General features: G+C 40.7%; 1 protein-coding gene across 2 annotated transcripts; it reads left to right on the top strand.

Moving 5' to 3' along the window:
* Nucleotides 1–12,865: 12,865 nt before the first annotated feature.
* LOC140706526 (uncharacterized) lies at nt 12,866–45,735 on the top strand. 2 transcript variants are annotated; one of them, XM_078392600.1, is made up of 3 exons: nt 12,866–13,367; nt 25,666–25,922; nt 27,908–45,735. In XM_078392600.1, exon 3 carries the CDS (start codon nt 29,315–29,317, stop codon nt 30,497–30,499), a length of 1,185 nt encoding a protein of 394 aa, XP_078248726.1. In that variant the 5' UTR covers nt 12,866–13,367; nt 25,666–25,922; nt 27,908–29,314; the 3' UTR covers nt 30,500–45,735. The 2 variants fall into 2 exon arrangements, with proteins under 2 accessions (XP_078248726.1, XP_078248725.1); XM_078392599.1 differs by having other exon boundaries at nt 12,866–13,371.
* Nucleotides 45,736–72,089: the final 26,354 nt, after the last annotated feature.

The raw sequence follows: 72,089 nt of genomic DNA, 5'->3' as shown, positions 1-72,089 counted from the left end.
AACACAACAATACCTCACCAAACAGCACAACCACTTCTGCCACTTTAACTGCGAGTACAGAAATTCCTAACATGATACTGACCTAGGTGTTATTGTGATTCCATTTGCTCCCAAAGAAACCCATCATGTTGTATAGACATTTTAAGATAAATAAGTATCAATATCTACATTTCCTGGATTTACAACCATGTCTTCAAGGCGCACTAGAAATTGCCATAATTAATATACATTGGAGGAGTGGCATTGTCTGGAGAGGTTTACTCTCCTGTTTTATGCCTGCTTTGTTCCCATACGTAGTACATTGTCTACAGAACCTTCTTTATCAGGGATGTTGGTAAGTCTTTGGACTCGAGTCCCAAGTCCAAGTCTGAGTCTCTGGTAACAAGATTTAAGTCCCAAGTCCTGACTTTCTCACAGTATGCATAAATATATATGCATACTGTGAGAAAGTACCCTACCCTAAAATATCTCCTCATGACAAAAGGACAAAATTTCCTTTACTGATCTGTGATACAGTAGAAACTGAAGATTTCTGAGACCATTTTTACACCTGTTCAATTGGACAAACCTTTAAAAAAAATAACTGCTGCCTTGCTTTAGAGATGGGAATGAACTGTAGTATATATACATATATATATATTTAAGTGACCTGCAACACTTTCAGTTCTATAGATGTTTGACAATGTATAGTATAAGCTAACAAACAAACAGATGTCTTTTGAAATGAAAATTGGAACGGGGAGACAAGGAACATGTAATTTATCTGTGGGCTTTTTCCCCTTTTATTTATTCATACAGACATAGGTTTGAATTTTGTATTTCCCCCAGCAACATGCCTTGATGCAGTGAAAATATGGGCTAGTCTAAAAGAAAACCATAATCCAAAACTTGCTATTAATTTAGTTGAGATGATCTTTGCTTTCAGGGTTACAGTCTGGAGAAATTGTTTGGAAGCTGGGTCTCAGAAAATATGGGAAGAAACCAAAGAAAACAAAGTGTGGCTATTGTTTTTAAAGAAGCATTTCAAATTTGAGACTGATGACTGCATTAAAAAAAAGACATCAAGAACACTGGGATTTGGGTTCAACCCTTCTAAATTGATGGCTCACTTTATAATTTATAGAGCATGTAAAATGACCTAAATTGTTTTTGGCTATTTGGAGGCGCACCCTTATTTAATGTCAAGCTGGTTATTCCTTCTAAAGTTTTAGGTTTAATAGAATGTTTGCTGTATATTATTTAAATGTCAATTGATTATTTAAAGCATTTTTATTATAACTACCCATTATAAAGTACTTAAGATATACACAAATCAGGACAGAGGGCTGGTTGATGAACATTCTTTCCTACACCCACAATTTTATACAAAAATCTGAGGTTTTCTGCCACCGCTGGACAAAGCTAACTATTTTATGGGTCATTTCTCCCTTTGATTAATATGTCCACTTTCCTATGGGTGAACGGGATATATGGATTCAAATGAGCAGAGGAAAAACACAGTCTCCTGAAGTCTATTTACACTGGAACACTATTATCTACAAATAACAAAGCTGGCCAAACTTCCATGGGTTTCAGTTTTAATAACATAGACAGCAGCATGCATTGGATCTGAAACTAGAAGGAAGCATTGTAATGTACCTAGGTCTAGATAAAGACCTCTTGGAAGAGTAAAACTGTGGTTTTAGGGGTAAGTTTTGAAATGTAGATATTCAACTAGACAGTTCCAAAACCATGTTCCTCAAAGAGTGCCTTCATGAAGAAGAAACAGCAAACCAGCTCTTGCAGTTTTCATCTCTGGCTGCAAAAGGCCTTTTGCAAATGTAATGAGTCTTAATGGAAGACCAAGGATCCCCACATGCCTTTTGTAATAAGAAATGAAATAGCTCAATTTATCATAGTATATTGTCCCTGGGAAACTGCATCTTCCGCACTGTGAAGACTGTTGCTAAGTAAAATGTTTTAGCCCAGCACTGGAATCCATGCGACGGAGTGAGCTCCTGTCGCTTTGTCTCAGCTCCTCTCGGTGGGAAGGTAAAACGGTGTTCCCTAGTCACGCTGGCCACGTGACAACGGAAACTGTCTTCGGACAAGCGCTGGCTCTACGGCTTGAAAAACGGGATGAGCTCCGCCCCCTAGAGTCGGACACAACTGGACTAAAATGTCAAGGGGGTTTGCTGCCTGCCACCAGCATACTATGCCAGACAGATTATACTTCAATGAATAGTGTCTAAGCCTTGACAGAAACTGGGTTTTCAGTTCGTGTATTAGAGCATGGCCCTGATCTGACTTGCTTCAATACACCACTGAGAAATTAGCTTGAATAGTTTCTCTTGGGGTACTTGAAAATAGATTTTTAGTATACAAACTGCATGACATATATACAGTGTCTGTCCATCTTGACAATACTAAGCTAAATGGACCAATGATTTGACTTAATGTAAGGCACTATTTGGATAAGGTATTTCATGTAAGAAGATGGGTGATTTCTGGCTCCCATCCTCTGAAGGTGCCGGCCACAGAGACTGGTGAAACATTAGGAAGAACAACCTTCAGAACATGGCCAAAGAGCCCGAAAAACCCACAACAACCATTGGTGAGGCTTGTTTATGTTGCTCTAGGACAGTGGTTCCGAACCTAGGGTAACTGAGGTATTCTTTGACTACAACTCCCAGAAACCCTGGTCAGCACAGATGGTGGCGAAGGTTTCTGGAGACACATTTGAAGAACATCTGGGTAACCCAAGGTTGGGAACCAATCACTCCTGAAGGGGAAATGGTAATGGGTGGAAACTTATGGAAGCAGATTTAGGCTAAGAAGATGTTTGCTGGTGGAATGCACAGAAGGTGGTAGGCTCTTTTTGCTGGGAGTTACTAGCCAGAGGCTGGATGAACATCTCTTGGGTATGCTGTCACTGCGGATTCCTGTACTAAACAAAGAGTAGGACTGCATGACCTTGAGAATCCTTTCCAACTTTAATATTGCACAATTCTATGACTCATAACTCATGATTGCTTCAAGAGGTAACACACAATAGAAACAGAAAGTCTGCTTGGATTACATCTTTGCTTTTTTTATGTTCATGGAGTGGTACAGTTAGGAATGCTTCCTTTTCAGGAATAGGGAGGGGTGAGAAATCAGTTTGGTTTGTATTTTAATGAAGATTACCATGTCTTCTCTTCCTGAAACAATGTGTGAATTGAAGCATCACTGTACTTTGATATTTACATTTCTTTAAATTTGGTGATTCAATTATCCAGTCAAAACAGTCTTCTTTTTGTTGTTTAGTCATTTAGTTGTGTCCAACTTTTCATGACCCCATGGATAAGAGCACGCCAGGCCCTCCTGTCTTCCACCGCCTCCCGGAATTTGGTCACATTCATGTTGGTAGCTTCGATGACACTGTCCAACCATCTCATCCTCTGTCATCCCCTTCTCCTCCTGCCTTCACACTTTCCTAACATCAGGGTCTTAACATCAGGTAACATCTTTGCCAAGAATACCCCATGAACAGAAACAAAACAGTCTACCAAGATGTTTATATGTGAAAAGTACATTCAGGCTTGCCTATTGAAATCATTGTGCAGAAATTTATAATGTTGGGGAAAATTGCTGCCAGACATGGAAAATTTAGCAGAATTTGGGTATCAAAAGAAATGTACTCTAAAATGTGTACTTTTTTGTGTGCAGACATTTAAAAAAATCATGCTGAAAAAGAAAAAACTTGAGGTTGGAAAATTGAAGGATGAGGAAAACTGAAATGGAAATATTCTTCTGTCCTTGGGACTCTTTTTAAACCTTTGGTTGGCACTATCAGCTGCATCTTTTTTTTCTGCAGAACAAGGGTCCATTTGGCCACTGTGATACATGCTGTGGTAGCATTTAGGCCAGACTATTGCAAAAAAAGAACATGTTCCCTTGGAACATGTGAATTGCAACAGAAACAAAAATGCAGTTTAGGATATCTGGTGGAGATCTGTCAGCCTTTGACAGAGACTGGAAAATGGATCAAGTGGTATTTCTGCCCTCCGAAACTAGTCTATAGTGTGAGAGACAGGAAACATTATTCCCTTACTCAGGAATAAGACAACTGCTATGGAATAAAACATGGGCCACAGTTTATTAGATATCCAAAATTATCCTCAATGTAGATGGGAAAAAAGGGGGATTCCTGCTGTAGTATAGAATCAGGTTCTGCAGAGAGGTCTCAATGGACCCCTAACCAAACTATGGGCGAGTCCCGAGCCCCAAGATCTCATAGTCATGAAGACAGCAAGAACCCGGCCAGCCCAAATTTGACCACCTCCGGACCTCAACCCCCTCTTCTTGTTGACTGTTGGTCCAGAAGCGGCCCCAGCGGATCTTCTTTGCCAAGCACTCTAATGACATGATCTGCAGCACTGGAAGATCAGATGAGCTATACCTTAGCTGTGGTTGTGATGGGACTCAGCCAAACCTGTTTTTTCCACACTACCCACCATAGCATAGGGGCAAGCTACGCTTAAGGCTCATGCCTGCTATAGAGCCTCTTGGGCTCTAGGAGCAGCCCCCCCCCGAGGTCTGCCAAAAATAACTCCAAACCTCTATCAGAGAGGTATACTCCGTCCATCCAAAAGAGCTCAGGCCTGTTAGCACGTATCTCACGGTGACCAATCATCAATCCAAGGCCATTGCAAACCACTCTGCAAACTTCTCTGTTAACACTCTTCCGGGCAGTGTTAATGCTCTGTGCCTGGCATTCATCATGCCAAACAAGCTGAGGGATGACTGTGGACCAATAATACTTATCCCGGGATACGTAGCCCTCAGCCATCTGAGGTCTCACAGGACATCCATAATTAGGGCCTTGCCACCAAACTCGGCAAGGTTGTTACCTCCCAGATGTATAAGCAACACATCTGGTGGTCGCATGCCAAATGAGGCCACCATGCACAATTGGCACCGAAAGGCAAGACCCAATACAACTGGTTCCAGCAATGTCACAGGAGTTGCCAGAATGACACAAACTGCCTCCGGGACTCTGGCTCCGGATTTTGCCTCAAGGTTTACTCCTGAAGCCTTTTCCATCAGTGGATAAAGCCACAAGGCAGTGGGGGTTTGAAATCAGAGTTTTCCTTCTCCTAGATGGGCTGCCTTCCAAGGTTAACGAGCCCCACCTACCCGGTAGGTGTTACTTCTCTATTAAGTAACTTGAAAAGGTCTACATAATTTTCTCTCTCAAATGTTTTCCTTCGTTGCTGCGGTGAGATGGACACCCAAAGGCATAGCATGGTCTCCAAAAGGCAAGGCCTTCCAGAGAACAGTATTACAGTGGTGCCCCGTATAGCGAGGTTAATCCGTTCCGGATTAACCTTCGCTATACGAAAACATCGCTGTGCGGGTAAGCAAAGCCTATTGGAACGCATTAAACTTAGTTTAATGCATTCCAATAAGCGTGGAAACTTACCCCTCCAGCGATGTTTTCGCTCCGGCGGCCATTTTGGAGCCGCCGATCAGCTGATCGGCGGCTCCAAAATGGCCACCGGATGACCCGAAATGGCCCCTATCAGTGTTTTCGCGCCCTCCCCTTGCTTACGGAGGTCGCGAAAACGCTGCGGGGGGGCATTTCGGGCCATCCGCAGCGTTTTCGCGATCTCCGTAAGCAAGGGGAGGGCGCGAAAACACTGATAGGGGCCATTTCGGGTCATGCGGCGGCCATTTTGGAGCCGCCGATCAGCTGTTCGGCGGCTCCAAAATGGCCGCCGGAGGCCCCAATCGTCGCAAAGCGAGTGTGGCGATTGGGGCTGATCCATATAGCGATCCCCCAAAAGGGATCGCTATATGGATTCTTCGTTAAACGGTGCACTCGTTAAGCGAGGCACCACTGTATATCCCATATCAGGGTCAGACGGGTATGGCCAGACACCTGTACCTGGTGTTGAACCTAAATACATTGGCAAGAGGCTGATGTATATGGAGACGCCCAATTACATACTGGAGTACTGATACTAGGCCACTGTGTACCCATGACCACAGCTCCTAATGTGCCATGTGGTGTGTGTGATGGTGTACTGAACTGATCATTGCCTGACCACAGCCAGGCTGTAAAAGGAGTGACTGTGTTGGGTGCAGTATCTAATTCTTGCGCTACATCTGACATAGTCGGGTTGACATTCTCTACACAAATGGCTGTGTCTCCTTCGTCCTGCCAGCTCTGCCTCTGAGTTGCTGGCCATCCCTTTTGTGATGGGGCCCAGCCTCGTTCTTCCTCCTCACCCTTGCACTGTGGTGTAGTTGCTGAAGCCTCAGCCGTCTTTCTAGACTGACTTACAGACTCGCAATCCCCTTCTAAAGCAGAGATGTGAGATAGTAAATCCTCAACAAGATCCTTGAATTTAGCCTTCCTGTGGCTCCTAGATTCCCTGGCTGAATGACGTGTTTCTGGTGCACTAACTGGCGAAGCCCGACTAGTTGCCCTTTCAGCTTCCAGTGCTGCAATTTTTTCTTGCAACTGCTGCCATATGGGTCATGCCTCTTTATCTGAAGAGGAGGGGAAATTTGGGGAGCTATGCACTTCCTCACCAGCTGTTTCCCCTTTTTAGAAGCCATCTCTAAACAGCTAGGCCCTGCAGCCCCTTTCAATCTAGTCTTGACTATGTATCACCTAGTAAATGTACCTTTCTTTAGGAATAACAAATTTAATTATTATTTTTTTAAAATTTGTAATTGTGTGTTTGTGTGTGTGTGTGTTTGTGTGTGTAGCCCTCTACTGGGCACTCCTTCAATTTACTGCCTGAGCAAAACTGAGTTGATGCCTTGCTACAATCTTAAGTACTGCTATAATTCTGTGCACCAATTAATTAAATACAGTGGTGCCTCGCTAGACGATGATAATCCGTTCCACCGCAATCGCTGTTTAGTGAAATCATTGTCTAGCGAAAAGCATTTCCACATTGGAATGCATTGAAACCTGTTTAATGCATTCCAATGGGGAAGAATCGTCATTGTCTAGCGAAGATCGGCCATAGAAAAGCCACTTTGCGAACTGCCGATCAGCTGTTTAAATCGCTGTCTTGCGAAGCTTAGGTCCCGAAAACACCTGTTTGCGAGCGTGGAGGGAGCTGTCAAAATCGTCATCTAGCCAAAATCGGTTTGCGAAGCAGGGACCAAACATTGTCCAGCGAAATTTCCCCACAGGAATCACTGTTTTGCGAATCGCTATAGCGATCCCAAAAAGCCAATGTCTAGCGGAAAAACTGTCATGCGGGGTAACTGTCTAGCAAAGCACCACTGTATTGTAATGCTAGATTACTGTCTAAGCAGTATGAATTGATAATAAACCACAATTCCCTTAAATTAATATGAAATTGTTAGACTTATAAATTAAAACCTAATCCAGCCTACAGCTAAAATGAAGCAAACACACAATGTATATTAGTCCTATCTCATTATCCTAACCACTTAATGTATATTTTCGAATAATTTCATTACTATCAAATACCTGCAGTGCACTTTATTTAACCAACTAAATTAATGGTCAATAGATTAATTTTATTTATTTATTTATTTATTTATTTATTTATTTATTTATTTATTTATTTATTCATTCATTCATTTATTCATTTATTCATTCATTCATTCATTCATTTTATTTATTTATTTATTTATTTATTTATTTATTTATTTATTTATTTAACTCAATAAACGCCCCCCACTGCAATAAAATTCTATGAATTTAAACAACCTTAATAAAGGATTATGATTAATTCTTAAAATAAATACTACTCTCATACTACTCTCTCAATTATATTAAGTCCCTGTCTGGCAGTCAGCCCGTTAAGTATGAGCCAAAGACAAATGCAAACTGTGGGGGGGCACCGATGCAAACCCCCCTCCAAAATGGTGACTGCAATAAAATGGCAACAGCAATAGCACGGTGCAGCAAGAACTGCCCAATCACCATGCTCCGTCCTTCCTCTCTGGATGCCAAGAAGAAAGAGGTTAAAAGTAGGAGGAACTCTTCTTTAAATATGCTCCCCGTACTCTCAAGCTGCTCTTGTGAGATTAGCTTGCCTTGCGTTATCCTGGGGATGGGATAATGTTGGCCCGCACTGCCGAAGAGCTCACCAGCGGACCGAACAAACTTTTTTCCTACAAGCAGATTCTAGTGTGGGCTATTCTGGGCATTGGGGAAAAATATGGTATATGTGTGCATAGTCATGATAGTATTTCCTGTAGGATCTGAGTAAACTTCTACATTGCTGCTGTGTGGATGGCTTCCACTCTCCTGTATCAAGTCCTTCTCATCAGCTGATATGTTTTAAAATTATATAATATGGTAAAATGGAAATCTGCCATATTTTCTTTGGTGGGAAGGGGGCATAGTGTTATTCATCTTTACGATCTAAATAGCAGAAGCAAACATCTACCTATATCCAGTCATGTTAGAAGATTCTCTGAGAACTGAAGGGTAAAATAACTTCGCTAGATGGCAAACAATGAAAGCATTCCCTTTATAGTATCAAACATTTCTATAGGGCTTGCTAACCACTCTTTCTCAGCGTGTTTCCTTGGCTGGGTGGATTATTGTATATCACCTCTCTAACCTTTGGTATTAATTTCCATTGACTATGAAAATAAACTGTCAAATAAGCAGGGTGAGGTTTTTGGTTCTTTTTTTTTAAGGAGGGGGGAGAGTCTTTGTAATCCATAAAAGTACAATTCTTAAAAGCACCAAGTGATGCTTGTAGAGAAGAGAATTTGTCAGACCACTGCTAATTGTCAGAAGAAATTACAGCCTTTGGAACCAGGCAACTACAAATCATGTCACTATTTCATTATAATCTGGAGAAATGTACATCATTTGAAAATCGTGTGTGTTTGCGTGTTAGAAATTAAGGCTCAGATAGCTTACCTGTGTCTTCCTGGTTGCGGTTTAGATATTTATTTATTTTTTAGCTTGTTTCCCAGAATCCCCCAGTCAACATGGCCAGATTCTGGGAACTGTGCAAAAAAGGGTCCTTTTAACAAGCTCTTATTGACTGTGCGACTTAAGAGTGGAGGTAAGAGGTTTATATTAGCCCCCAGTTTGGATTACTGTACTGTTTTATATGTGGAGCTGCTCTTGAAGAGTATTCAGAGAAGCTTCCAGTACTACAGAGTTCACTGGCTAGAATTCTGACTGGGAGCCATATTACCCCACTTAGGAATGGAGCACATATTTATTTCTGAAGGATCTGAGTATGTCTTTAGATGTCTCTGTGATATGAAGGTTAAAACTAGGGGGAAGCAAACAGGGGATTTATTATACTTTTGGTTTGTGAAGAGTTTCAGGTTTTGTGTTTTGTTTGAAAGCCCACAACCTAACTCTCATGTTTTTCAATGAAGTGCTGTGAACTGCAGCTTTTTTGTCCCACTTTTTAACTAACAAGAAGTGATGTGAAGAATTACTTCAATGATTTTTTTGACGTATTTGCTTTCCTATCATACCCTGTCTTGGCATTCTGGTTGCTATGTTTTATTTTGGTTTGTGATGATGTGCTTCACAGTGTTCTTAATGGTGACATTATTTGTGTGAAGACAGACCCTTTTTAAAAACAGATCCTCATTCATATGTGTTTTTTTGAATGGCTACATCCCCCATTCTGCCACTGGGACCTTGTCTGTATTCCACAACAGCTAAATCTGAATATTTGCTGCTTAATCTGAGTCCCATAACAGCCACACATGGGAATGGTAGGCATCACAAGAACATGAACCAAGTCATAAAACCAAAGAATGAGGAAGGAGAAAAAAGAGACAAAGAGTAAGACTACTGTTGAAGAGTCATGTAATAAATTAGGTGACCACATGGAGAAGAAATCAGTATATGGTGAGAAGCACATTATAACAAGCAGGATCAGTTTCCTCTTGGTATCTGTTTGTCCTCTATTTCTTGGTGACAACTTGGGTCACAGCGTCCAGAATTCACTTGCTAGTTGGCTTTCCTAAACTCTGCTTGGCTGTACATATTCAGAGTGAAGATAAGGTTTTGCATCAACCTCCAACTTAGACTACTGTTATGTTTTAGGTGGGGCTTCCAAACAATCCAGAGTCTTCAAATAGTGCACTATTAAAATTACCATTGTTTTAGTTCAGTGATTTTCAACCTTAGATCCTCAGATGTTCTTGGAGTAAAACTCCTTATCAGCAGCTATGCTGCCCAGGGTTTCTGCGGTTTGTAGTCCAAGAATATCTGAAGAGCCACGGCTGGGAAACACTGGCTTAGCCTGATGGAGCTGGATTACAATTATATTGGGCATCTGTTCACTTCTCAGTGACATTTTAAATAGTGATTTCAATTCCTTAACAGCCTTGAGCTGGGTTTCCCTGGGTGAATTTGTGTTACCCAACCATATAGGACTCAGAAGAAAAAGGGGAGAATACCAGCTTGTTAACTGGTTGAATCCTCTCCTCTGTACACCTGGTGTCTTAGTTTACTTGTTTTCTCTTTCCCTTCCCTTCCACGGCACTCCTTTCTCTCCTTTCCTCCCTCCCTCCCCCTCCCTTTAAATGCTGTCTGTCCTAGAGTTTGGTCAGGTCTGAACAAAGGAAAAAAATATTGGCAGAGAGACAGGAGGATGTTTTCATTTCAGACTTGTTTATGTCTTGTTAAGGTGTTCTGCTCTGTGCTGGATGTCCAGATTTACAGCAGACACAATTAGAGCACAGCTGCCTTAAAACTTCTTTCTCTATTGTTCCTTTCCAGTCAGCCTCCTGCCCCAGCACTAGATTAGTAAGCCTTTGAAGAAGGAAGGAAAGAAGAGGAAGAAAAAGTAAAAGCAAATCCAGGAGAGTAGAAGATTCAAGCAGCAGCCACTTTCTCCACTGCCCTACCATTCTCACTGCTACGAGAATAAGGTAGAATAGCTTCAAATACAACAGCTACAAACCCCTCCATATGTGCTCAAGTGATCACATCATCTAAACCAATGTGAATAAATCCAGTATCAAAAAAGTAGAAGCCCCAATGAGGAAGGAGAAAAAAAATTATTAGGGGTGAAAAATCCAGGCTGATTTGCATTGGTGTTTCCATCATGTGGTCAATGGAAAAATGTGAACCACACTGTCCCAATCCTGGAACATTTCCCACATTATACGTCAATGCAGTCTCATGCCTGTATGCATAAAAGAAGAGCCCTTTTCTGTGGCAGCATCCAAAATCTGTAATCCTATCTCCAGGGGTGTTTGATTAATACCAGTAAGATACACTTTTCAGTAACAGATGAAACTATTTGTATTTGGCCGTGCACTCTAATACAGTATTGTTTTACTGTTGTATGCATTTATTGTCTACTGCCATTTCTTTTACTGTTAGAATATTGTTTATTATGAGCATTATGTTTGTAACATTGTATTTGAATGTCTATACACCTCTATGAAATGCATTTAAAAAAAAATTAAGTATAGACTAGAAAAACCTGAAATAATTATCCTTTTCATTTCATTTCATTTCATTTCATTTTAACTGTTCTTAGAATGTCAGCATGTGAGGATAAGACAATTCTTCTTGATATCTAGCTTTATTTTGGGAAGATTATTTTTGCTAGCATCCAGTGCAGTTTTTCCAATGGTGGAATTGCTTCTATCAATGAAAGTGGGGAACTCCCCTTCTTTGTTGAAACCCACTAAAATCTTTCTCCTCCTCCAACACAGTTTGCTCTGAGATTTGTACTGGAGATGGGCATGAACCGCCAGTTTCTTTGGATGGACATGTTTCTTCCTTCTCCAGTGGGTGCCCACTCAAATGCACTGCCCAGGCTTCCTGGCCAAGTCTCCTCTGGGATTTACCTTTGGGCTTTACCAGTGGAGGAGATGGGGCTAGAAACCAACAAGCATCTGTTTGTCCAAAGGACAAACTAGCACAAATTGCCAAAGCAGAGACTCGCACCCATGTCTAATTTGTACCCCACTTGAGGGAAAAACATGGCAATTCCCTGAGACGGATCAATCTTATTTGATACTATGAATCAAGCCACTCTGGATAAATTCTCTCCCTCTGGAGAAGTGTGGCAAGCTGTTTCTCTCACATCAGGTTCAGAAATGTGGTAGAATATATCATTAAGTTAGGCACATATCCAAAGTACTTTTAAGAAACCATGCAACATTTTTTCTGGAGTTGGCAGGCATCTGGGAGACTAAAATGCCAGCTGGCAGGCACTGGAAATTGAGCCTCTCTTGGTACTCAGAAGGCCATCTTACCTTCCATTTCACCCTGGATCTACCCCAGACTAGTCAACATGAAGCCACTCTTGAACCCCTTTCACGTCATACACATTTATTATTGCCAACTGGACAGCATAACATTTGCTAGGGTAGCAATTAGAGATGTGGACGAATATAAAAATGGATAGTTTTTTTTTTCGACAAAAATAGCTGATTCATTAAATATTCGTCAATCCATATTATTCAAATTTTAAGTCCCAACGAATATGGTTTGATGAATATTTCCCCATTTTATTCGTCCTTTGTAGTTTAATAAAAACATTGATCGGCGGGGCGATAGGCAGCCACCCATCCCCACAGGCACCAACCCCACAGCCTATCCCCACCCCCTTCCCCTCCCTACCTTAGCCCCCCCACCTTATCATAATCATCACCACCACTGCTGAGGTCTCCATCAGAAACTGGCTGCCCTTTGCAAAGATGGTGGTTTCGGCTTTGTTTAGCATAGGGAAGCTGCAGGTGCCATCTTTACAAAGGGCAGCCTGGATTCCAAATCCACCATGTGGCAGTGGGGGGTGGCAGTGGCAGCAGGCGGCAGGGGCATGGGTGCTTTTTTAAAATAACCCCCTCCCATGAATTAATTAATAACTTCATTATTCATTGCTTAATGGGGACAACTTTGTGAGTCGTCAGCTTTTGACGACTCACAAAGCAGGACGACTCACCAAAATGGTGAGTCATCCCCATCTCTAGTAGCAATCAGACTTGGGGCTAAGTATCACTCTTGCTAGAGATTCCTGTCCACTGGTTGCCTATAACACTTTACACACCACTTACCATAATGCTCACTGAATGGTACTTACTTACTAAATATGTACAGCATGAAAATCTTGTCCTAAAACATTCCTCTGTGGTGTTGCCCATACAAGTTGTTCTGGCTGGATGAAAGCACTGTTTTAACAATGGTTGAAAAACAGTCAGATTAGTGATGCTCAGCAAAGTATTTCAAGCTTCCTTCCAGGCCTTAGTAATTGCTCACCAGACACTGCAGGACAAGCTGCCTGATAAAATTCAGAGTCTGTAATGAGGCAGACAGGCATGATAACACAGCAATAAATCACAGCCTTTACAGTATATTCCCTGGACAGACGGCAAAAGGGTTTCAGTCAGAAGTCAAGACCAAACCTGTAAGTAAGTGCCTTGTTACACTCTCATTCACATCTGAACCTCTTGTCTTCTTTATTTCCCCCTTTTTCTTTCCCCAGGATGAAATATATGTCATATGCGGTGGTCTCATTGCTTCTGTCAAGGTGGATAATTGTTAAGAGAACAAAGCCCCTAATTTTGCATTTGTTCTGCAACAGTTCTGCCTTGGTTTGCATTGATGATTTCTTTTTTTCCCTGTGCAAATACCTTATTTTTGAAAATCTTTTGGGCAAAGTTAATTCATAGTGGATAAAGATTTTGGCACCTATTTGCTGAAAGGCATACTGTACTTGGGAAATGGGCAGCCCTGAGCCTAATTCCCATTGTCTTTAATTTCTTGTGGGCTAAAGAGATGAAATTCGATAGAATGAGAAGAGGAAGCTATATATCCCCATAGTGTTGTAAATCCATTCTTTGTCCATGGTTCCATCGACTGATGGCTGTACCCTAAAGGTACTGGCGAGTTTCATATTTCTTATTAAGTTGCTGAAGTGAATGATAACTAGTAGTTATGTCAGCTACAGAGGTCTCCTCTCTTCCTAATATTGAATTGGCTTTCGCTTTCTTTTTCTTTTTAAGAGACCCATGATAAAGCTCCAGTCTGTTCTTGGCTTTAGACTAACTTTAAACTAACTGCTTGAGCCTATAGTTATAAATACTGACTTGATTATCCTTGCAAGGTAAAAGAAACCATGCGAGAAATGAGATTTTTTTTCTTTTTGGCACGAGATGGTAAGATTCAGAGATATTTTGTGCATTTTTGAGACTAGTATTTGTCCATTCCTGCAAATATGCAAAATTTAAAACTTTGAGAACTGTTGACTTGTTACACAGACTACTGCAAAGTAGTATCAGTGAATGACTTCTTTGTCTCAATCAGCATGTCCTTCCATGCTTGTTGTCTACATGCTGAGCTTCACAAAAGGCTAAAACAGACCCTGGTTTTGTACAGAAGCATTTTTCACAAAATATGGGTACTTTTTTTTAAAAAAAAACCATCCAGCAGACATTGTGTTACTCTCAGTGAGAGGTTAGCAACTTCTCAACTAGCAGTGTTCAGGGACATAATACAAAATGTTCTTAGTTCTACTCAGAGGCAGTTTTCTCAGATCATTGTCATAAAACATAACAACTGCAACAGTAGTAACACCACTCCTCCACTTAGTCTCTTTCCTTCCTGCTGGAGGTTTTTTTTTCCAAGTGAATTCTCCGCAAGTTTTGTGTCTTGACCAAAATGTTACCAACTCAGAGATTTTTTTCACGTCTCTGCTTCCATTCTATCTCTAAGTTGTATGTACGAAGTGTGAGTTCATGGCATTACTTTTGTTTTCAGTTCTATTCTACATTCTCTGTGCATTTATTTTATTATCCAATGTCCACTTTGCAGCTGTCACTGCAATATGTATGATTTAGGAGAGTCAGTTCTCTCTCATCAAGTTAAAATGCATGGAGGGGAATTTCTTTACAGCAGCATACATAATAAATCACTGCTTTATATCCGCAATTAGACCCCATCTTGTTGGTACACCTACAAACACACAAATGTACTGGAAGTTACAGTATAGATAAAGACTCCTTATTTGGCTAAACATTGTTGGTCCAATGGCACTGAATAAGGGGAGAAAAGGCAGTCCTCTTATTCGATGATGTTGTCACAAAAAACATATGCATTTTTCCAATTTATGTGAATGTTATTGGAATGTTTGCAACTGAAAAATAGTTGTGTGAAATCTGTTGTTCCTTGACACTGGAGGCACACAGAAAGGTCCTAGAGCCAATCTCTTACTTTTGCAAACAGGAGTGATAAAGAGTCCTATTTCAGGGCGCAACTAGATGGCCCAATTATCCTGACACATCAAGTGAACCTGTTTACTAGGATTTGGACCAAACCTATGTCCCTTTAAAGTGAAAGAAAAAAACAATAAAACACATTTTTCTCTCATCTCATTCTCAGTGCTTTGCTGAAAGCACTTAACTGTCTTGAGAAATAGAAATTTTAGGTCCTTCTCTTACTCCCTTCAGAACCCAGGGCTGCACCGATACCTCTTCTAGGGAGCTTCTTTATAAATATAAGCGCATTCCCCGGGGGGTGGTGTTGGTGTTCATATTCCTCCTCAGGTGAACTATCTGCCAAATAGGCTTTAAACCAATCTTCCTGAGAGTCATCCCACTCTCCTGACTCTTTGCTAACTCCTCCTCTTTCTTTATTCCTAAGACCTGCTCTTCTGCCATTGCTCCTCTTCCCTTGCATGTAGACCAACCTTCTCTTTTTTTTACTGCCGTTCTGTTTCCCTCAACATCTTTCCCTTTGGCTCTGGTACCTGCTCTTTTTTCTTCTCCTTTTTGACAGCATTATTTCTCCCTCTTATCTACTTCCTGCCAAAGGTATAGTAATTGCTCTCTCATCCTCCTATTGGCTTTCTCTGCCTCTAATGCTGGCCTCATCATGTAGCTGTCTGTGTCTCACAGTTCCTGTATATACCCATGGTTCCCCCTTCTTCTTGGCTTGGGTTAGGTTGGATATATACTAGGGGTCTTGGGGTGGAATTAAACAGACTAATAAGGGCAGGAATAACCATGTCCTCCCTCAATCCTCTCTCTCTCTCTCTCTCTCTCTCTCACACACACACACACACACACACACACAGTCAACAAACGGCACTTTTCTGGGACATGATAGGGTCTGGGAACAAAAATTTGGACTTTAAGCCAAATTGAATTGGACTTACGAGATAGTGATAGAGGGTGCAATCAGATGGGCTGGTTTGCCCTTTTCCTACTGGCTATTGTGAACCATCCCATCCCTGAATGATGCCTTGATTGTTTTTAAAACATCAGCAATGCTTTGAAAGGGATTTTTAAAAACCTTTTCAAAGCATTGCTGATGAACTGTCTCAGAAACAATTTAAAAGAAATGGAAAACTTCTCCCTTCCCTTCCATAGGTGAGTGTCAAGGAAACTTTCATTTCTCAAGTTCATTGAACACCTTAAGCTAAGCAACAACCTAAGCCATCCATTTTGGTTCTATTCCAGTGATCACACACAAGAGATCTGAACCAAAATGGAGTGATCCTACCCATACAAAACCAAACCAAACCAAAACCAACAGTACCCTTGACAGGGACCCAAAATATGTGGGTAGGCATAATTCATGATAGCAAGTAGGTTTTGTAGTCACTGGGAAAAGGAACAAACCAACCTGTTCCCAATCTGAACCAAATTGCAGAACAAATACGATTTGATGGCACTCACTATCACTGTCTAATAAGTCAGGGTGGTCAATGTTTTGCTTCCAGACCCTATCTTGGCCCAGAAAGTAACCCCCCAGGCTCTCTCTTCCCCCCCTTTAGGTATACAAAAAAAGTGCTTGTATCATCTGTTCCACTTCTGTGGGTTTTTTTTCCCCATTTGGCAGCTTCCAGGCTCCCAAAGTGAAGGCAATATACAGCTAGGTGGGCATTGGTTCAATGCAGGGTTGGCACTGTGAATTACATCTTTCCATTGAAACTGGCAATTGGTTTTATGTGTGGCAACCAGTCACTACTGATAGCAATTACACCAGTGATCCTCTTTCTGAAAAGCTCTCTTCTGATTTGCTCTTAGACCTATGCCTTATTAAAATCAGAAAACCTCTAGTCGCCTAGAGCGGTCTTAACCAACCAGATAGGCGGGATATAAATAAAATAAAAAAATAAATAAAATAAATAAATGATGATAGGCAAGTGTAAATAAATTTCAGTGACTGAAATTTTATCAAACAGCATCTTAGTGTCAAGGATGGAGAACAGGCTTGTACTCATTGTAATATTCTTCATTATTTCACTTCCCCCAAGGGCCTCATCAATCGTTCTCCCATTTCAGTTTTCAGATTGAAAGCATTGCAAGGCACAGTTCTCCTTCCCTGCAACTCAGCCATGAAACTGTTCTCTTATTGTAAAAAATCTAGTTTGGTTCATCCACACTACTGATCAGAGATGCTATGGCTTACCAGGAATCATACTACATATGATCATAATGTAGGTTAAAAATGGCCCCAGCTTTATTGGCCACAACTTACACAGTTTCACAAACCATAGGGTGAGAATATAAGCATTGGAAATCCCCATCGGCAACTGGTTTAAAGATCTAAATCCTTGCTTCCGTTGTTCATTCTCATACCACAACACAAGAATGGTTCCCCTACTCCCTCCTACAAATCAGCAAGATTTTGTCTGGCACTCTTTACCAAAGTTTTCATATTTGTGAGACCAGCTGATCAAGTTTATAAAGGTGTAGGCTGTCCTGAGCTATTTAGAGCATTAGTGGTCAGATCTAGTAGCCTGAACAGGTCTGGAGACTTAGAAGGAACTAATACAAATTATACTGCATACGTGTAAAACACAGGCAACTGGTGACCAGGTCAAGGTTCCATGTTGTGGCATGAGTGCCCCTCCCCACCATATTCAATAAACAAGCCACCTGTAGCATGAAGGCAAGGCTTGTGAACCACTTGTGATGCAGGGGTAAGCTTCCATAAATCCATAATCTCTGCCTTATTACATTGATCTCAATAATGCCCTTCTACATATTGGGCATTTGGATTGTACTCTCCTCTCTCTGGCCGAGTCACACTGAAGAGATGTTAGCAGAACTTGGAAACATGGATTTTGAACTATGGCACTCAGAATGCCTGTTGCCAGCATGTCAGTCCATACAAGTTGTGTACCAGAAAAGAAACAATGGAGTATCTTGTAGTGTCTTCCAGAAGCTATTGTGGAACATGCTTTTCTTTTTCGCATTCATCTGAGGAAGTGGGCTGGTGCTGAAGTCTGTGAAGTGTTATGTCAAGTAAAACTTACTTGTTTAAAATGCCACAGTACCCTTTATAGCTTTGGTGCTTTGGAGAGCTATACTCTACCCCCAATATAGTCCAGAAGAGTTGCGTGCGTTTAGTCGTTTAGTCGTGTCCGACTCTTCGTGACCCCATGGACCAGAGCACGCCAGGCCCTCCTGTCTTCTACTGCCTCCCGGAGTTGTGTCAGGTTCATGTTGGTTGCTTCGCAGACACTGTCCAGCCATCTCATCCTCGGTCGTCCCCTTCTCCTCTTGCCATCACACCTTCCTAACATCAAGGTTTTTTCCAAGGACTCTTACCAGAAGAGTTACTTTCCTACATTTGGAATGGCAGGTCTTGCAGGATGTGTATTAGGTTTCTTGTAAGGAAGTGGTGAGATAGTTCCTCCCTTTACTTTCCACAGTCTCCAAAGTTACTTTTTTAGGCTACACTTCCCAAAATTCCTCAGTCACTGGTTGTGTTGGTTGAGGAATCTGTAGTCCAAAAGGTAATAAAAGTGCTAGGAAATATATGCTAATATTATAGTTGAGATATATTTTTGTTTGGTGGACAGAAAGCAAGGAAATTTGGGGGTAGGGTTTTCTATGAACAGAGGAGAGTTCAGAGGTACGTCATTGCCACTTCTTCTCCTGATTATGCTGACTCTCATTCCTCCTTAGAGGAACACTATTCCTGGATGATGGATTCAGATAGCTCACTGAGAGAACAAGACGGGGTATTTTAGCACCATCCAAATATGGCACCATCAAGAGACAAGCAAATCAATGAGGAAAATCATCAGTATCCAAAAAATGAAGGATATTCTTTGCCAAGTGGTTGCTCAGCAGTAAAAATTTGGCAACCAGCAAAAATACCATTTGTCTCCATACCAATGGGTTTCTTTACAGCACTGAAAGTATTTTGAACAGTGAAATAAAAGCTCCTGCTTCCCAGCAGAAGGATGAAATGCATAAAAGAAGCTCTCTCTCTCAAATACTTACTTACTGTACGTAGGTAGGTAGGTAGGTAGGTAGGGAGGGAGGGAGGGAGGGAGGGAGGGAGGGAGGGAATACAGATTTGGAAAACTTTGGCTTTCCATATTTATGTTTTAGACTCTTAACTCCAAGAAGCTCTGGTGGCCAGAGTTTGCATACAATACTTTCTTTATGTGACTAGAGCTTCCACAAAGTACATATTTTAAACCAAGGATGTGGAATATGTTGCCCCTCAAATATTTTGGACTCAATCTTCCACAAAACCCTTATGTATGTTCTATTATGATGTGTTATAATTTTAATAACTGATAACTGTGTTAATCATTTTTTGTGAAGTGCTCTGGACACAATATGTTGTGGAAAAATGGTACAAAATTGAATAAGCGATAAAGTGAGGACATAATTAATGAGAAAAATGGGCAAGACATTAGTCATATCAGAAGCATGTTGGATCAGCATTGTTTTCTTGAAGCATCTGAATATGATACCTGAGGTGAAGGCAAATCTTTCTGCATGGGCATCACTAACTAAGAAGTTGGATGGATAGTGTGGAACACACTGTTCTGTTCTGCTTTCTAGGAAAGTCAAGACTTAAAATAGATGTATGGAGTTGGTCATGCCCTCTCAGTCCCGTTGCTGGTCATATCCAATCAGTTCCCAACCTGTCCACAGTAAAGCAGAAGGTGGGGGTGGGGTTACATCATGTTCTGTCAGCATGACGAGGTTGGGAACCAAGAGGACTTTGGGTCAAGCTTGGACATGGTGGCTGGGGGAGTCTTTAAAAAAAACCGATTCCCACCCACCCTAATCTGGGAGACATGAGGATGAGGTGAAGGTCTAGCCAGTTGAAACTGGTTTATTAGAGTAAGTGGGGCAGTGTCCCATCTGTGGCAGCCTACTCCTATCTGCCTCCTTACATATAAGTACCCCATTGAATGGTACAATTTCCCACAGCAGAGAGCTATGTACAATGTGTGAAACATTAACATAACAAGTGACTATTCTTCAGTTCAGTTAGATGCTACTAGTTAAAGAGTTGTGCTGCAATGGCTTTGTAAAGGAAAAAGAAGGGGGTAGTACCAGAGTTAAGAGTTTCCATTTACTGTTCACGCTGCCCTGCCAGTCACAATGGTCATAAGCCACTGTGGGGCCAGCATAAGTATCCTGGTGCTTCTTACAGATATTTATGTCTCCTTGAAGACTGCTAAGGTGCGCATTAAAGCAGGGATCTGGATGCTTTCGTTGTGGATAATGAAATGCAAAAAAAAAAAAAAAAAAAAAGATAAGATGAAGAAATAAAATCCTTGGATGCCTGACCACACAAACAAAAACTGCAGAGAAAGGCTCATTCCACGTATTATAAAATCATTCAGAAAGAAAATCAGCAATGGTTTAAACTCTTAGCCTCACTCTTAGCCTCACTGGTAGGGTTGTTCTCTAGCTTTACTGAGACAGCCTTTTGCCTGATGGAAAATGAAACTGCTATCATTGATTTTCCTCTGTCTGAATGACAATGGTTGCCAGTCTTCCTATTACTGTAATTGCTGGCTAAATGAACTATAATTGTATTAAGAGATAACTCTGAAATATGTATCTCCCAGTGTCCAAACGCTGAGGTCTTTTTAAAAAAGCAAGACTTGCATGATGTAGATTTTTTTTTCTTGGTGTCACTGAATTGAATCCAGTTGGACTCTTAGGTCATTATGTACCTATGCCAGTATAGTCTTTTCTCTGCCACCAAACAAAATACATTTTACAAGCCCTGCAGTCCCTGAAATGCTGGTCAATAGACATAAATCATTATCAAAATCAAGATAATTGTTATTTTATTCCATTATTTACTTGCTACTTCATTTTCGCCATGTATACACTGTGTTTTAGTTCAGATTGGCTATTACCTGGCTTGAAATTATTAAGGTCTATGTTAAGAATATATGGGTTCTTTAACTCAGATGTGCTTCTATGGATTTTACACACGAAGACCCTCTCACATTTTTCTAATGACATATATCCCATCAGTTTCAATCTAGAAGTGTCTGCCTTTTTTGCTGTTGTTACCATGTGTCTACCTCTTCAGATCCCCTGAAAATGAAAACACAAACACAAACATTTAATAACTGCCTATTAGCTGCTTTTTAATATTACCCAGTATCTATGGTCCAAGGTGGTAACTTCAGTCTACCTAATAGTAGGGCTGGCCCTGATGGATAATTAGGCAAAGTAGTCCAGGATGTCATGGGAGGAAATAGGGTAGAAATAGTGCCCATTAGAAAACTAGCAAGAAAAGGAGAAAGGAGGCAGCACCTGACAGCAGCTGATTCTGCCTTGTCCTTTCTCTTCCTAGTTCTGGTTACTGGCTCTCAGGGCTCACACTGAAGTCCTGGGGAATTGCTGTATTTCCCTGGTTGACCAGTTGGAGAGAAAAATCTTGTGATGAGCAGCAGTAAAGGATAACACTTGCTTTTTTGGTGTGAGGTGGCTTTAAAGCAGAGGGCGGGCAATTTCTAAGAGTCTATGAGTCCTTCCTGCATTCTATAGCCATGGAGGGCTGCAAACACATTCCAGGATATTCCACTTTTGCATGCTTATGTTGCACATGTCTATCATACATGCAAATCCCTTTGTACTGTGAGCCCTCATGCCAGTGGAGAATGGATGGCCCAGACTTTACAACAAATTCACATTTTCTCTCTTTTTTTGCTGGGCTGCTTGGGGATTTAGGGGAGGGGGGAGAGAAAGTGTGAGGGATGTGATGAGCCCCCAGAGGATGCCCATGGTTCCTATGCTGCATTTTGCCCAAGCCATTTGATAGCTTGGCCACCCATCTCTACCCATTCCCAGCTGGCATCAGGGCATGGGTATTTTATAACATTAGCATTAGAAAAAGCCCAGACTGAGAGGAAAGAGCTGAGGAGAAAGGTGGTGGGTGCATGGGCTGTTCGTGTCATTTGAACCAATAGAGTGCCATCATCAGGACTTTTGACCCTTCTAGTTTTACAAGTGTGTTCATGCAAGTGCACAGGTGCATACACACACACACACACACACACACACACACACACACACACACACACACACACACACACACACACACACACACACACACACACACACACACACACACATGTTGTTTTCAGATTTTTGCCCTGAAATCCCAGGGACTGGAAAGCTGCTGACTTGGCCATTGGACCCAACCCTGCATTCACATCTATAGATGCACCCTTGGTAAGAAGCCATATGATCTCCTTTTGCCTGCTGCCACGAAGGTACATTCGCAGGATAGCAGACCCTGTGAATGTATAGATCATCTTCTCCACAGTAATAAGCAGGTTGCTTTCCTCCTTCTACACTTCAAATAGATTTTCTTTGCCCCCTCTGGCATTCAGTGGGGGAGTGTTCTGCATGATGTTGGTCTCCAGTAGGAATTGCACCTTCCTGCAAATACGGGAATGCAGCCATTTGTAGGAATAATGGTTTCTAATTTTGGAAGAGATTCCTGTAATAAAACATTAAAACTATTTCACTACTCACTGTGGAAATGAAATTCAACATCTCTGTTACCCTCGAGGCCTCTTCATCAGCTTCCCTGCTTGGTGTGATTTTGAGACCAAAAAAAAGTGAAATGCTGACAGAAAGTTCCACAAGACCTCTCTTTTTCGGTGTTTAACTGAGTCATCTATGAACATTTTGGTAGGTCAAGAATGCAATTAAATAACCTGGTTATCATTTGGGCTGGTGAAAAAAACCTCAAGTGGTAACACCTGATAAAGTCATCATTATCTTGGAGTAATTGACCACATCAGATAATTAAGATACCTGAGGCGAAACTTCACCCCTTCAAAGGAAGTTCAGAGATATTAAGAGCAGAGCCAATTTAGTCAAGGCTGTGTTAATGTTTCCATTACATGAGTTTATTTTGTAAGGCTCTGTAGCTGCCTCTGGAATGCCAGTTCCAGAATATTGCATTGGAAGAAATGCTACTGTTTTCATGACTAATTTTACATGTAACTGTTTTGCTACTGTTCATGTTAGTTGCAGTCCCATTCCTTCAGCTGGGCCAGGTTTTAGATAATGTCCAGGACTATGTATAAATAGTTCAGGATTGATTAGGGTTATCAGGTTGGAGAGCACTAGCTGAAGGCTCAGAGAATGTTTATATTTATCTGGATGTTTAGGGCAAGAGGGACGTGGTGGCGCTGCGGACTAAACTGCAGAAGCCTTTGTATGCTGCAGGGTCAGAAGACCAGCAGTCGTAAGATTGAATCCACGCGACGGAGTGAGCGCCCGTTGCTTTGTCCCAGCTCCCGCCAACCTAGCAGTTCGAAAGCATGTAAATGCAAGTAGATAAATAGGTACTATCTCAGTGGGAAGGTAAACATCATTCTGGGTCTAAGTTGCGCTGGCTACGTGACAACGGAAACTGTCTTCAGACAAATGCTGGCTCTATGGCTTGGAAATGGGGATAAGCACCACCCCCTAAAGTCTAACACGACTGACTAAAATGTCAAGGGGAACCTTTACCTTACCTTACCTTAGGGCAAGCAGGATGGCTGGATAACTCATTGCCTTAGGCATCTGGTTGGTGAACCAAAGGTTTGAAGTTCAACTCCCCACTGTGCCTCCAGGGAGAAAAGCCTGCCTGTGCAGCCTTGGGCAAGCCTCATAGTCCCAAGACATCCCCAGAAAAAAGGAACAGTAACCCACTTCGTAGTCCTGTACAGTGGGGTCTCGACTTACGAACGGCTCGACATACGAACGTTTCGACTTACGAACTGCTCTCATAGGAATATATGGACTCAACTTACGAACTTAGATTCGAGTTACGAACTCTTTTTTCCCCTTTTTTAAAAAGCTAAGTCATCTTAGGTTAAAAGGAAAAAAATATCCCCCTCTAGTGGCAGAAGGCAGAATAGCAGCTTCCCATTAGTTTCTATGGACGAAAAGAGCAGATACAGATTAAATGGTTTTCAATGCATTCCTATGGGAAATGCAGATTCGACTTAAGAACTTTTCGACCTGAGAACTGCCTTCCAATACGGATTAAGTTCGTAAGTCGAGACCCCACTGTACCTAGAAAACCCTGAAAGGGATCACCATGAGATAGAATTGACTTGACAGCCCACAATTATCATTATTAGGTGAAGCAGAGACACAGAAGACAGTTTGATGTTACACACTCATACACACACACACACACACACACACACACACACACACACAGGGTGCTGTTGCCACCTTATGCTGCAATATGACATCTTTTCACATAAGTCTGGTTGATCGACATGAAAAACAACATATTTTAACTAGTAAACACAGGTACAGGCTTTATTGTACTTTTATGTTTTGTCTTATCCAGTTCTATCCCATCCTGTTTTACCCAGAGTAACTGTTCTTCCTTTTTCAAGCCCAGTCAGATAAACTAGGGTGCACTGGTTTGCCAGGTTATCAGCTCCACTGACAAACTAGGCCCAAAACCAAGCAACAGCCCAGGTCCTGTTTTGAAGTGTTTCCAGTGTTAGGAATGGTGGGCTCACAAGGGGAACCATGCAATAAAAAGGAGACAAGTGTGGTTCATTTAAAGGAGCACTGTCAATCTGAAAATGTGTCTGATTAGATCCTGGCATTCCAGTCTGTGTGCATGGGTCATATTAGAAGTAAAACTCGCTTAACCATATAATTTATTCCGCTCTGTGAGGGAAGGTGTTCATGGAAGTAGAGGACAGTGGTCACTGTTGCTTAACTGGACAGAATGCATAGAGATTCAAACTAAAGTCTTTAAGAGCTAAGAACTCAAAGCATTCTCCCAGATGGGTAACTAGGTCAATTTTGTTTTCTCTCACACACTTAGTTTTAAAAGTTCCAGGTTTTTTCTGTTGTGCTAATGAAATAATTCAAGAATTTGGGCAAAATTCTTACAAGAAACAAACAAAATGAAAACATCTTCTAGTCAGAATAGGCCAACCCAGTGGGTCCCAACCTTTTTGACGCCATGGACCAGTTTAGTTGAAGACCATTCTCCCAAGAGCCGGGGAGGGTGGGTGGGCATGCATGTGGGGTGTGTGCATGCATGTATGCATGAGGCAAGTGGAAGTGCATGCATGCAGATGGGCAGGAGTGCATGTGCACACACATACACATGCATTCCTTTGGCCCTTGAAAATCTGTCTTGGCGACCCGGTCCTTCCAAGGCCATGGACCGCTATAGTCTGTGGCCCGGGGTTTGGGGACCCCTGGGCCAACCGATATGATTTCTAAATACTTTTTTGGCTGTGGGGTTATGAAATCTGTAATGGGGGCAGGAAACATATTTTCTTATCTATGACCTTAATATACAAGGTTGAAGATGAGTTGAGGGTAATACAAGTAGTATGTTGACATTTGTCTGTGTTGGATTTGCCTCTTGCAAAAGCAAAATAAATAGAAATATCTTTTTAAAATAATCTCTGCATTCATTCTTTTGCCTAACTGTAGGAAGAATAATGAAAAAAAATGCATAACAGAACAGTCCATGTGAGCTGCCTAAAGCGCTGAAGATCAATAACAGTTTATTTGATTGCTGACAGCAAATGCTCTTTCAATTAAGTGGGTCACATAAATAACGTTTTGGTTCCAACATGAATTGAAGGCAGAGTGCAAAGCCATCAGGAAAAGGATGAAGAATTTAGAAGCATCAAGTTCATACTTGGGACACTTGTACAAAACAAGGAAACCTCTCCAAAAAATTATCAGTATGCACTGATTTAATTTGTCTCCTTATGTTATCAACCCCACTGTATATCTATGGGCCATCCCATTTATGTTCCTTGCTTGTTCATTTGTGTATGTGTGTGCATGTACAGCTTGACACTCACTTCTGAGCCTATGGAGCTCATGGCCACCTGGCTGGCTAGAAGCTTAACTGAAAGCATTCTGCATGTTTCTGTACATTTACCCAACCACCTACATTCCTGTCTCATCATATCAGAAAGGGAACAGAAAATGTAAACCAGAAATGGGTCAGAAAAAAGTAGTGAAAAGCTTTGCATAAAATTTGACTTAAACTTTTCTATGAGACAGTTCTGTGGTCTTGCTTTCAGCCACAGAAACTAGGGGTATCAGATGTCATGGGACACATTTAGCCCCACCCACATATTCTCCCATTCACCCACTTCTTCCCTCAATGTAGAACAAAGACTAGCAGTTACCTTCTCATTTGTGAGGATAAAAACCTGAGCTATGAGTTCTGTCCTGTTCTTCAGTGACTTAAATTCTACATATAACCAAACAGTTTTGTGATATATTTTAAGAACCTCCCAACCATCTGCCACTTGAGGTGGGGTTCAGCCAGGTAGTCATAAATTACTTTGCTAATGCTTTGAAAGGAAGACATTACCTTAGCAATAGACTCCAGTTAAATGATATTTAAATTATCTTCAATCACAAAGATATTCACACACACACACACACACACACACGGACAGACACACACGGACAGACAGACAGACAGACAGACAGACAGACAGACAGATGGACAGAAGGTCTTGAATTTGGAACTAAGCAAAAAGAAGTTTGCCATATTTAAATGCTTTCCCTCTTTCTGCTCACAGCAGGCTGAAGCCAAATTTAGATGACCATGCCCCCTCTTTGAAGTGGGGCTGGATCCAGATTCATTCTCTTAATTTCCTCACTTTTTTCTTTTATGGGTATACTTTCCTAGGCTCTAGACTGGCTTTCGAAAGGAGACAATTTCTCTTTTTCCTTTTAATTTTTACAATACATTGTTTTGGTAGAACATATAAGGAGAGAAACCAACTCAGTGACTGCTGAGAAAAAGATCAGAGGCAGCAACCTTGTTTAAAAATTCCATAATCAATATGGGAAAAAAATTTAAACCCCAGGAAACCCATAGCTTCACTAAGAAGTCCTCAGTTCAAAGACAGCTGTTCAGGGTTGAATCCCCAGGATCCATCTGTCAATAGGAACCAGGTTTGATTGGGTAAAGGAGTAACATTCACTCTTTGCATGCCTCCCCCCACCCCAGCATTGAGAAGCAGACAACTTTATAAATGCAGGACAAGGTGAAACTATGAACATGTCTACAGAGGATGGGAAGAAGGGAGAGAGAATGCAACTGGCAACTGCTAGAAGAAGCAGGGATCGTTAAATAAGAGGTCAGCTACTGGAAATGCATGTCTTCCAGATGTTTTACAAGTGCGACTCCCATAATCCCTCATCATTGACTATGTTGGCAAGGTTCATGGGAGGTGTAAGTAAAAAAAAGCTAGAAGGAATTAAGTACTAAAGATTTAGATGAAACACAAGAGCTCTGCAGTCCCCCTGTAGGCAAACCAAATGATTGTGTTTTGTGAATAATGCAGCCCATTTTGCTCTGGAACCTGCTTGTTGGCATCTATAGCTACACAAAAATTTGGGTAGCTATAATGGGTCAAGAATGCTGAATTAAATGAGACTTTGGTATGATTCAGCAAGACCTTTCCTGTTTTATAATGTTCTTATTAACTCACAACTTATCCTGTTTTATAATGTTCTTATTAACTTAGGCATAATCATCTAATTTGACTCTATGTATTTTCAATATTAGCAGAACTCCACATACATGTACGTCCACTTGTCTATAAGCATATACATGCAAAACAGTGTACCGAGAATGCAGCAAATCAATCTTTGCAATCATTTATTTTTTGCTTTGTTTCTTCCTTATTGTACTTTGCAGGAAGCTGACAAATTCTGCACAGCTTAATCCTGAATAGGAAGGAGGCCATTCTGCGCAGGAACTGAAACAATCCTATACACTTGGCTCTTCTGCCTTTAAAGATGAATATAGCACAGGAAATGGGCCATTCTGGACAGGCATTGCAATAATTCTATGCAGCTTGACATTTCTTCCTGGAAAAAAAAAGACTTCAAAACGTCTGAGAAATCCTGAGATCCTAAGAACACATAGAAATCTTACTGCAAGGAAAAAAAAAGAGGTTTTTTTTTTCTTGGTTTGTCTCTGACAGCAAGAGGCTGAAAGATTCTCATCTCCAACTGGATACACCCACAGTAGGAACCACTATATACAGTGGTGCCTCGCTTAACGAGCACCCCGTTTAACGACGAAACCGCTTAGCAAAGAAGATTTTGCCATTGAAAAAGCGATCTCATTGTGATGTTTTAAATAGGAAAAAATCGCTTTGCGATGATGGGTAAGCTGTTTCGCTTACCGATTATCGCATAGTGATCTTTTTCCTACAGCTGATCGGCGGTTCCAGTATGGCCACCGGGTAAAAAACATGGCCGCCCACTGGGGACGGATTCCTCGCATACCAGGCAGCGAAAATGGCCGCCGTATGGAGGATTTTCACTTAAAGGTAAGTTTTAAGCCCATAGGAACACATTGAAGGGGTTTCAATGCATTCCTATGGGCTTTTTAAAATCGCTTAGTGATGTTTTCAGTTAGCAGCGATTTTTGCTGCACCGATTAACATCGCTAAGTGAGGCACCACTGTATATATTCCTGATTCCCCCTGTCCCAGTAGTTCCCACTATGGGTGTATCCCTAATGTTGCCTCGGAACTAACCATTACCTTACGAAAATGAGGGCTGCCAGTCAAGCACATTTCGCTGTCCAGATAAGCGAAGCTTCAAATCAGCAGGTGGAACTTTTCCGTATAGTCCGCGATCTATCCAGAATTGGTGTAAGTGACAGGCCTCCTGCTAGTTTTTCACCTGGCTAATTTGCAGCATTTTAAAAATCTAAGGTGGAGGCCATCTGCTGGGAGGTCTCTCCTTTTTTGAACACAGTAGATCGAACAGAGATGTCCAGCACTCCACCTTGACCAATGAGACTTCATCTCTTTCAGTGATGCCAGATATGGTGGATAAAGCGCTTGACCGCTGTTGTGCCACCTCCTCCTCCCTTGACCCTTGCCCAGCCTGGCTAATCAAAGCAGCCAGGCCTATAACAACCGAATGGGCCACAGCAATAATTAATGGGTCTCTCCATTCATTAGGCCCATAAGGAAGAAACCAAGTTTGATGGCAGAAAACATTGGCAATTATAGGCCCGTTGCCAATGTTTCTTTCCTCAGCAAAGTGGTTGAGAGGGTAGTGACTGATCAGCTCCAGGTTCTTTTGGATGAAACCAATGCCCTGGATCCATTCCAGTCGGGCTTCAGGCCGCGCCATGGTCACCCTCTTTGGTAACCTTCTGAGGGAGGCCAAAAGGGGCAAAATGTCTTTGTTGGTCCTCCTCGATATCTCAGCCACCTTTGATACTGTTGACTATGGTGTCCTCCTGGGGAGGCACTCCAAGTTGGGAATCAGTGGTCTGGTGCTTGCCTGGCTCCAATCCTTCTTGGAAGACTATCCTCAGAGAGTACAGCTTGGGGAGTGTATTTTGGCCCCATGGAATCTCAATTGTGGGGTTCCACAGGGCTTGATTATCTCCCCAATGCTGTTTAATATCTACATGAGGCTGCTGGGTGGGGTCATCAGGGGGTGTGGGGCTTTGTACCATCAGCACACTGATGGCACCCAGCTCTGCATCTCCTTTTCTCCAGCCACAGTGGATGCCATTCTGTCCCTTCAGCGCTGCCTGGAGGCTGTACTGCAATGGATGCAGGAGAATGGACTGAGGCTGAACCCAGACAACACAGAAGTCCTGAGGGTGGGTGGCCCCTCCATGGGTGGTTTGGTAAACTCCCTTTCTTTTGGGGGAGTGACTCTCACTGTGAAGAGTGAGGTTCGCAGCTTGGGGGTCCATCTGGATCCAACACTCACCATGGAAACCCAAGTAGCGTCAATGGTCTGCTCTGCCTATTTCTATCTGTGGCGGATTGCCCAGCTGCATCCCTATCTTGATGTTGGGGCGCTCCCCACTCTGGTCCATGCGCTTGTAATCTTGAGATTAGATTACTGTAACACACTCTATGTGGGGCTACCTTTGAGATTGATGCGGAAGCTTCAAATGGTGCAGAATCTGGTGGATAGACTTCTCACTGGGCTGAGAAAATATCAGCATCTTTCCACCACTCTGGCTGCCTTGCATTGGCTGTCCGTTCATTCCCGCATTGATTTCAAAGTGTTAATGATGACATATAAAGCCCTAAGCGGTTTAGGACCTAGATATCTAGCAGAACACCTCCTCCCACCTAGATCTACCCAAATCACTCGTTCTGGCCAGGAGGGGTGGCTGAAGGGCCTAACACTGAGGGAGGCCCAGAGACAAAGTACAACAACCAGACATTCTCGCAGTGGGCCCTTGCCTTTGGAACAGTCTGCCCTCAGAGATCTGTCTGGCTGCCTCACTGGGTGTTTTTAAGAGCAAACTTAAGACCTGGCTCTTTAGGCAGGCTTTCCCTCCTCTCATCACTTAATTATTTTTCCCTTCTTGAACTATATTGCTACTGTTGTTTTTTTTTATTTTTTCAAATTATTTTTATTTTATCTATTATTGTTAGCTGCCCAGAGTAGACTTTGGTCTCAATGGGTGGGGTATAAATTTAATAAATAAATAAATATATTTATTTTTATATAAACAGGCAATATTAATGACCCACATGCAGCCTTTGGAGCACTATTTTACACTCTTATTTAATTGGGTGGCTCTGTACATTAAACAATGCCAATAAACTGCCATCTGGGACTAGAGTGACGAGATACCAAAAAGTACAGGTATCCTGCAACCATAAAAGTTGTGCACAACAAGTGCAGGAATTCTATTCTTTTTTCACACCTTAGACAGGATTTAGGCAGTGCTCCCCTGCTCCAATACTTTGGCCATCTCATGAGAAGAGAAGACTCTCTGGAAAAGACCCTGATGTTGGGAAAGTGTGAAGGCAAGAGGAGAAGGGGACGACAGAGGATGAGATGGTTGGACAGCGTCATCAAAGTGACCAACATGAATTTGACCAAGCTCCGGGAGGGAGTGTAAGACAGGAGGGCCTGGTGTGCTCTGGTCCATGGGGTCACAAAGAGTCGGACACGACGTAATGACTAAACACCAAGAACTCTGCTCCAAGCCTTTGTAATAGGACAGATCATTGTAATCTTGGATATATTTTTATATGAGGTCACATAGGTTGCTATTTTGCAAATGAGTATGCAAAATGATAAGTGTTGAATTCATTGTACAAGCAAAAAACATTGTGCTGAGGTTTGAGTTACATATAGAAAGAGGAAAAGCAACTAATCTGGTGAAAGTTAATTTCCTTCAGGCCCTACTGAGTCATTCTACTTTTCTTTGGTTTTGATATTGCTTTGTAAGACTTTTGGAGATGTATCCTAGCTAATACCAACATGTAGAAAAGAGGCACTTCATATTTCATGAGGGTAATCGTTTTGATACCATTGAGAAGATATAACACAGAATCTAATACTGTAGCAACATCAGCTGAAATTGTTCTTTAATAACATTGCTCATCACCATTTTTCAAAATTTAACCTTTTTCTTTCTTTCTTCCCAAGCAGGATAGATGGGACAATTTGACAAGACCAATCTTTTATATTTTCTGAAGGGGATGCATATTTGTACATGAGAGAACTGTTAAATATATTTACAGTCAGCAGTTGAAAAGTTGACAATGAATAGAAATATACACAGTTTCTTTAAGGATAAGGCAAATAACATATAATCTTCATTAAGCCTTTGTAGTAATAGTTAAACTGTATTGTGTGTTTGAACAAATGTGCAAAAGCAGACTCAATCAAGTGTGTTTTGCACATTTCCAGGACAATGTTAGGATGGAGCGAGGAGGTGCTGTTAATCCGCATACTGAAGTATCCCCACAGTGGTCGCTGTAGGATTTTTTAAATGGTCAGTTATTTAAAGTGTAGAGAAGGGAAAATGCAAGTAATACAGTACATTGATTTGCTGGTTGCTGGTGCCAAAGAGCAAGGCAGCTTACAGCTGAACCTTCCACTAAAGCCCAAGGTCATCTCTAGGCACTTGAAGCACTTCAGTACTACGGAGGGCTTAGACTGAGGTTCTTGCTACTCTGTCAGCTAGTTCATGGAGCTGTAAGAAGAAAGATTTGTGCCATTGGTGGTTGTGGGTTTTCCAGGCTCTTCGGCTGTGTTCTTAAGATCCTTAAGGTTCTTAAGGTCCTTAAGAACATGGCCAAACAGCCCAGAAAATGCAAAACTATCATCAGATCCCGGCCATGAAAGCCTTTGAGAATACATTTGTGCCATTGTCCATGCTTTTTTTTGGCACTTTGAAATATTCTTTTTTCCCATTGCTCTTACTCAGCTTAGATTACTAAAATTTACTGAAATGTTATTTTAAAACCAGGACTCTCTCTCTCTCTCTCTCTCTCTCTCTCTCTCTCTCTCTCTGTGTGTGTGTGTGTGTGTGTGTGTGTGCGCGCGCGCGCTTGTGTTTGTGTGTGTGTGTGTGAGAGAGAGAGAGAGAGAGAGAGAAAGAGAGACTGTCATATGTTATATGGACTTTGAGTGGATAGCTAAAATGATTTGGACACTGTGAATCCTTTTTCTGCAGAAATACATATGTATATTTCTTCGAGCTTTCCTATCTCCCCATAATTCTCCCACAGTCTCTCTGTTTTCCATAAGAGCAAATCTTCCCTGAGAAAAACCAATTCTGTGGGCAGATTTCCAAGACTGTTTGATGCAATTGGCAGCAAACCTGAAAGAAAGTTATCTCGATTAACTCAAACATAGTTTGGAAGAGACATTACTGGACTTGTTTTATACTTCGCCTCAGGATTATTGCTCTTTGTATAAATGCCATATTCAATTTGCCTCACAGCAAAGCAAATACAAAAAAAAAGAAGAAAAGAAATGAACATCAGTATGTTTTGATTACTCACACACCTATATGGCAGCCAATCTAGGCACCAAAGCAGACCAGACTGTAATTTGGGAAAGTGGAAAGAAGAACAGTCCTTTATACTGTATTCATCACTATAACTAGGAGAATACAGAAATCCTCTGACCCACTTTGTATTCCAACAAAGGGCTTACAGATCAGGGCCAACACATCCGGAATCCTATTGGAGGCACTCCAAATTATTCTGTCCCCTGATCCATGATATGATAGGTGTATTTCTGGGTTTATCTCTATCTATATAAACAGTCTTGGGAATCTGCCCACAGAATTGATTTTTCCCAGGGAAGATTTGTTCTCATGGAAGACTGAGAGACTGTGAAAAAAACTGTAACAGGGAGATAGGAGAGATCAAAGGTTCAGCCTAGCCACAAGTAGACTTCTTTTTATGTTTTGTAGTAAGACCAAGATTAATTGACCCCAAAATACAAGCCCCTACTAGAAATACTACTCGCATATGACTACATATAACAACTCATCTCCAATTAGATGAGGTGACCATATCATTATGGAACTCCCTCCCAACAAAGGCATGCCAGGTCTCTTTCCCTCCTTCACTTTTGCTGGTCAATGGCTGTAATAAAACATTTATTATTATTCCCTCCTTCACTCTAGAAAACAAGTAGTAGTAGTAGTAGTAGTAGTAGTAGTAGTAGTAGTAGTAGTAGTAGTAGTAGTAGTAGTAGTAGTAGTAGTAGTAGTATTGTGGTCACAGACCCAATAGAAAACAAGTGAAAAAAAGTTCTTTACACAGGGCTTCCACATCCTCACCCCAGATTAATTCTGTTTGATCACTGATATTTCATTAATTTGGGAATAATTGTCTCTGTTTTGCCACCATCTTTTGTATTTTTGTATCTTCTATATTATTTGTTTTATACTAAGAGATTTGATTTTTTTGGTTGATGTTTTATTGGATTATTATTGTTGTTTTATTCCATGTTTACGTTATGATACTGTAAGCTGCACAGAATAGTGGCCCAGCCACTAGATGGGAGGGGTAAAAAAAATTCAATAAAATGAAATAAAATAAATGCTAAGAAAAACAGTTTTGTGCCAGACTAGTTGAGACTGCCCAATTCATTGTTGTGTTATTTACCATCCCTGTTTATCACAAGAAAAGCACCTATCCTGAAGTACAAGAGGGAGTTTTGAATTTTTGCCATAAGGTGATCCATCTGTAATAATGTCATCCTGATAAGGGTGTCCAATTTCCAGCCTGTTGAGTGTGCTTCAGTTGATAAAATGTGTGTTCAGCCTTTGCCACAAGATGCTAAGCAATCAGAACACGTAACTGACCTGAGTGGAGACAGATGGCTGGGACTTCCATTAGTTCCACCTTTTCCCGTCTGCAGACTACATTGCAAAGGTTACAGGAGTTAATGGCCTTCTGACAGGAGGAGCAGATATCAGCATAGCCATGTTCTTTTCTTGTTGTAAATTGCAGAACTGGGCTCTTAGCATTGATTACCAGGCAGATTCCCAGTACCTTCATGAAACAGATATTGATGGTGTTTTATCAGACATAGTCTGCCATCTTAGATGGGCACACCTACCTAAGTTTGTAGACCCCCAGATTCTCCAGTGATGGCCCAATACACACATATGTGTGCATGTGTGTGTGTGTGAGAGAGAGAAAGAGTGAGAGAGAGTGTGTGTCTCTATAGCACCTCAGTGGATGGTTTTCTCAGCCTGCAAACAATCCCAGCTGGACCTTGCTTTTTAATAGATTGGATAGTTAAGGCCCCAATAGTCCCCATGGAATTCTGGCCCCAGTTTCACCGGAGACATACCCAGCCTTGAGGGCTCCCAGAGAGGTTCTAGCTTGTAGCACCTCAAGCAGCTTTAGTTTCAACCCAGGACTGGCAGAAGTTCTGGTCTTTGGCTTGTGGGTGGGTAGATAAATCAGCCAGATTGGGTTCATCAAAGAACCCATTTCTACTCCTCCCCCTCCATTAACCCATTCCCTTTCCTACCAAATTCTAGTTGTCAACATAGGTCTAGATTTGGAGCTGCTGTTTCTTCATGAGAATGGGAGATGGTCATTGAATTTTTATTTCACTCTGTAAAACAGTGAACAGCTAACCACACTCAGGTAGTAATTCTACTGTAGTGTTCTTTGGAAGTTGAGTCACGGCGACTTTTTTTAAAATTACTTCTAGTGTTCTTTGTTAACAATTCCATATGATGCTTGTTGAACAGCAGTACAATACTACAAGATGCACTGAAATATTTTTTTTTAAAAAAAAATGGTCACATATCCATCTACTGTATGCAGCCTCAAGTAATTCTGCAGCTTCAGAAGTGAAACCAGAACTATTTTTACTTTTCGTTGAGAAAACCTTTAACATTTAGCAGTCGGGTGTTTATTTCTAACTGTCTCCAGATCAAGTAACACTTAAATAGTCCTAATCTCTCCGGGATGGGTGTGGGGATGGTGTTAACTTGTAGGCTCTTGAAATGGAGCATTCCAGGGAAACACACACTTGCTTCCAAGACCACTGTTTAGCCTTCTCCTCCTCTTCTTCCTCCTTCTCCATTCCTTCTCATTAAGAAGCCATCAGGAAATAGCTTAGAGGCAAGGAATTTTCAGTGAAAATATTATTCCTTCATCTGCCCTCCTGTCCTCCCTCACAGGTTGTATGGCTAAATGGTACTCAGGAATGTGCATCTTTCACAGCACTCAGCTGAATGTCTTTTCTTATGTTGCTTTCACATTTGAAGCATAGCACGGCCCCAGATCTTTTGCCTCCCACAGGTCCCAGGAGATATCTGACCATTACATACGAATGTTTTATGCATTTCAAAGCTACTTAAACTTGAAACACTAGTTAGGATAACTGGAGAGGGCCACTCCCTTTTGGGTGCTCTGTGTTCAAATCTTCCTGGAAATTCGCAGAGTTCACAAAAGCGAGAGAGAAGTGACTCAAATCAGCTGCTATGGCATAAATTTCAGTATTCAAACCAGAATACTGCCTTACTTCCCATTTACTCCTTCACATACTAACAAGAGTTTTATTACCATGAACCACTTTAAACAAAGGACAATGAGTAAGGATGTGGATGTATCCCTATCTTGATTGTGTTAGTTTTTTAAATGTTGCCTGCATGTTCTTCCTGCCCTTGCTTTGTTTTGAGTTGTGAGATTTTGTGTTGGTCTCCCCCCACACACATATATAAATTTGTTCAAAACTCAGTATGCACTTTTCCAATTGTGAACACTTCTTAATTCATTTTCCTCAATGTATGCATGTTGCATACACATTTTACCAGTTTACACTGAGTTAGTGTATGTACATTTTTCACAGATAGGCTTTTCCATTGTGCCTATTTATCTGCATATAATTTAAAAGGACAGAAAAGAGTGGAATGCTTGCTGTTTTTCCCCAGTGATGGGAATTGGAAATATTTGTGCACTGTTTGGTAATCATCTCACACAACACTTATAAAAAATAAAAAAATAAAACAGAAATTGTTCTTATGGTTATTTTCTCTACCCTTAATATTGCAAGGGCAGTATTATACTAAATGGAATCAGATACCTGTGGGTTGTTTGAAATATAATTCATTATGTCATATTATTTTTTTATAAAAAGTAGCTGGGATTTTTAGATCCTGAGAGCAAAGAAGAAGAAAGAGCTATATTTATTATATACGCTTCTTCTGAACTATCATGCCCATTTGGGTTCCCAAAGACAGATTTTGGCCTTTTGGTCCAACCACGCCTCTCCCATGTATAAAACCAATTAGCAAATGGAATTACATCTCTTGCTCAAAGAGAAATTCTAGGGTCCATGTGAAAGAAAGTAATCTGGTTTCCTCATCTCTCCCACTAAGAAACAGGAACCAAGACTTACCCCCCCCCCTTGTTCAGGGAGTGGCAGCCTCAAGCTGGCAACAAGGTGAAACAGAGTCAGAGTTGGCATGGAAGTTCTCCAGAGGTTGGGATGATGTCGAGAGGATTTCCCCCGACGGACTTCTTATTGGCCAGCGGAGAAGATTTTTTTTCCTGCTGGCCTTTCATTGAATTTGACTGTGGGCAGGCAGACTGAGAATAACTGGCTTCAATCCTGTCTGCCTACTGGACATATAATGGGAGCCAGCAGGCTATTCCTGTTACTTTTCAGTTTGCTGCCCTCCCTCCCTGTTTTCTGATACGGTGATACAACTTAATGTTTATTTCTTGGGGCTTAGGGTTATCAGTCAGGTAATATAGGTTTCATTTACATTGTCCCAACTTTAGAGCATTGGGGTTGGATCTGGACAGTATGAAGGCAGCAAATAGAAGTCTGCTCCCCTGGGTTGTTAAACGATTCCCATTAGGGGTGGGGCCATGACCTGGCCTAGCTCAGGTGGGGAGGGATTTTGATATGGCCCTGCCCTCAGGTTGCTGGTAATCATGGAGTGGTGTATGCCTATGTAGTCCAACTGCCACTCCTGGTGGAACCTTCATCAGCTCCTGAATGAAACAGTGGTTGGTTTTGAGGGCATTGAGGTCTCTTAATGCATTCAATCCAGTTTCTAGTTCTCGCCGGGACTACTACTTTTGTTGGAGTTTTATCAAGATATGCATGCAGTCTTTAAGACATTTGACTGTGAGGGACCTTTCTGAGCTGGGTTGACTGTCAAATTAATCCAGCAGTAACCAATGGTTCATTCCCTCCTTCTGATTTTGAAGAGAGCCATGCCTTTCTACTTAAGAGTCTTTTTCCCCTCTCCTTTTTAGTCTGCTGGCAGTTAGAGTTAGTGTTAGGGTGTAGTTACATAGTATGGTAGCAGCAGTTTATGCAGTCAGAATGTAGTCTGCAGGAACCTGCTAGAAGCATGCTGTGAATCTACTAGGGCCTGTTGTTGTAAGCACTCGTTTTTGTACAGCGTGCTGTTTCGATCTATTCAACTGAAAAATGGAACTCTTTATTCTTTCTCTAACCAATGTCTCAGAGTGAGTTACTGAGACTATAAGTGCCAGTTGATGAGAAGCAAAAGAGGTAGTTTACTCTGGGGATATTTGAAGCTAATTGTACTCTGGAAATCCGTGCATTTCCACTGTGCAGCTAGAGGTATTGAACCAAAATCCAAAACACTGGAACAGGTGTAACCATAAACCCTGTGGGCTTTTTTTCTCTAATAGAATTTTATGTTATCTTCTTTGTATGTAGGTGTAGATAGCCTGGAGCCTGCTCAGCATTAGGCCAACACATATGCATGTTTACAAGCCCTGTTGTGATAGCAGTTTTTCAGAATCAGGGAGAAAGTGCTAATCATACATATATTCTTTGTGTGTGTGTGTGTGTGTGTGTGTGTGTGTGTGTGTGTGTGTGTGTGTGTGTGTGTGTGTGTGTTTGCATATGTACACTACTAAAAGTGTGATCACGGCTGCTTTGCTATGCACATTTAACAGGACCTAAATGAGAACCTAGTTGATAATACAGATTATTAATCATGGATTTCCCTTCTCCCTGGTGTCTGGAGGACGAGTAGAAAAACATTTTTTTGTACTCAAAGGGATGGGCAGATCCCCTATATAAGCCTACACAGCCCTTTTTAAGGAGAGATGTGCAAAGATTCCTTTATCATCTTCACTTGTCAATTTCACTCCCATCATAATAAAGTCTAATTAATTATGTTACTCCATTTCTTTGTATACAAATGGATTATAATTTAGTGAGGGTTCAGAGATCTGCGTGTGATAAAGTAAATTGCACAAGTGAAAAAATTTTAAGGCAGTAAAGTTGGTCTCCTGTTTATCCCTTTTTACAGTTCACAAGGTTCTTGTGCAGGTTTAGGCTTCGTTCCACCCTAGTAGTCTTCCCAGCCTGATGCCCTCCTAATGTCAGCTTCTTCCACCCCCAGCCAACGTAGCAACATGCCAAATTGGGGAAGGCAGCACTGTAGTTTTAAGATATGCACACCATCAAACAGAAGACAAGAAACATTTGGTTCAGAGAACAGGTAGCAACTGAAATGTGATACCAGCAACACTCTCTCACACGCAAACATCTCTGCTGTAGCTCTACAGCTGTTCACACCATGGACCAGCTGCCAGAGTTGACTAACCCATAAATCTCCCGGTAGAAAGTTAGCCAATAAATTGAAAATAATTAGCTAGGTAGGGTACACCACAAGGAATCAGACAGTTAAAGCCTGAAGTGAGCATGCTGGAACAAGATGTATGGAGCCATGCAACAAAAGAAAGGAGGGGAGGGAATAAGGGTGGAGTGAGAAAGTACATTGTCTAGAATATTGATTTTATGTGCCAGAATATTAGACACATACATATGTAAATTGGCTGAAATGATTTGTTTGAAGAGATATTCCTGACAGACACTGACAGAAAATCCAAAGGAACTTTGAGGAAACTACAGAACTCTGCATGGTGGCTGACTCCCAATGAAGGTGAAAGAATTGCATGTAGTTTTACACATTTAAGCACAAAGCAAAATGTCTTTTATTTTTATGTCCATAACATGGAAGCGTATTCCAGGGAGTATTAGAAAAAATTCTATCCTCTTATCCCTGAATTAGCCAGTATGTTTTATATTTCATGACAGTGGTGGGCTTCAGACATTCATGTTGCATGTCATCTTAATTCCAAAATACTTTTGGAGAAAAAGAGAGAGGGAGAAAAAGAGAGGCAGGGAAAAGAAATTTCCTCTTTTTCAATGACTATCATAAATCTGACAACAGCTAGACATCAGGTCTGTGGATCAGCATCTTCTCACTGCTGTTTCCTTGTATTATTCAGAGACATTGCAGTTTGTCATACACATTGATCAAAATCTTTTTTGAGGCAAGTTCTAGTCTTTTCTTATGACTCTGTATAGTAGACATTACTAAATGACTCATAGATTCCCTTCTAATGAAACAATCAATTATGTGATTCTCTGGCATCTAATTGACTGTGAGCAATTTTATCTGCTATTAGGACAAAACTAGGAGGTACTTCATTCATGTGGTTAGTGGCCTGATACAGGGATGACCTGGCAGGAAAAAAAATATGTCTATGACCTGAAGCAGGAAAAATTTCATCATACAAAATGTTACCTAACATTGTTGCAAGAACACTTCAAATCCAATAAAAGAAGTGCTCATATTCTATTTATTTAACTGAGTCTTGTAATTTCTCTCTCTCCTTTTGTATTAGAAATAGCAAAGATATCTTATAATAAAAATATAGTTCATTTTTTTAAAAAAATGCAGTATTACCAGATATTAGTAATAAAACATAGGCAACAGAACATCACAAGGCAGTAAGAACATGCTGATGACATTTTCCTGCAGACTGCCATCAAATAGCAGGTAAAAATTAGCCAAAATAATAAAACAAATTGCAATTTATTAAAAGATGAGAAAAAGGAACACTGAAAAAACTTAACTAAGAGGGATTTCTGAGGGACCATGGTGGTTGTTATCATGTGCCATCAAGTTGCCTCTGACATGGCCACCTTTTGTTGCAACACCTTAAGTATTACTTTGCTTGCATGGGAAACTAAAGCAATGGTCCTAAAGTTACTGCACTCCTTAGCATCCCCTTTCTTGGGGACTGGAATATACAGTATATTGAATATACATTATACTGGACCATTGTTTTGTTTTCCATGTTTGCTGGCATATTCTTGTTAGGATTTTGACAGATTATCTCTCTTTGTTAGCATTGCTAGTCTGAGCACTGACTTGAAAAATGGTTATGTTGATAGGTTTTCCACAAAGTCTGATATCATTGACACATATTGTGCGGTACTAACAAAAGTTAAAGAATTACTGCCATTGCCTCCTCCACCATTTTTAGCTACTACTGCCGCCCATTAGCTGCCTTGAAAAAGTCGAATGCATCTTAGTCTGGTGTCTATGCCATGACCATTTTATCTTGGGTGATCCTGCTAGGTATCCAACAGAGCATGGTCTCCTGACGGCATTGCTCTCAGCTTCACTGACACACTCAAACCTCTTCAACACATTATGGTGTTCATCCAAGAAGTGCCATCACTGAAACATATATGTTTCTTATCCCTGAGTATCTGGTCTCATATACAAAAAAAAAAAAAAAAAAAAAAACAGAGAGCAGGGGCTCTGAGCCCAGTCTCTAAATAAAGCAAAATTATGTAGAAGAAGTAAGGCTCTTGAACTAAGCAGTTCTGTTTCAAGCATGAGTTGATTTACTAAATGCATGCATCCAAACTGCATCTGCTGAGATGACACAAACACAGGCTTGAAGACCACTTAGGAAGACTGGTAGGCAAGACTGGAAAAAGATGCTAAACCATGGCATTGATTGTTATTTGATTTCCATGTAGTTTAGTTTAGTTTTGGAATCCAGGTTGGTAGGGGGATTTTAAATCTCTTGGGATTTGCAGGACATTGGCATGTGACCCACCCCATCCCTGCATCGGTCATGTAACAAAACCCCGTTGCTGTTGAAATTTACACACAGAGAATCAGGGTAAAATTTCATCTGACAGGTGAGGCATCTATTATTGTTTGTTTGGAGTGGTGGTTTGTTTGACTTGTCAAAAAGAGAATGGACCACTTTATATATGCTTTATACTTATGGTTTTATATAAAAGAAAAGAGAGAGAATGGGTTCATAGCTTAAAAAGGTTCTTGCAAGTCAAAATACGTTTATTGAACATTGGAACAGCTATTGGGATTAAAATGTTGCACCAGAATTTTGTAATTATGATAGTGGTTATTAAGAATTACTAGAACTGGTGATTTAATTTTCTGATATCTCAAGATATACTACTGAGAATAATGTTTGGCTGGTTTTCCCGCCAGAGGTTGAAGTGTCACTTTCTTAACTGAATATGTATAATATTGGATGCATGACTGTGTTTTCTTGATCAACCAGCCTGCTCACCTGTGTTTTCTGGGTATACACTCTGAGAGAAAAAGTAGATGATTTACTCTAACACATTTTGTTTGATATGAAGAAACCATGACAAAAAATATATATGTTTATTCTTGTCCTGGAGATATGACGTCTCACAAATATTACAGAAGTATTTGGAAGCTATTTCACCATGTTGAGATCACCTGTGAGAAACAAGAAACTGGATAGGTTTCCTCACATACTTAGGTCTTCTCTGAATATGACTCAGTCTAGATCCAACCCAGCCTACAGGATACATGCACACTACAAACGTAAAGGTGTTTTTGAAGAACACCTATATGTAGTTGGAAACAAAAGAGAAAGCATAGACCTCCCTCTTTGCTTTCATAAATGATAACCATACAAAAAAGGGTCTGCAGTGCTAAAAGATAAAGATAGAGTAGTTGCCCCAGCAGCCTTTACAGAGGAGCCTGGTGTGAGTGACAAAGGATAGAACACTTCAGCACACTCTGAGGAACGCTGCAAGCCCCAACAGCTCAGAGAGCAGTCTTTTTTTTTTTCCCTCAAGGGATTCTCTGTGTTGTTCTTTTGCTGCAGAAACCTCTGAGGCTATCTGTGTTTGACATGTAGAATCTTGTGGCAATGAGAGGAAAGAGACAACTTGACTTCCAGACTGACAGGCCAGGTTCCCTCAGATTTTGCTTCAGATGCTGAATCAGGGTTTCACCTGGAGGGAGGACAGACAGAGGAAGAGAGGCTACAAGAGAAAGAGAGGGAGACTGAGAAAGGGAGCGAGCGAGCAAGAGCGAGAGAGGAGATGAAATCATGCTTGTCAGATGTCTGCGGAAATATCTAACTTCTGTACTTTCATACGTCTTGAAGGCAGCTCTCATAGTCGCAGTCAGAGCCTCTCCAGCTGTGGTTAATGTCATTGTCAGAGCAGACATGCCTGTTCTTGTTGACCAGTTATACCAGAAGTAGGGGAGAGTCTTTTGAAGAAAACCTGTTAAAATCTTCATCTGTTAAGACTGTTAAAAGGGAATAAACTATCTACATGTAGACTTTTTAATGCTCCATCAAAATAGTATTGCCACTGTTGAAACTGATGAAAGTTTAGACGGTGAAGATTTTGTAGATGGTGGTATATCCCTTGAGAGTATACAATCTGTGTGTGGTTTCTTTCTTAAATTCTAGACAAAGTATGATATCATATAAATACCAAGGGGGATCAATTTGTTTAAATGATTTTAACATTATTTGCTTGATATTATAAATGTTTCCCTTCATTTTCAACTTTGTACTCATGGAAATAGAAAAATATTTCTCATTTTAAGGGATGAATTAGGAGACCTGGATCTGAATCGCAGCTCAGCTGTAGTAACTCACAAGTTGGGAGTGTTGGAATTGGTAAATATCTCACTTACCTTGAAAGCGCTATTAAGGTTTTCATAAGTTGATTCCAGCTTGATGGCACAAAACAAACAAAAAGAAGAAATAAATAAACTCCCCTATAAGTCATTCAGCTCACTTGGGTAGTGGCAAACTTTATAGGAAAACTCAGAGTCAGTGCAACAGCTACCGACATATGCTTTCTGAGATGGTGTGAATAGGCAGAAGCACACTCTGTTTTCCTCTCAAAATATTTATATCTCACTAGTTGCTAAAGTTGCAAACAATAATATAAACAAAGAATTAGGACATTAAAATCATTGTAACTAACAAGAGCAGGGAAAACATAAACAGAATCAGGACCAAAATCTGATAGGAGCAAGTGTGTTCTCAATTTTTTCCTAAGCTCAGTACTGTAGTGCAGTGGTTCTTAACCTTTGTTACTCAAGTGTTTTTGAACTGCAACTCCCAGAAACCACAGCCAGCAGAGCTGATGGTGAAGGCTTCTGGGAGTTGCAGTCCAAAAACATCTGAGTAACAAAGGTTAAGAACCAGTGCTGTAGTGCATTCAGTACTTTTTTTTTTTTTAAGGAAATAAAATAATGTAGAAAAATGTATTCACAAGGGTTACAAAATGTCAAGGTTTTGGTAAACCAAGCTCTATGAAGAATGTTTAAAGAAATTTGGGTATATTTAGCCTGTAGATGAGAAAACTGAGCACTGATATAACTGCTGTCTTTAGATATCTGAAGAGCTGTTACCTAGAAGACAGAAAAGCTTAAATTTGCATACACCCTGTGGTTTGAGTGATTGTGAGGGAGTTTTCTGGGCTGAGGTGACTGGTTCTTTCTCCTACAAATGTCTCAGTATTGAGACTTTAAGTGCCAGTTAATGAGAAAGGGGTGGGCTATGTGTGGAACTTGTAGGCTTTCTCCTCTGTAAGTCTCTGTACTTCTACTGCATAGCAAAAGAAATTTTTACCAAAAATTCAAAACTCTGCAGTAATGGAGATGTTTAATGATCTGGTTACTGTTTCTGCTCCCATGAATTCCATGGCTGAATGAGGATAATAAAAGCTAAAAATAAAAAAAACAATAAACATTTTTAAAAATATGTTCAAAAGATAAAAAGGCACTGAACCTCCCTTTTAAAAAACTTTCATGGGCAGCCAGTTACTGGAGAAAGGTCTGCCTGAACTGTTTTTTGCCTGCTGGTGGAAGGATAGAAAATAGGGACCAACCTGGTATCCTGTGGGAGGGAGTTCCACAGCTTGGGATCAGCAACAGAGAAAGCCTTTTCTCATGCCTTCATCATGAGAAAGAGAAAGGTGAAGATTTTTAAAAACCCAGGCAGATTTATATATGGAAATGTGGTCTTTCAGATACCTTGGACTCAAGTCATTTAGGGCTTTTAAGCTCAAAAACAGCACACTGAATTGGGTCGAGAACTGGACTGGCAGCCAGTGGAGTTATTGTAATAACAGGGGACGCTCCCTGTTGCCTGCAGCTCCAGTTAGCAATCTAGATGCAGCATTTTGGAGCCACTGACATTTCTGAACATTTTTAAGCCCAAGCCAACGGTAGAAGTCTGAAATTAGCTCTCCTGCATAAGCATTCAGAACTCCACTTTGCAAGTCTTTGCAATCCAGTTTCAAAAAAACCTTTATTGTACATGTTCAAGGTTGAAAGGAAATAAAAAAGCAGTTTCTTTTATTATTTTAAAACGTATCCTTTTCTTTTAAGGAGAATTTATAAACCCAGTACAAAATGGTTTTATATCTGCTGCAGTACTGTTAGCTTTATGACCTGTCTGGAAACCACAATGCTGCTTTAATTAAAAACAAAACTGAATGGTGAAATCTTGTACCAACATGTTGCTGTCAGCACCCTGCTAACTGTCTGAATTGAACTGTGCATATCCCTCCCTCAGCTACAAAGATCCTGATGCCAAAAAATAGCTGCTTAAGGTCCTGTTAAAGGTACAGGCAGATTATTTCTAATTTGTATCTCAAATTAGTTGTACCCAGTAGTAATAACACCCACTGTCAAAACCAGAGATTAATGAACAGCGAACTCCAGAACGAGTAAAGCTTTCATCTGGAGCAGGAAAGAAACCAATGAGATTTTCTTCACACGTTATATTTATGCTTATCTTCCCATTTTAACACTATCAGATGAACTGCATGTGATTTAAATTGGTATAGCTCAAATTAAACTCTGCAGAGCTAGATACTGGTTTGAGATTTTTTTTTCCACCATGAGGTAAATTAATGTTACCTCTTTATGAAACATGACTGGGGGAATTATGAATCTCTGTGTATTGTTGAACTCCAGCATACTAAATGGTCAGTGATGTCAGGAACTGCAACAAAACACCAAATTTATTTATTTATTTATTTATTTATTTATTTATTTATTTATAGCCCATCTTTCTCCCAATAAGGAGACTCAAATGGCCCACAGTACAGTATTAAAAAGAGTAAAATGAAAAACCCAGTAAATTATACATTAAAAAACAATCAAAGGCCTGGTATAAGCCTGCAGTATCTGTCAGCAGCTTGTGCATTGATTCCACTCTGCTCTTGTTCCCTCCTCAAAATGCCCTGTGGTCTAGCAATTTAATTGGCTGCCATCGGGTTCCCCTCCTATATTCTCAGGCAATCAAGCTGGGGAAAAACTGAAAGCAGCAGGAAAAGAGGAGCATAAGAAAAGATAAGCCAATAAAGGAAGTCACAACACTGAGTTTGCAAGAAGACCTGAGGAGGGCTGTTAATGATAGGACCTTTTCAAGCTTAGTAATTCATAGGATATCCCTAGGGCAAAGTGATTTAACAGCACATTAAAATGTATGACATGTACTATGTTATTACTTAGAGGTCTATATGGTTTTTTAAAAGCACCAGCTGCTTTGCTAATAGGTAATGTTATCTGCAAATGGGGGGGGGGAGTGTCCACCTAGGAAGGGCAGGGAATAAGTCCACTTCAGTGTGAGTGCACTCGACCCTTGTATGTTGGCGGCCATTTCTCAGATTTCTGTGGGAGGGTGCCTTATGTAGGTCACATGCCCTTAAGGTTGTTCCCAGAAATGGATCAGATGAAGCTCCACTACTTTGTCTGTCAGCCTGTGAGTGCCTCTTTTGGCTTGCAGGAAATAGCCTTCTGCTATTGAGACAGCTGCTTGGAGGGGCTGCCATAGAGCAATGCCCAGAGGCGATATCTCTTTGACACCCATTTGGCTAAGCTCTTGGTGTGCAGGCCGTTGTTTGTCTAAGCACACAAGTTTGTCAAAAACAGTTTGAGTGTTTGTTAAAGGCACTCCTCCTTTTGTGAAATATGGTTGATTTTTTTTTGATTGCTCAAAGAATGACTGGAAAAAGGAGGTGGGTCCACCAGAATACCATTAGTATTGGCGTGGCTAAAAAAAATCTTGTAAATAAAAAAATCTTGTGAATAAAATACATCTGTAACCTTCAAAGTAACATTTCCAAACTATGCACTACCTGTTTCTTGCCCTTGTGACTACATCACAACCATCTTTTTGGTGACATTTTTATTTATTTATTTTATTAGATTTATACCCCGCCCATCTAGACAGATAGTCTACTCTGGGTGGCATGCATGTCATATCTTTCTAACTCTTTGTGATCTTTCATGCCCAAATAGCCAGGTAGCCCACTGAAACTATTCATATTCAATCATCATTGTGCTCCCAGTAAAGTATATATACAGTACAGTATATAAAAGAGCCTTCTAAAACAAGCATGAAATTGCTTTGTAAAAATTCCCTGGCTTGTAGAGAAATCTATATTTCCAGTTGCCTCAACATTCATTTGGGATAGCTTCCAGTTCTCTTATGTTAACTATATAGAAAGAGAGATTCTATTTTTCTGCATACAAATTCTAATAGTATACACATCAAATCTGACACTGGAATGTGCCTGGAGTTCCTCTATGCCTCCATTAGTATATTAAAGGAATTTTTAAAATAATTAATTAAATAAATAAGTAGAGCTTCCCTCTCTTTCTCTCTTTGCTCACAAAAACCTCATTGTTCAACTCTTGGAAGATGGAAAGGCACCCAAACCACAGAATGTTAACCCAAAGATGCACTCAGTTACATAATAAACCTTATTATCAGTGTATTATCGTATGGGCAAGGTTCCACCATCCTGCTGGAGAAACATTAAAAACCACCAGCAAACTTAACCCAAACGAGTCTGGATTCATGTTCATTTGGACAAACAATGGTTCCAATATGGACACATTATACAGGAAACTGATGTAAATCGTAGCTTGCATCATCTTTCCATGTAGAAGGCCACAAAAACATCTTCTTTGTCCTGTGAGTAGAAGAGGTATTTTATAGTACTCCTGTATTTTAGGTAATCTGTATTAGCAATGCTTTAGGCAAAAAGAAGAGGATGACAACCTTACAATCCAGATTAAGCTCCTGCTCCTGTATAAATTATGTAAGGACAGGGAGATATTCCTCAGGTGTGAATGAGCCCACTCAATTTCAGCCACCTGCCTAAAAACACATAAGAAAACACACACATGCACACCAATTTGGTTAAGTGGTTCAGCAGCTCTAGCAATTGGAAGAAAAGTATGCATTACATAGTTGAGCCACCAAGGTGGAAAAGCCACACCTGCCTAGCATCTCCCTGCCCTGCAGCTGTTAGTAAAAACATAACTCCTGTGCTTTGGGAGGAAACCTCTTGCAAAAAATCCGGGGGGTGGGGGAGAGACAGTAAATCCACTCCCACTGTTGAGTTACATCCAGAATTGCTTTGACAAAATAGAATATATATATATATTTGTATATTGGTAGCAAAATCCCTCTCCTCTTTCTCCTCCTGATTATTGTTGTTTACATTTATAGCCTGGCTTTCCTGCAAAGAGGTCTAGGTGATGTACACAACTCATTTCCTTCCCCTTTTACTCTTTATCCTTGCATGATAGGCCAGAGGATGAAAGATTGGCTGGCCCATTATCACATACTGAGCTTCATGCCTCAAGGAGGAATTGAACTCAGATCTCCCAAATCCCACTTGAAGCCTCCAAGCAGTATACCACACTGTCTGGATTCCTGGTAGATAATTATAACAGCCTAAGTGTAATGGCTGCAACAAATTGCTGTCATGGTTGTTGTGGGTTTTTCAGGCTCTTTGGCCGTGTTCTGAAGGTTGTTCTTCCTAACGTTTCACCAGTCTCTGTGGCCAGCATCTTCAGAGGACAGGAGCCCGAAAAATCCACAACAAGCATCAGATCCCAGCTGTGAAAGCCTTCATGAATGCATTAAATTGCTCTCAGTTAATGACTGTATTGCTGTTCCAGTCATGTGAGTGGGTTTGTCATGAGGGATACAACCAGCTACTTGTTTTCTAGAGGCAATTTCCTACTGTAGTTTACTCTATTGTACTTATTTTGGTGTGTCTAATCAAAAGGAATCTGGTTAAAGATGGGCATGAATTTAAAAAATGAATGACCAAATCCATTTTAAAAATCACTAATTCATACATATGTATTCCTACGAATTGGTGCCCCTGCCGAATCACGAATCAAAGCATTTTTAGTGATTTTTGATTGATTGATTCATTTGGTTATAAAACGGCCCCCTAGGCACCTAGAGACACCAAAATCTCAGAGATACGTCCTATGACTTTCCTCTGCAATCCCTCCAAGTTTGGTGAAGATTTGGTTTTCCCAAGTAACTATTAAAGGGCACTTTCCTGGGGGGGACCAATTTTGTGGGTGTATAACATGGGTGTCTGAAACCCAATCTTCACCAAACTTAGAGGTATTGTAGAGAAGAGTTGTGGCACGTTTCTCTGTAATTTTGGTATCTCTCGGTGCCTGGGGGAAACTTTCCCAAGGGGGCCCTCCTTGTGGGTATATAACTTGAAAATATGAAACCCATTTTTCACCAAACATGGAGTGATTGTAGAGGGGAGTCAGGGTAAACTTCCCTGTAAATTCCCTGCAAATTTGGTGTCTCTAGGTTCTTAGGTGGGCATTGTATAGGTTTTAAAATAAAAATCAAATTGTCAAATTGATTTGTTCATTTGTCAGGAAAAAAAATGATTAGTCCATAATTCATGATTTATCAAAATTAATCACCATTTTTCTGATTCATACCCATATCTAATTCTGGTCATTAGCTCTTCAGGTACAGGCAATATACATCCAATTGTCACAGGCCCATCAAGAGGCTAGAATAAAAGTTGAAGTTTTCATATGAATATGGGTAACTGACAGGATATCCCAGTGGTCTAGGTGTATGGCTGTGGAGCCAGAGGTTGGGAGTTTGATTCCCCACTGTGCCTCTTGCAAATAGAGCCAGCCCTGTGTGTCCAAGGTCAAGGTGCACAGTCCCAAGATACCCACTCAAAAAGAATGGAATGATAAACCACTTCTGAGTACTTTCTACCAGGGAAGCTCTGAAAAAGGTAGCCATAAGTCAGAATTGACTTAATGGCACATGATTATTATTAAACTCTAACATCCACAGGAAGTGTTTGATTTTTTTTTTCTGGTTTATCTAAGCTTTTATTTTCTCAAGATACTGTGTCAAAACCTGTATTAGCTCCAATTCAAGACATGAATTAAAAAGCTCTTTGGCTTTATTTGAGTTCACATGAACTTTAGGAAAGCAGAAGCCTCTGTGCTGTAAGGTCTGTAGATCTTCAGCTGTAAGTTCGAATCCACGCAACAGAGTGAGCGCCCGTCGCTTGTCCCAGCTCCCGCCAACCTAGCAGTTTGAAAGCATGCAAATGCAAGTACATAAATAGGGACCACCTCGGTGGGAAGTTAACAGTGTTCCGTGTCTACGTTGCACTGGCCACGTGACCATAGAAGATTATCTTCGGACAAATGCTGGCTCTATGGCTTGGAGATGGGGATGAGCACCGCCCCCTAGAGTCAAACACGACTGGACAAAAATTGTCAAGGGGAACCTTTACCTTTACCCCATTCCTTTTACAATGGGATTTCAATAAGCACTGATTTGCCAATTGATTCAGTGGTTCTTACTGGGATTAGCAACTGGATTTAGGTTATGGAAGAGATCAGAACTGCTGCAACTAGCCCTGTTCCTAACATTGCATATGCCAATTAGGCCTCCAACCTAGTGTCCACATGAATAAAATAAATGTCTTCAGGGACAGAACCTTTGCACAAACAGGTGTGATTTGAAGACTTCTGTAATCTAGAACCTTGGATCCGGACAGCACAATGTTGATCCAATAGATTTAAATGAAAAGAAAGGAAATGTCCACTAAACATTAGAGGGAAAGTCTGGACAGCAGGAACTGATTGTCTGTGAAACAGATAAACATAAAGGATCTCTGCTATTGGAGATGTTTAAAGAGAGTTTGAATGAGCAATTTTAGCTATGGAAATTCTGTCTTCAACTAGATCAGTGATTCCCAAGCTTGGGCGATGCAGATCTTGTACTGCAATTCCCAGAAGTCCCCACCTGTTTCTGGCAAAAGTTTCAGGGAGTTGCAGTCCAAGAACACCTGTGTTGCCCAAGCTTGGGAACCACTGAACTAAATGATCCTTGGAGTATTTTTCACCTCTACAATTCTATGATTCTATGAAATCACTGTGGATGGAGGCAGCCAACATGGCTCTACTTCTTGCATGGTCTGATTTATTTAATGTTTCCACCTTGTTGAAAACTTATTGTGCTTGGAGCACTCTTTGGACAGTGCATTATGCAAAGAACACTTTGCCCCCAGCAGGCTGGGTACTTATTCTGTCAGGATGGAAGGTTGAGTCAATCTTGAGCCAGCTACCAAAACCCATTGGGATTGAACTCAAACCATGAACTGAAGCTTGACTGTAAGACTGCAGTTTAACCACTATAGCACAGGGTTCTATTAATTCACATGCAGACCACAGGCGGTCTTCGCAGGTCTTCAATATGGCCTGTGAGGGTAACCAAGATACCACTCAAGTTTTCCTAGACCACCCCTGCCAAACGTACTGTTTCCTTTTCTGAACTCTTCTGTTACTGAGAAGCTGGCTTTCACAGACTTTCACACAATGTATTTGCAAGCAACCCTGAAGCATCTTTTAATGGTATAGTTTTGGAAGTCTGTTGAAACATAAGGCTTGGGAACAGCTAGAGACAAAGGTTCCTGATGGCAGCCTGCAAACTGCAAAACATTTAACAGATTCGAGAATCACGATTTCTGTATTGTGTGTTCTAATTGACAGAAGTAGGAATTAGCAGCTGAAATCCTGTTGTGCACCTCTGACCTGGTTTAATTTCTGAAAACAGAGGATATTGGTTGTGCTCAGGGTAGCAAAAAGTTGCCTTTGAGCATATGAATATCACTGAGTGCAGACTTCAGTACCCTCAGATTCCTTGTCCCATCCTTTGCGCACAAACCCCAACATTTGCTAGCCCAAACAAAAGTAATTAAATTGTGAAAACACTTTCCCTTGTCATCATGCTTCTCACAACACACATTCCCTATGGATGTTTTGTGCTAAAAGTTCATAGTACACAAAGAAAAGGTATACTTTTATAGCTAGATAAGATGCAAAATTTAAGTATGTTATACTACATTTTGTCAGAAGTGGCATCTGTCGATATTAAAGGATCAAGACCCTGTTTGGATTGAATCCAGCTACCTATCTGAGGGGCTGATTTGTCATCAAGAAGCAACCCCTTAAGTTAAGCTTTGAAAAATGGTGAGTTGATTGGTCCATTCTTACCTCTGGGCTTTCTTGTATCTTTGCGACTCAGCTGAAGCTCTGGCTTTCTGTAACCATGCAATTAAGTGAGAATATCCAATTTCTTTCCATTTTATTTATTTATTTCTTAAAGAGAGCAATTTTCTAAATCCCCACAGTTGTCGAGAGAACTCAAAATGTGAACCCTACAGGCTCAAAAAATGGTACGTCAGTAAAATCAACCACAGACATTGTTATTTTTAAGACTAGCTAAAAGCTCTCCTGATTTTTTTTCAACCTGAGTGTTTGACCTTTTTGGGAGGGAGGGCTTGCCTGTTCTAAGCATCATCCCTTATGCACAGGACAACACAAAAAAAATCTGCATTGATATGGCATGTAAGGATATGTGCACGGTTATTGGTTCCTTGCTGATAATAAGCTTATGTCTGAAAAGTTGCTGCCTATCAGGCCCTCTTGAAAAGCAAAATTGATTTTGTGGCCTGGTACTTGGAAATGTTGAAATGTTAAGCTGTAAACTGCAAGGCTCGGCTGAGTAAGAAAATCCTATTCCCAGTTAGTGGCCAAGGAGAGAGAAACCTCCCCAAGACAAAGTTCTTATACTCTTGTGCCTTTTACTCACAGGCTTCTCTATTAAATTAAAGACCATTATATGCTCTTCCATATCCCTAAGGGGCTGTGTGCTTCTGCAAAGGGCTGCTTCACAGCCAGGAGGAACCAGTCACAATTTGTGATTAACACTGAAGCTCCTTGCCACTTTCTGAGGATTAACACCAAGACTAGAATCCCTTCAAGAACTGCCAAGGAAGCAGAATCCTGTAAAGCTCCCAAACTTGCCTTTTCATGAAAGCGGAGGGCACTTGAGAGACTTTATTAGTTAAGAATGAACTCAAGCTATTTTACAAAATGCCGGGGAACAGCGGCTTCCACATTTTCATTCTTAGCAGAAGAAACATGTGCTGTCAATTAGAGAGGGGCACAAACCTTGGTTTGGAGGTTACTGCTGTTTCCTTCCCTTCCCCTGCCTTCCCCGGCTGGATCCCCCACTCACCAGCTGGTGTATGCTCCTCTCCTCCTCCTCTTTGGCTGTTCGGCCAGTATCCAGGCTTCCTTGCCCTGCCTCCTTGGTTAATCGGCCACTCAGACAAGGAGGCAGGACGGGCAAACCCATATTCCTGCCTGGGACTGCTTGAGCAGCTGAAGAGGAGGAGCAGAGGAGTGCACTCCAACTGGTGAGTGAGTCACTGGCTGAGGTTCCTGCCCATGGTGTTAATCGAAAACTGACAGACTCTTTTGCCTGTTACATCCCAGAATTCCTTGGAAGCCTTTGAAATGAAATCATGAGGAGAATTTGGTTATTTTGGCTTACCAAACCCAGAGTCCTCCAAAGAGCAAAGAGAATCCTTGGAAATACAGAACAAGAAATAACTTTCCAGACTCTGTTGATTGATTGATTGATTGATTGATTGATTGATTGATTGATTGATTGATTGATTGATTGATTGATTGATTGATTGATTGATTGATTGATTGATTGATTGATTGATTTGGTTTGTATACATATGGCCCATCTGGCTACCAAGGCTACTCTGGGCAGTTTACATCCAAAAAAAATGGAATAATAATCAACAACAATTAAGTAAAATGTAAAATAATGATGTAAAAGCAATAGATGGTTAATGCAAAGGAGCCTAGATGGTTAATGCAAAGGAGAGGAAAGATGTGGAGAACTTTCTGATGATAAGCAGACAGCCATTATGAACAATCCTGCTTTCATTCACCTTGCACTTCTCCAAAATAAAACAAAACATTCATGTGCCCATTTGTGTTTGATCTAGGTTCTGGAATGGTAGGCTTCCCTGACCTATAACATTCCTATTCTCTCCAGAGTTGATTGCTAGTAATCAGTAAATGTGAGGAAATAGCATAGATCAAGGGCAGGCTTTTAGGATGCTTGCTAGCAGCATGCTGACAATCTGTCCTATGATAACTTTAGCCGTTCTCATTCAATTGGATAGAAAACAAATTCCTCTCAAAAAGAATTTCAGAGAAAGAGGAATTTCTTAAAAATCACCATGGGGGAAGTTAGGATTCTTCTTCTTATACTATTTATAGGGTTAATGAGGAGTGTTTGTGCACAGCTTCTTTTGAGTTACACAGTCACCTCTGTGGTGGCAAACAGTCCCTTCACCGAAGGTCCAAAGGAAAATGTTATCAGGCATGCCTACCACAGGCCTTTTTAGTTCAGGAAGTGTGGGCTACCAGGTAAGCTCCAGAATAATAATGAGATGCATAAAAAACCCCAAATATTTGGTCACATTGCAATGTTGCGCAAAGCTAAAGAATATAATAGAATTAAAGAAAAATTTTAAGAGACCCAGAAATAAGGCAAAATGGAAGCCTCTTCCATGGGGAAATAAACCTACTGGGAAATTGAAATGAAATTCATCTATGTCCTGGATCTAGACACAGCCCATCTATCCTTCAAAGTCTGCTACACAGCTTATCAAGAAGGGGTTCTATGGTAATCTCTCTCTCTCTCTCTCTCTCTCTCTCTCTCTCTCTCTCTGTGTGTGTGTGTGTGTGTGTGTGTGTGTGTGTGTGTGTGTGTGTGTGTGTGTGTGTGTGTGTGCTGTCTGCTGCTTGAACAGCTCAGTGGTTTCAGTATCTGGCAGCAGAGGCAGAGGTTGAGAGGTTGATTCCCCACTGGGAGAAGAGCCACCCTGTGTGGCCTTCAGCAAGCTGCAGAGTTCTGGGGCACCCCTGGAAGAAGGGAATGGTAAATCATATCTGAGTATTCTCTACAGTGGACCCTCTACTTAAGGAATTAATCCGTATTGGAATGGTGGCTGCAAGTCGAAAAGTCTGTAAGTCAAATCTCCATTGACCTACAATGCACTGAAAACCAATGAATCCCATAACCAGTGGTTTTTATTCTATTTTTATTCCATTTTGGTTTTTTCCTGGTCTGTAAGTCGATTCTCTGGCTGCAAGTCGAATCTAAATTTTGCAGCCAGAGAAGTCTGTAACTCGAAAAGTCTGTAAGTCGAGCCGTCTGTAAGTCGAGGATCCACTGTACTTGGAAAACCCTGAAAAGGGTCACCATAAGTCACCATATAATTTATGTATATTTCCATATGTAATTTGCTTCCAACAAGTCTGAGTGGGAGGGGAAAATTCACCTTCCACTTTTGCAGACCCTAGTATACCCCCAAATGCTTATTCTTCATAACTAGGAGGATGTGGGGGAAGCTCAAGCACTACCATCAGCATAACATTGGATTTAGCCCAATATATTTGCAATACTTACATTTTAACTCACTGATTAGGGGAAATCTAAACTAATGACATTTTTGCAGTATTCCCCACCCACATATTCCTTCCATACCCTTTGTTTCCCTAAATACAATGTTACCTTTGAGCACCATTATTTCTGAGCAATGTGTACACATTTTTAAAAATCAATTTGCATTCATGGGTAATTGGTGTAATAATTAGCAACCACCATATTTTCTTTACCTTAGAGGAAACGGATTTATAAATATAAGCGGAGAACTGATCTTCCAAAGATTGTAGATCTTTACATAGCTTGGGTCTCACTTTTCAAGGGAAAACTTTGGATATTTATCCATTTAATCTTATTTGAATTGATTCCCCTTAGACTGGAATAGCAATGATTGATAAAATATCACTAGCAATTTGCCATTTTGTGAGCAGATGCTCATTTGAAGTTAGTTTGGCACAGTTGTGCAACAAGAAAAAGTAGATCTATTGTTACCTCCAAAGCCTGAAAAAACTCCAGGGTCTTTGCATTAATAGCTTCTTGAGGAGTTGTGTTGAAGTATCTAGGACTCCTAGGAGAAAATTCTTTTCTCAGTCCATATGGCAAGACATCCAAACTACAAGCATCACTTGACTAACCAGAATGCAAGTGTTCTGTTAATATCTAAAGACAATGCCAAGCTCTACTAGATAACTGTACATCAGAAACTCATCAAGCCTGTACACTGTGTCTTGGAACTGAGTTTCACTGCAGACCACATGGCTTAAAATATTTATCCACAGTTTTTAATCTCCATGCATCTTCTTCTTCCAACACTCCAACCTTTTTCCCTTTAGCGGAGTGAAGAGTTTCGGAAAGTTCAGAACCTTACTCAGTATTGTGGACTTGTAGTAATCCTAATAATGAAACTACCCACCAGTGGAATTTGGAATTGACGTAGTATAATAGGTGTGAGACAGAGTGTCTTACATCAGGAGATAGAAGAGAGGCTGACTTTACAGAGATCATTTGACATTTAATTAAGCTTCATCATGAATGGCAGAGAGGCATCTCTGTTTCTCAATCTCAAAAGCAGGACTTGCAAAATGTACAGTGCTGAATATCAAGTAGCAACTGTTGCATCAAAAGCTGTGAGCATGTTCCAGGGGTTGGACCTCATGTCTCAGCTTCTGTTTGCCCTCTGGGCTAGTCTACATGGGAAAATCTTGTTGACTTAAGTCTCTATGTACAAGGGATATTAAAACTCTATTAACTATTTCTAACATAGAAGCACAACTTTTCTCATCTCAGGAATTTCTAATACCGCCCCCCCCAGTTCCCTTTCCTTTCCAACAGGCAGTCTCCTGACATATATTCTTAACCATTCTGGATACACCTAGCATGCTGAGATATCTTATGTTTTAGTACAGAAAAATCCACCTTGTTTGTCCATGAGATCAAAGTCCATGTAGAAGCCTGACTGAGATAAAAAGAGCAGTTTATAGCTCTGCATCCAATTGCTATAGGCTGCCTGTAGATTTTCAGTACACATTTTACATTAGGTCCACATATGTGGACCTAATGTAAAATGTGTACTGAAAAATCTATATGTATACTATATATATGTAGTATCTAATGTGATGATGCTGACATTCTGTGCTGAAAATCTAATTCTGCAACAAGAAAATACCCACCAGTCCAGCTCCATTACTCTCTATCTTGTTAGAGTTCTTGTTTAATATATTCCCTCTTTTAAAAAATAGTGCTCAGAAATAAGATGATTAAATATCAGCTCTTTTTCCATTTCAGGGGGAGAAGTGTAACATCATGCACCCTGGTTCTTCATTAATTAGCAACAATTGGCTATGGCAAGCTGCACAAACCTTATATAGACACTAGTAGGATTCTGACCTTATATACTAATGGCAAACTCATTCTGAAAATGTGAACCATTATGTAACCAAAATGGCACTGATGTAAGAGTGGGTGATAGCTTTTATTGGACCACTAAAAAAATTGAAAGCTTTTGAGGAGGAATTTCACTCTGTTGGACTAAACACTACTGTTTCATGGATAGGGCAGGAAAAAATGTAGATAAAAGCCCAAAAAAAGCAATAGTAGATGTATGTACTAAGTCTACCTGGAGAGGTGATCTCGGACTCAGGTTTAAAAAGTCCTGTGAGAGTATGTGGTTTCATGCACTATCCATAAACAAGAAGCAGGTATTAATAGAGAAGTCCTGAGATTTGAAGAAGTACTAAAAACCTTGATGTGGAGAGCATAGAGTAGAAGAGTGTCTCGAAAAATCACCAGAAAATATTATCAGCATCTTTAGTGGCCAGAGCACACAAGATCATTTTAGAACTGCAGAGCTGGAAGGGACCCTAGGGATCATCGAGTCCAGCCCTTGTCAGGAAGGCATAATGAGGCGGAATTGGACTTCCTAATGCTGGATCTGCAGTCAGGTGCCTAAACGACTCTGCTATCTTGCTAGGGATGTGAGATAGAGAAGTGGTGGAATGGACAGGGTAGGGAGTAGAAGAGCTGGCAACTAATCAGTCCTTTGGGAATCTCTGGGCTTGATTACAGGCTAGTATAAGAGAAAGCAGTCTGTTAAATCTCTGCCTTTTAGTTCCTTTTAGCCTTTTTATATAATCCTTCATTCTCGTGTGTCCAAATTTCTTTATAGGCTAGTTGCCCAGGCTGTGTGACATGTCCCTTCACAGGCACAGCATCAATATGGCTCGTTTGTGACAGTTCTGCTCATCAGCATCTGGCGAGCAAGTGGCACATGGGAGTACAGCCACTTCACAAGCAGAATTTCACCATCGATCTGGTGAAGCACTTGAAAGAATGGGAGTAACAGGGCAATAAAGCTTGCAATATATCTTCCAGCTTGGCTTTTGGCCTGTATAGATCAGAGTTGCATTAAGAACATTACGGCCTGCCTGGATTTGATGGAACAGACTTGGTCGGGTGAAAAGGATGAGCTGCTAATAACAAAGAAGGAAAACAGACACATAGAAAAATATCCTACAATAGGAGACTTCCATTTATCAGTGCACCTCAGATGTCAAACTTATCTGAACTAATTTTACAAAAAAATTTGTGGGAGAAAATGGGAAAATAAGGTATGTTCAGACAATAACAAGGGGCCCTTCTTACTGGTCTACAGATCATGGGCATCATGTGGAGGCTACTTTAATGTTAGTCTCAGGGGACAGGAGCTTCCATGTGCTTGTCAGCATATGCATACATAACAATATAAGGACAGTTGCCGCTTGACTAGCCAATCTATCACCTACAATCATTAAATTATATCAGCTAGTCCATAAACTATAAGCTCATCTTACCTGTGTGAACCTGGTGAAATGTTTCCAATCAGTGCCCCTGTTTTGATCAGTAGGGGCATGTAGCAATAATATCAATTATGCCTCATATTTATTGCACCTAGTTTCCCCCTAGGAAACATTCTCAAAACAGCTTATATATTAATAGAAACAGACACTGCCCTCTGGCTTAAAATCTGACAAGACATGACACTAAAATAAAAGGAGATGGGGATGCTAAAGGAAAATTAGTGCTCTAAGACAGAAGTCCTTTCCGGATTCTAACATGATCACGACTGTCTGAGGAATGCTATGATTTATAATCCAAAAATATCAACTTTTCCAAGCTGTACTTGTGCAGAGTGTTGCAATTGCTGGAGAAAATCAGACACTACTTCTCCAGATGAGACAAGATGGTGGATTAAACAGCTCCTTGATGTAATCCGATATGGTTCATCTTTATGTTTGGATGCAGATCAGAAGACTCAGAAGATCAGCAGTGAAAGAGCTAAAAAGATCATCAAGTGTAAGACCAAATCACCATTTCTGGCCTGTAAAGAAAGCTGACAGGAAAAAAAAAAGATTCATTCAAAATGTGGTTCTGGAGGAAACCTTTGAAAATACTCTGGCCTTCCAGAAAAATAAATAAGTTGGTCATAGATTAAATCAAGCCTGAAGCATCTCTGGAGGCAAAAACATTGAAACCATGGGTCTCCTACTTTGGGCACATTATGCGAAGGCAAGATTCTCTGGAAAAGACAATAATGCTGGGAAAGATTTAAGGCAGCAGGAAAAGAGGAAGACCAAATATGGGATGGATTGATTCCCTAAAGGAAGCCACAAGCTTGAGTTTGCAAGGGCTGAGCAAGGCTGTGAGGACTGGACATTTTGGAAATCTTTAATTCACAGGGTCACCATAAATAGGATGTTACTTGGTGGCAAATAACAACAATATGCAGATATGTTACTTCCAAAGGATCATCTCTATTTTCTGTAAGCTATTTCCCAGACTCCTCACCTGAAGAGATAAAGTCCAGGAAGAACTCTACCACAGGGATGAACCTTCTCCAGCCCATGAGCCGAGTACAGTCCTTGAAGTTTCCCCATTAAGTCTGCAGATTTCTTTTTCTGTTACCTCCTACCAGTAATCAACGATAAGAGGGCATTCAAAGATAACATTTTAAATAACCCTGAACATCACATTTTGTGTGTTGCTGCATGGAATTAAGCTGGGCATTTTAAAAGCTCTTCAGTAGAGTGAGTTGTTCAGTTGTTCTTCGGACGTATTGTTCACTTTGCCAATATTTTGAAAGCTATCATATGAAACTGAGCAGTGCATTTTGCAGGTAATTCACAAGCTGTTGTGCAGAATTCTAAATGGCATTTTGAAAGCTCTTACATGGAGGTGAGTTGTTCACTTTTCAGGTACTTTGGAGGCTGTGGCAAAGAGACAACAAGTAATCCACTTGGCAGACATTTTGCCCAGCTACTGTATGAGGCTAAGCATTGCCGTTTGAAAGTGCTGCATTTTCTTCTGCTTGGCGGGAAAATGTCCAAACTGGTAAGGCCCACCCGCTTTGCTTTGGCCCTATGAAAAATGTAAGGTTAGTTCAGAGAATCACAACATTTCTCGGACTGAGTACAGAACTCTTAGTAAAACCTGAAACATGCCTCAAGATTTGCAGCTGGGCTCCTGCCTCCTGCTGCTAATGGCTTCCAGCCTCCCCAGAGTCAACCACTGCAGACAGAATTGCTGCCAAGAGAACTGCTGCTGCCATTTTTAATGGAGCACAGATGTGCGAGGAGAAGGGCGCGCCAACATGGACACCACACGGGACAATCACATATAAAATAAACTGGTCTGTTTTGTTGGTGGCCTGGTTCTGTCGACTGTTATTTATTCCTTGAGGCCATTTGTATGGCCAGCTTGGTGACAAATAAGGAAACAGATTGCTTAGAAACAATTTGGTGCTTGGTATGGCTGTTGAGTATCTCTGTGGAGCGTAATTCTGCTGGCATCTAATGAAAGAGAGAGGCTGATTCCACTTGCTGTTCAGGTTTCTTTAGCCTACATCTCATTTCAAGGAGCCTGTTAGCACGTGTTCACCCAGGAGCTCCAAGCTCCTGTAGTGTTTTATTATTATTTTATTATTATTATTATTAACTCTAAATCACAGGCAAAGATTTCAAATCAGTCCTCAGAAGCCTTAATCCTTCTAAATGAAGTGAAACCTCCCCTGCATATAAAATGACACATCAGGCTCCTTGCAAGAGGAGCGAAGTGACACGCATCTTCCCACCTCCCTTTTCCCTTAGGGGAATGTGGCCCTGCAGGAGGAGGCAGGGAAGAGGGAAGATCAAAGAGAGGAGCCGGATTGCTGCCTCCTTTCCAGCCCAAGAGAAGCTAAACCCATCATTACTAAAGCAAAGTGCTGTTAAGAGATGAGCTGTGAGTGGGAAGGGCAAGGGCAGCACAGAAGGTTTGGATCAACTGCATACAACAAAGGTGGAGGTGTAGAGATTTGTGTTGGCAGGGAGACACCATTGATTCTTCCTTCTTGGGTAACGTAGAGACTAGGAGGCTCTCTTGGTCTCCTTTACTTTCATAACTGATTCAAAAATATGAATATGTTAGCTTTTGTCTCTCACAGTCATCACCAGCTTGTTGATTTCTCCTAGTCTTGTCCTGGTTCCCTCTTTTTGCTGGACACACAGCAAAGTGAGTTTCCAGGTTTTGCTAAGAAAGGAGGAATTTTTTTTTAAAGAAATGCTCTGCTGCATTAAAACAACTTCCCTCCCCCCAAGAAAAGAAAAAAAAAACCTAGCAGAATGGGATACAGATGAATCTCTTAGTTTTTGACTCTTTTTAAAAAAGGTTACTGTACTTTTCCATGTATAAGACTATACTTTTGTCTAAGATCTTTAGACTAAAAATTGAGGGTCGTCTTATACATGGAAGTAAGCTGAGGAGAGAACAAAAACAAGTGGAGGGAAATCAGGGATCAAAGTGATCCTGCAGCGCTTTGATCCCCTTCCCCCTACACTTGCTAAGCCCCACTTAAATTTCTTAATTTTGGATTAGAAAAGTGGGGGCATCTTATACATGGGGGCATCTTATACATGGAAAAATATGGTATTCTGTTACATAGAGATGCCTTCAAAATGCTTTCTCACACAGATCTTAAGCCTGAAGTAACCACACCTGAATGATGCAATTCTATGTCCTGGAAATAGTTAGCCCACTCTTTTACAATATGTCTGTATTAAATAAATAAATAAATAAATAAATAAATAAATAAATAAATAAATAAATAAATAAATAAATAAATAAATAAATAAATAAATAAATAAATCAAACAAACAAACAAACAAACAAACAAACAAATAAATAAATAAATAAATAAATAAATAAATAAATAAATAAATAAATATAGTATTTGTTACTTTGGGTAAACAGAATGTTTTCATCCGTTGTTTGTTATGAGATTTCAAGTTAAAACTGACTTACAGAAACTTTTAAATAGGCCTTTCAAGTTAAGTGAGATGTTTAAGGAGTGGCTTTACCAGTTTTATGCCCTCCAGGACTTTCCCTGGCTGAGTGAGGATTTGAACCCAGGCTTCCTGGGTCCTAGTCCATCATTCTGGACACTGTTTTATTTGTTAGTTCATTTCATTTCATCTATAGATTTTCATTCTCCCTAAAAAAGGGACCCAAGGCAATTCATAAACAATCTGAAAGGCAAGTGTTGGAAGATCTGAAAGTACAATACATTACAGTATTAAAAATGATTATGTATATGACATACTAAAACTGGTGAATAAAAACAAACTGAAAGGACTTTTTAAAAGAGAAAAGATATAATAGGAAGGGGAAAGGAGCCCAAACCCCTCCTTTGAATGCCAATTAGTTCTTAAAAGGCTGCCTGAAGCGAAAGGGCTTTGTGTGCTCTGAAAAAGACAAGAGAGAGGGGCAGAGCCTGGCTTCCCATGGCAGGGAGTTCCACAGCCTGGGAGCAAGGACAAACGAGCCCTGTCTCATGTTCTCAGTAGCACTCTTGGGAGGGTGACAAAACTGAGAAAAGGACCTCTCCCAAAGTTCTTAACAGCCAGGGAGGTGCATATAGGTTCATAATTTAGCTGCTGCAGTTTTTCTGTTATTAGATGAAGGGTGTGGGTGAGGTTTTTCTTTCTTTCTCCAGATTAATGTTGATTTAATTGCCACTAGCATTCCTGATTGTAGGAAAGCATGGGAAAGACAGGGTATGCATTTTGATGACAGTAAATAAAATGAAGCCTACTCTACTCTTTCAGAAATCTACTCAGCACTTGGAAAATTATCTTTTAAAAGCTTTTTGCCTGACTGACATACAGAACTTACTATTATATTCCCAAGCTTTAAAAGTAACTGTTATTATAGCTGCAGTTTTAAACATAACATGTCCCTGTATTTTCAAAAACAATTAAAGTAGTTAAATTTAGTTACTTAAAGAAAAATGAATGTTATAAGCCACTGGTCTGTGGTAGAAAACAGTAGAGTTCCTGCCTTCTTTTATGTTGTTTCCATACCCACAACATAGCACAAGGCCTCATTACAAGTCTCCATTTGAACCATGTCATATTTCTCCTTCATCATTTTATGAGGCTATACTCCCATAATTATAAAGCATGTTATGAGGATATGTCCACATAACTATGAATGTAACAATTTACATCGCTGTAAATGTAACTTTAAAAAAAGTGAAGTTATTCCTCCATTCAGAATGAGTTGAATGTTTGAGGAGATGAACTAGCTTCATCTCTCCATTGTCATTCACCACATATGGAAAATTATATTTGGAGAATGGAGAATGGCAGTCTGAAGAGATCGAGAACTTTGTCTGGAACCCTGAAGAACAAAGGTTCTCAACGAGATAGAGAGAAGAATTTCTCTTAAGATTGTCACTCTCCACATAAAGTGAATAATGCTGGACTAGATGGAGTACATATACTTCCCTTATCCATGTGTTTGATTTAGTGTTATACTAAATGCCTGACAAAGGCTATAATCGCAAGTAATGCAACTATTAATAATGATGTGCTGTCAAGTCAATTCTGACTAATGATTACCCTTTTCAGGGGTTTCCAGTTAGAGAATAGGTAGAAGTCTTTGCCATTCCCTTCTTATGGGGGTGCAGCTTGCCCAGGGCCATACAAGTTGGCTCTACTCACATGAGGCACAGTGGGGAATTGAACTCCCAACCTCTGGTTCTGCAGCCAGATACTTAAACCACTGAGCTATCCAGCCAGCTCAGTGTAACAATAACTTATAATGAATTACAACTAACCAGTTATTTGTAACTACTTACATCTAAACTCAGTGCCTACCATCTAATTCTCTTACATGTCAATAAGAGTTGTGGAAATGCCTAATGGAAAGTTGAAATGGGGGTTGGACAATGCAGAGGTTCCTTGTTGTTTAGTTGTGTCTGACTCTTTGTGACCCCATGGACCAGAGCACGCCAGGCCCTCCTGTCTTCCACTGCCTCCCACAGTTTGGTCAAATTCGTGTTGGTAGCTTTGGTGACACTGTCCAACCATCTCATCCTCTGCCGTTCCCTTCACCTCTTGCCCTCACACTTTCCCAATATTAAGGTCTTTTCCAGGGAGTCTTCTCTTCTCATGAGATGGCCAAAGTATTGGACCCTCAGCTTCAGGATCTGTCTTTCCAGTGAGCACTCAGGGTTGATTTCCTTTAGAATTGATAGGTTTGTTCTCCTTGCAGTCCAGGAGACTCTCAAGAGTCTCCTAGTATTCAGAGGAACTCAGTTAAAAAAACACCTTCCCTGTCAATATGAGGAAGTCATGGGTTGAAAGGATGCTGATGCTGAAGAAGAAACATGCAAAATGCACCTGAATTTTTATGCTGACATTTCAAACAAAGCATTCACAAACCACTGTGGATGAGGGTGGGGTTCCCTGAAAGCCACCTTGGAGTGAAGCTGAGAGTAGAAGATTAAATCTAGGAAGCACAAATGCTCTACAGCAGTGGTCCCCAACCTTGGGCCTCCAGATGTTCTTGGACTACAACTCCCAGAAGCCCTCACCACCACCTCTGCTGGCCAGGAATTCTGGGAGTTGAAGTCCAAGAACATTCTGGAGGCCCAAGGTTGGGGACCACTGCTCTACAGGCCTGGGGTGTTCAAAGCATAGTTAAATAACCCGTGGTTGACCTATATGGTGAGACAGTACTACTTGCCAGAGGGGAACAGGTTCTATTTCTGAGAGAGAGAATAAATGGTTATGGGTGAAAAAGATGGAAGCAAGTTTGTCGGCTGGTCTGAGATGAACAATACCTGCAAAGGATATTCTGCATATTTACATCACTGATTGCTCAACAAAATTGTGCCTTTAGTTGGCAAATGCTTCAGAGTTTGATTTAAAGGCTGCAGGCTCTAGATGAATTTCATCCATCTAGCTAAGTGCTGCTCTCTCTGATCCCTTTCAGCAGGTATGCCTAATGGGAAGTCCCAAGCGCTGAACACAGTAGACAACTACTCATCAATAATGGATGATAATAACAATAGTCCTATCCATTCACAAAAATACATCTCACCGAGTAGTTATGCACCCCACAGTGTTTTACAAAGAGTGCTCCAAACTATGACATCACCTCATGGGGTTGAATAAACTGCTCTTATGTCCCATCAAAGAGCTTCTGGTGCATGACAACCCTATTAATTAATGATTTCCAATCCTATCATTAGCAGCCCTCCTGAAATCTTACACAGCCAGAGCCATGCTGAACCAATCCATCTCATTTTTCCCCTACCATTCGTGTTGCCATGGTCTCTCAAGTTCCCTCTGACTTGTGGTGACCCTATGAGTGACTTCGAAAATGTGTCATCATTAAGAACCCTGCTTGGATCTTGCTTCCTATATTGAATCAATCCATCTCATATTTGGTCTTGCTCCTTTCCTGCTTCCTTCAACCTTCTCTTACTGCCTTCAACTGTTCCTAACATTATAGTCTTTTCTAGTGAAAAGGTGTCTTTTCATTATGAATGAAGTATGATAGCTGCAATTGATTCATTTTACCTTCTAGTAACAGTTCATGTTGAATTTGATCTAGAACCCACTTAATTTGTTTTTTTTTTGCCAGTCCTTTTAAAATTCTTCTCCAACATCATAATTTAAATGAATTGTTCTCCACTATCATCTTAATTGCTCAGTTTTTGCATTTGTATTTATTTATTTATTTATTTATTTATTTATTTATTTATTTATTTATTTATTTATTTATTTATTTATTTATTTACTGCTCATCTGACCTAAGGAGGATATTGAAATAATGATCAGGAATGTCATAGTCTGAATGATCTTGTCATTTGTCCCAATGACACGTGGTTATACTTGCTAGTTCAATTCTAGTAGCCAGACAGACTGGAGGGCCATTTCCCTGCCCTGAATGGGGTTGCACTCCCCCTAAGGGACAGGGTCCTCAGCTTGTGGGTGCACCTGGACCCCATTCTAACTCTGGAAGCCCAGATCGACAGGAGCACCTTCCTTCAGCTGTGGAAATTATATGAGTTACAGCCCTTCCTGGATGTGCGGATTCCCATGACAGTTACACATGCACTGGTAACATCTCGTATAGATTACTACAATGCGCTCTACGTGGAGCATCCTTTGAAGACAGTTCAGCAACTGCAACTGGTCCATAATCGAGCTGCTCAGCTGGTGAGTGGTGTGGCCACTAGGGGACACATCAAGCTGATTCTGTTTAAATTACATTTGCTACCAGTTGCTGCCCAAGCCCAATTCAAAGTGCTTGTTTTGACATATAAAGCCCTAAATGGCTCGGGCCCCAGATACCTGAAAGACTGCCTCCTTCCATATGAACCTACCCAGCAGTTAAGATCTAGCCAGGGGGCCCTTTTGAAAGAGCCGTCCCTCTAGGAGGTAAGAAGGATGGCTTGTAGACAAAGGGCCTTTTCGGCAGCTGCCCCCAGACTATGGAATGCCCTCCTGACTGATATTTGTCTGGCGCTGACGCTGATGATATTTCAGCGCCAGGTCAAAAGCTTCCTGTTCCAGAAGGCTTTTAATTGAAATAATATCAACTGTGGGTCCTGATGGCAATTTTTAGAGTATATATTTTAATTGTATTTTAATTGTTTTATCTTTTTTACTGTAGTTAAATTGCTGTAAGCCGCCCAGAGACCTTTGGGTAGTGTGGGAGGCCTGTAAGTTAAATAAATAAAATAAATACATTTTTGCAAGCAATTTACCATTATAGATGCCCCCTTTTATAGGTAGCCTCCAAATGCATGGTTTTGATCCATGTTGTTGAGTATCTTGAGTTTGGACATATATGCATAGAATATCTATATTTTATGAATTCACTTGGTTCCTGTGAAAATGCAAAGGAAACAACATTCTCCCCCTTCCCTTAAGTGTTGGTGCAGGCTAAATATTCACATTTTGGGGAGTCTCATTCATCATGGCACTAGGGGTTTTCTCCGTAACCCCATCTTCCAAATGCAGTTGCAAGGGAAGACATAACTCCACCGCTTACTCCTCTCAGCTAGTCTTGGATCACATCGTTCACATTTCTGTTTTCTCATCACGTATTAAGACAACCTTTTAAGCTTTCGCTGTTGAAGATAATATTTGCTTTCCAATTGGCTGGATTTACCTCATGTTTTCAGAGCATGTGTGTTTATGATGAGTAGCTCTAAAATAAACTGGCTCATCCTCAGCTGCTAAGTTCTGACATGCACTCTCGATAAGTAAACCCAAGTGAGGAACAGAGGAGGGGGGAGGCAGAGGAGGAACTACCCTGGCTCTAAAGCATCCCACCAATCGGAGAAATGATCATTTTCCATCAAGCCATTTACCGTGAAACCCAGCTGGTGCCAATCTGGCCAGTCCATTTCTCCCAGCAAAGCTAACAAAGCACTTATTTGTTATCCAGGGAACTACCTCTAATAGACTTCCAGTGAAATAATATTTGCTTTCCAAGCCCACTTTGAATCCTACTCATTTTTTAAAAAGATCGCCTCTGGCTGTCTCTGCTGGTCTAATCTAATAGTTTCTAGTTTGTACAAGCAATGCGCTTTCAGCCAACTATATAAATAACTTAAAGAGAAGAAGACACTTTACAGAGCACTGTGCTGGGTGCTATAGAACATGACAGATTAGCAAATGATGCCTCAGCCCAGCTCATCTGGGAATCTCTGTCAGCTGAATATGAGCAATTACAATATTGTATTTGGGCTGAAAGGGTTGTCTGTCTTAGTACAAAAAAAGGCTAACAAGAAAAATAATTCTTGTCTGCTTTGCCCTGTGCATGAAACTGATCTAACAACCATTCTTTCTTTCTGTACCTCCCTTCTCCACTTCCCCCCCATCATTTCCATCTCAGCAGTAGTGAGAGAAAGGGGGAAAGCAAGAAAGAAAGGAGGGGGAAGAGAGAGAATGAGCTTATTTCCTTTTTTCTGTTACCAGTTTGGATCTGATTAAAATGAAGGCAAGAAAGAATAATATTGGGAAAGGGGACTCCCTGATGCTTGTGAGGGAACGTCATATCATCATATCAAAGGACTCTTGAATGCCACCCCCACCTTTATGCCAGCAGCACTGTATTTGTCTAAAATTAATATTGCCTCTTCTCAATGGGGCATCCTGACTTATCCCAGCTCACCTGCTAAGGTCACCCCATGCCTTATATGTTCAAAGAGTTACAGAAGATGCACCCAAGTCATTTACATTGGCAACAAATGTTTGAATCTGGTGTTGATGGAAATTCAGAGGCTGCTCTTCCACAGTGTGTTCAGAGCTGTTTAGAAAGCCCGTTCACACCAAAATGGAGCTGCTCCAATGATAAAAGTCCCCATGTTGTGAATTGTAATTCTGGTAGCGTTTGTGATTTAAATTAGGATACTTTCAGAATATAGCATTTATCTCTTGAGAAAAGTGTTAACAAAGTATTCCAAAGTATTTCATTCAAGTACTCACATATGAGATACCTATTGATAATCTGCTAATGATTTCCAAATGTAGATTAACTTATATAATTATATATAATATAACATACTCGTATTAATATAAATAATGTTAACTTATATTATAAAGTGGGTTGGAAAATGAGGGCAGAAAGATCCAACGTTTACACTTTTGCAGTATTTCCTTGTCCCCCAAATCTGAAGCCACAGTAGACCGAGCAAAATATGTTTCCATTTTGAGAGTTTGTTCATGTCCTCCTGGTGAGTTGTGCTAAAGTTCAATAAGGTTTGATATGCAGATGTACAGGGAACAGGAAGCACAACATAGCTTAGTTGCAGAGTACACATGCCCCAGGTCCAATCACTGGTATTTCCAGTCAAAAAGATCAAGAAGCAGATGATGCAAAAGTAATCAGAGAAGAGAATGGTGGGCTAGTCCAGGTATAAGACAGTTCTCTACGCAATTGCTTCCTGCTTCTCCTCTGTTCATAATGTGCAAAATTGATAAGACTCCCTGCTCCAGGTATATAGCAACACAGGGTGGTTTTTGTTTTTAAAATCCCCACATTAATGGTATAGTTTGAAAGCATTGATATAAACAGATGGGAAAACTCCATGGATCTTAAATGCCTTAAATCTGTGCCTCCTGCATCTCCCTGGACTACAGAGTCTATCATCCTCTGAATCTGATGAGAGCTGCAGTCCAGAAATGTCTGACACAGATTCCCTGGCCATGCTTCAAATATATGAGAAGGCCTGCATAACTATCCCAATTATTGCTTCTGAAAAGATAAACTTTGTACTAGGCTTTGTACAATGAGCATCCTGGTGTTTTCAGGGAAGGAGTGGTGAATAGGTTGCAAATATATTCTGATGGAGAAAAGCAAACACAGGAATAGCCTTTTTGAAAGCCTGTAGGATTGGATTCCAACTACTAATAAATTCCAAAGCATTGTTGGAGCCATTACTGAGAAAGTCATGTTCCATCTACATCCCAAAGATATATCAGTGACATGTACGGTAAGCAGACATGTACCTTGCATATTTCACTAAGCAATGGAAATATAACTTGAAAGGCTTAAACTGAAAAATATGGCATGGAGTTTGTAATGAATTGTCAGAAGTTGGCAGACAAGGGAAGAGGAGTTAATCTTAAATTGTAATGCAGATCTGGCTCTAGGTTGGAGTGATACTTCATCCAACTCCTTTTTGGTGGACTGCTTTCATTGTTGGCAGGTCTTAGTAGTCACACTTGGTAGACAAGTAGCAATGGTCATCTGGTTTGTCCAGCTGGAGCTAGCTGCCATTTTAATGTCCCAGAATGCCCTGAAGCAGGAGTATGCCATGGTAATTTAAAAGTTGGATAAGTCTACAAGCCATTTAGAGAATGAGCCATTGAGGGACAGATAAAATAGGAGCATCGCTGCTAAGCCAATTCAGATGTTTTGCTTCAGTTTGATGTCTAGAGATGTAAGATACCAGTCATGTGAGAATTTGGACCTTTAAATTAGGGATGCTTTATCTATTCTAGCACTATGAAAGGCTGGAAATACAGACATGGATTTTTGTGTGGTAATTTTTTTTTTTGCCAAAAGCCCTGTTATTTTATTGAATGCATATCCTGATGTCACATCTGAAAGCAAAACAACGATGACACCTGCGAGCATGCACAGAGAAAGAAGGAACTGCAAAAAAATTTTTTTTCTCAAACTGATTATGCTGCACAAAATTGGAATGTTGTTGGAAAGTTGTACGTTATATGAATGGCATGAATCTGAAGCAACTGCAATGAGCTTCAGCTACCCTTCCTGTGCTTGCTGTGTGTGTATGTGTGAGCGTGCGTGCATGCACCCCCCCATATGTACATATGTTTTGCTTCTTAGAAGGAAAAGGCATCGTAGAGTGAGACTTTTCATATAGATTACAGATACGTGGAGGAAGAAGGAACAGTTCCACCTCTCTCTGTTTCTCTGTCTCTTTCCTTCTCTTTCATGCAACGTTAAAATTCTTCTTTGAGGTTTATCATCATGTTGAGACAGCCTAAATCATCAAAAATAAGGAATTTAGCAAGTATTCTGTCAATTCCCTCAATATTTGTTCACTCCTTTTTTTGGCCACGTTAGGAATACAGTTTTTCAAAGCATCCTTTCTTCTTCCTGAAAGAGACATTATGTCCACTGGTGGTCTTTCTTGTGAGTTCAGATCCGGCCTGAGTACCAGGATGAGAACTTGCAGACATTTGTCTTTTAAGCAAAAGGTGGGCCTCATAAGACTATATTTGTTTGTGCTAGGCCCTTCTGGTATCCCTACTCCTCCAGCACCCCAATATTCCCAACTCAAATCTTTGTTAAAATGATTTTTACAATTGAAAAGAAAAATGCATCCTTTAAAAATTGCTCAATAAGTCATTAGAACACTGGTTATGGCAGATAGGCGCTGTAATCTAAACAAATTCCAGAAGGATGCACTGTCCCCACCCTGATGGAGAAGGTTGCAAAAAATGTAAGCCCAAAGCTTTGCCATTTCATTGGCTGCCGGTGATGTTTCACCTCTGGGACAGTAATAAGAATATTATTTATGTCCCTTGTCCTTCATAGACTTAACAATGTAATGTGTGACACCACACTTTACAAAGGATGCCAATAAACTGGAGCAATTTGAGAGGAGGGCAACCAAGATAATCAGGGAACTGAAAACCAAGCCTTGTGAGGAAAGACGGAAAGAACTGGACATGTTTAGCCTTGAGAAAAGAAGACTGAGGGGAGATAGAATAGCACCTTTCAAATACCTGAAAGGAGAAGGGGCAGAATCTGCTGTCTATCATCCCAGAGTGCAGGACACATAATATCGATCACAAGCTACAGGAAGCCAGATTTAGTCTGAATATCAGAAAAAAATGTCTTAACTGTTAGAGCAGTATGACAATAGAAACAAACTACGTCTGGAGGTGGAGAATGCTCCAACGTTGGAGGCATTCAAAAGAAATATGGACTTATAGGCCCTTCCAACTCTATGATTCAATGATTCTATGAAATGACCCTGCAACACTATTTTGTTTCTTCTCTGCATTCAGCCTTCTTGTTTGTAGCCAGGAGAAAACATACATCAAGGGAACATGTGACAAAGGAAGGATTCTTCTAGCAAAGATTCACACCCTAGTGAACAGTTGCTGCCCTTATTAGCCAGCCATAGACTTCCTTCACTCCTACCAAGGATTCAGCCCATGAGCTTATTTTCACCCTGACAGTAAGAACGAGAAACTTTTTCATATTAATGATAATAATATATACGCAGCTCCTCTTTGACTTCAGTGGGTGTTTGCACAGGGATAATACAGCAAAGAATTTGCCCTGCAGACCATTTCATATGGAAGATTTCACAACCTTCGAATCTATTACACAGTCTATTTATAAACATGACATTGAGACCAATGTAAGCAGATTAGTTACATTTCGTGTTCAAACATAGATGATGCCATAGGGTTTGTGTGCTGCTGAAATTAATGTGTGCACCTCCTTTGCTAATGCAGCTCTCTTGCCTTGTATTGGGGATGAATCCAGCCTCTAATA

Source organism: Pogona vitticeps, chromosome 4 (assembly GCF_051106095.1).
Source record: "Pogona vitticeps strain Pit_001003342236 chromosome 4, PviZW2.1, whole genome shotgun sequence".
NCBI lineage: Eukaryota > Metazoa > Chordata > Lepidosauria > Squamata > Agamidae > Pogona > Pogona vitticeps.
The sequence above is the reverse complement of the archived record's forward strand: the minus strand, read 5'-3'. Positions and strand labels throughout refer to the sequence as shown.

Bases quoted from the DNA above. Each gene is read 5' to 3' on its own strand.
- LOC140706526 (XM_078392600.1), top strand. From the start codon at position 29,315: ATGAAACCAATGCCCTGGATCCATTCCAGTCGGGCTTCAGGCCGCGCC.